A 72,089-nucleotide genomic window follows, 5' to 3' on the forward strand; every position below is an offset into this window, starting at 1 on the left:
AGCTTTTTCTTCCAAGCCCCTCACCGTCAACATCATACCTCCCAACATTTTAGTTTTAGAGATTGGGACCCTCTCTGCGCGTGAAGGCCCTTCTGCTCCTGTCTCCAACACATAGGACTTAATTCGGATTTGGAAGTAGAGCAACAAAAAAAACAAATAAAGATAGCAACTGTGCACCTGGACAAAACCATCCTGCCCTGTAGGTGGGGCAGATGTAACATGTGCAGAGAGATTTAGATTTGGGTGGGGTGTGTCCAAACTGAAATCTAAATTTCTGTGAAAAAATACAGCTGTCTAACATTTAGCAAAAGCAGCCAGTATTTACCCTGCACAGAATTATTTCCAAATCAGAATTAAGCATCATATTGTCTTATAGGGGATAGAGCTTCTAGTTTTATCACCACATTCATTTGTCGGTCATATGAGTGCCATAGCAGAAATGTTTCTAGGTATCTGGTAACTTCATCTAAAACGAACAATATTATTATTTACTTTACCCCATGTAACAGAGTTCTACCACACAGATCAGGTCTGAAATTGTTTTTTCAAAACAATCCGCAAGTAATGGAAGAAGAGTAAAGAGCTGGTACCTGGGGGCTAGTCACCTGACAGTCACAGCATGGAGAGCACAATCTAGCTACTTCAATGGAAACACTAGGCCACAGAAAGTGTGGGTTATCTTTCACTAAGTGGCCAGACCAGTGTAGGCATATGTTTAGTCAAGGATCGGAACTACTGCTTGCTGAAGGATCTCTGCCATTTATTTGTGTTGTACTTGCAGTGCATGACTTCTACCGATCCCTCAAGTCACTCTTGTAGATTGTCTTCAAGCATGGTCTGGAGCTGTTGTTTCAGGTTCTAACACTACAGTTTCATTTAGTACCTGTGGCAAAACACAGAAAAAAGGCTTTATACACAGGAACAGCAGTTCAGGCTTTGCAGTGAGGAGAACTTACTGTATAACAGACATAGGGATCTATTCATGAAGCAGTGAAAAGTGTGGAGAAGTGAGCAGGTGGAGAAGTTGCCTATGGCAACCAATCAGTGTTGAGGTAATATTTAAAAAATTCCTTCTATAAAATTATACATAAAGCTGATTGGTTGCCATGGGCAACTGGCTTACTTATCCAAGCTTTTCACTGCTTCATGAATAGACCCCATATTTCCTCTGCACTAGCCATCTATATACAGTACCAAAACTAATGAGTTGATGTATAAAGCAGTGAAAAGAATGGAGAAGGGGACCAGTGGAGAAGTTGCCCATAGTAACCAAACAGTATGTACATATCATTTTATAAAACGTACTTGATAAATGCAACCTCAAAGCGGCAACTTCTCCACTGGTCCACTTCTCCACATACGACCTGAAACCCAGGTGGTCAACCCCATACACACATGTGGAAGTCTTACACTTGGCCACATTTACCCACTAGAGCTTCATGAAGTTCATGTGAGCCCTTCTTCGCTGTTTCCAGGAGTTTTCACCTGGGAGAAGTAAAGGTTGGTGAGAAAAAGGAAAGATCTCTCCAAGGATATCAAGAGAAATTGGGCAAAAATGTCAGCCCAGTATCTACCTATCATTAGACAAGCCAGGCAGTTGGATAAGAACATGCATTTCCACGTACACACTCAATTCCTGTCACAAGCGAGCGGCTTGTTTCCGATGCGAGTTCCGGTTGTTGTACTGGGACATCACATCTTCCGGCCGCAATGGGTCCTGCACATGCCCAAAGAACAAATAATCGGTACTTTGTGCATCCTGTAGCAATAGCGATGGGATCTGAATCACCCCCATTGTAACTAGGAAAGGAACATGTGCTTAAATATTCTCACCATTGAACCTCAGAGGTAAACATATATCACATATATTAAAATTATACAAAGAGGACATGTACTGAAACTGGAGGGAGGTAGGTTCAGGGGAAATTTGAGGAAAGAAAAACAAGGGGGAATCAGAGGTCGATGCACTGGTATAGTCACTACACACATAAGTGGCTATTAATAAGTCTAATGTTACCGGAATAATTAATAGTGTATGCAAATACAATTATCCATTAATATCACTATCATAACGGTTCAGTTGAACCTATCTCTGTATATAAAAGCCCGGTGTTGCTCCCAAGAGTTTGATTAGCATAGAGAACAAAGAAAAGGAAGAAAACTCTTTTGTTTGGGGCCCCCTTGTCAGTTAATTCTGTTAAAATATAGATTTTATATGTTGACTCACAAATTGACAAAACATAGATAAAACATTTTTATAATAAAAAGCCAACAGCCTGTGGTTCTATATCTCAAATCTCACCAACTGTGCCAATTATTGGTTATTCAGCTATCATCATCCTTCCACAGCAATATTATGTTTTTTTTTTGCAACGGTTGAACATATTACCATACATGTATTTTTAATTTATACTGCTCTATTATCAAACTTCATGCTTCTATTATGCTTATATTCCTTTCATTGGTATTTTTTACAAAAAATACCCCAATGATGTTGTGAAGAGACATCGCAGGGACAGAGCTTGACCGCAAGCTCTGTCTCTACATGTGATAATTGATACATCCATGCAATGTACTCAATTATCGCAATGCGAGTTTGTCAAGTTTATCACCTGTCATCCGCATCATTAGATGTGGATGGTGATAAATAGATCTCTTAGTTGAGTTCATTGTGGTTTCATTATTCTGTGTGTTTGAATATCTACAGTGTATAACATTTGTATCACTCAGTCCATTGCTCTCAGCTGTAATATTTTCCCAATGGTTGCCACAGTAAATGTGGTCAACTTTAGGAATATTTACTGTAGCCTTATGTATTCAGCGGAAATCTTAGTACACAATCTGAGGTGTTGTACAGTCCTTCTGAGATATCTGGAATCAGTGCCAAAAGTGTAGATACTAACAGCTTCCGGTTAGATCCCAATTAAGCATGCATGGTTTCAATGGAGCTGCAGGCTTGAGATGTAATAAACTAATATATAATACCACATTCAGTATGACATGCCGGCAGATGTTATCCCGACGGTCAGAAGACCTATGCTGGGATCCCGATGGTTGCAATGCCGACAGGAGTGAGTTGGGGCTGTTCATCCCTGTCACCTATCCCATAGCCCTAACCCTCCCTTCCTGCAGCCTAACCCTAACCTCCCCCTATAGTGCCTGACCCTAACCTCCCTGGGGTGTTGCCTATACCTAACACCCCCACCCGCTGCCTAAACCTAACCCTCCCTCCCCTGCAGCCTAACCATAACCCTCCCTGTGGGTGCCTAACCCTAACCCCTCATCCCCACAGCCTAACCCTCACCTCCTCAAGTCCTAAATCTAATCCTTAACTAGGTTGGGATTCTGTCTGTCAGGATTCTGTCGACGGCCTCCTGACCATTTCAGAATTCCGGTCCCAGTATTGTGACGGGTGTCGGGATTCCAGCGTCGGGTAAATTAACCACATCCCATAATACCAATAACAGAGGTCCTTCCTAATCCTGAGGTGTTTCAGTGTTCCCAGCAACTTTTTCAATGGTTGAAAGAGAAGGTAAACTTTGCACCTTGGCTAAACCATGTGGCCCTGCATGTGGGTCAGATTAAAGAGGGGTATGTCCAAACTCAAATCTAAGTTTCAGTGTAAAGTAAAGCTGCCCAGCCATTTTTGGGCTGCATGCAAAAGAAGCCAGTATTTACTCTGCGTGCAAAAAGAAAAAAACGATTTGCACCCCTTGCATTGCAACGTGCTGTGCAAAGTGATTTGCTGTTTTTGCTTTGCTCCCAAAGTAAAATCAGCCCCTTCTGTTGTATTTAATTTGAAATTAGTGTAGACAGCTTCTATCTTGTCTATGGGGGTCATTCCGAGTTGATCGCACGGTGCAACTTTTTGCAGCCCGTGCGATCAGATAGTCCCCGCCTATAGGGAGTGTTTTTTTTAGCACAGCAAGTGTGCGAAAGCATGTGCAGGGGAGCTGGGCTAAAAAGTTTTGTGCAGTTTCTGAGTAGCTCTGTACTTACTCAGCCGCTGCGATCTCTTCAGCCTGTCCGGTCCCAGAATTGGCGTCAGACACTCGCCCTGCAAATGCCTGGACACGCTTGCGTTTTAGTCACCACTCCCAGAAAACGGTCAGTTGCCACCCTGATCCACCTCCCTGCTGTCAGTCTTCTTGCTGTGACCGCGTCCTTCATTGTTCTTGTCGCTGCTCGCCGGGCAACGACTCGCCTGTGCACTGCCTCCCTCGCGCCTGCGCAGTTCAGACCTGTTCGCACAGCTGTGAAAAAAAGCAGCGTGCGAACGGGTTGAAATGACCTCCTATGTGCCTAGAACATTTACACACAACAAAGGATGCCTCCTTGTTACCCGTAAAATCATGTGTTTAAAATATATGTAGGATGAATCTTTGTTCTCTCACCATTAATAATTAGAGATGAGCGGGTTCGGTTTCTCTGAAACCGAACCCGCACGAACTTCATGTTTTTTTCACGGGTCCGAGCAGACTCGGATCCTCCCGCCTTGCTCGGTTAACCCGAGCGCGCCCGAACGTCATCATGACGCTGTCGGATTCTCGCGAGACTCGGATTCTATATAAGGAGCCGCGCGTCGCCGCCATTTTCACACGTGCATTGAGATTGATAGGGAGAGGACGTGGCTGGCGTCCTCTCCATTAGAAATTAGATTAGAAGAGAGAGAGAGATTGTGCAGAGTCAGACAGAGTTTACCACAGTGACCAGTGCAGTTGTTGTTAGTTAACTTTTATTTATTTTAATATATATCCGTTCTCTGCTATATCCGTTCTCTGCCTGAAAAAAAACGATACACAGCAGCAGCCAGTCACACAGTGTGACTCAGTCTGTGTGCACTCAGCTCAGCCCAGTGTGCTGCACATCAATGTATAAAAGGCAAAGCTTATAATAATTGTGGGGGAGACTGGGGAGCACTGCAGGTTGTTATAGCAGGAGCCCCCAGGAGTACATAATATTATATTAATTTAAAATTAAACAGTGCACACTTTTGCTGCAGGAGTGCCACTGCCAGTGTGACTAGTGGTGACCACAGTGCCTGACCACCAGTATAGTAGTATATTCATTGTTGTATGTATTGTATACTATCTCTTTATCAACCAGTCTATATTAGCAGCAGACACAGTACAGTGCGGTAGTTCACGGCTGTGGCTACCTCTGTGTCGGCAGTCGGAACTCGGCAGGCAGTCCGTCCATCCATAATTGTATTACAATATATACCACCTAACCGTGGTATTTTTTTTTCTTTCTTTATACCGTCATAGTGTCATACTAGTTGTTACGAGTATACTACTATCTCTTTATCAACCAGTGTACAGTGCGGTAGTTCACGGCTGTGGCTACCTCTGTGTCGGCAGTCGGCAGGCAGTCCGTCCATCCATAATTGTATTATTATTATAATATATACCACCTAACCGTGGTTTTTTTTCCATTCTTTATACCGTCGTCATAGTGTCATACTAGTTGTTACGAGTATACTACTATCTCTTTATCAACCAGTGTACAGTGCGGTAGTTCACGGCTGTGGCTACCTCTGTGTCGGCAGTCGGCAGGCAGTCCGTCCATCCATAATTGTATTATTATTATAATATATACCACCTAACCGTGGTTTTTTTTCCATTCTTTATACCGTCGTCATAGTGTCATACTAGTTGTTACGAGTATACTACTATCTCTTTATCAACCAGTGTACAGTGCGGTAGTTCACGGCTGTGGCTACCTCTGTGTCGGCAGTCGGCAGGCAGTCCGTCCATCCATAATTGTATTATTATTATAATATATACCACCTAACCGTGGTTTTTTTTCCATTCTTTATACCGTCGTCATAGTGTCATACTAGTTGTTACGAGTATACTACTATCTCTTTATCAACCAGTGTACAGTGCGGTAGTTCACGGCTGTGGCTACCTCTGTGTCGGCAGTCGGCAGGCAGTCCGTCCATCCATAATTGTATTATTATTATAATATATACCACCTAACCGTGGTTTTTTTTCCATTCTTTATACCGTCGTCATAGTGTCATACTAGTTGTTACGAGTATACTACTATCTCTTTATCAACCAGTGTACAGTGCGGTAGTTCACGGCTGTGGCTACCTCTGTGTCGGCAGTCGGCAGGCAGTCCGTCCATCCATAATTGTATTATTATTATAATATATACCACCTAACCGTGGTTTTTTTTCCATTCTTTATACCGTCGTCATAGTGTCATACTAGTTGTTACGAGTATACTACTATCTCTTTATCAACCAGTGTACAGTGCGGTAGTTCACGGCTGTGGCTACCTCTGTGTCGGCAGTCGGCAGGCAGTCCGTCCATCCATAATTGTATTATTATTATAATATATACCACCTAACCGTGGTTTTTTTTTCATTCTTTATACCGTCGTCATAGTGTCATACTAGTTGTTACGAGTATACTACTATCTCTTTATCAACCAGTGTACAGTGCGGTAGTTCACGGCTGTGGCTACCTCTGTGTCGGCAGTCGGCAGGCAGTCCGTCCATCCATAATTGTATTATTATTATAATATATACCACCTAACCGTGGTTTTTTTTCCATTCTTTATACCGTCGTCATAGTGTCATACTAGTTGTTACGAGTATACTACTATCTCTTTATCAACCAGTGTACAGTGCGGTAGTTCACGGCTGTGGCTACCTCTGTGTCGGCAGTCGGCAGGCAGTCCGTCCATCCATAATTGTATTATTATTATAATATATACCACCTAACCGTGGTTTTTTTTCCATTCTTTATACCGTCGTCATAGTGTCATACTAGTTGTTACGAGTATACTACTATCTCTTTATCAACCAGTGTACAGTGCGGTAGTTCACGGCTGTGGCTACCTCTGTGTCGGCAGTCGGCAGGCAGTCCGTCCATCCATAATTGTATTATTATTATAATATATACCACCTAACCGTGGTTTTTTTTCCATTCTTTATACCGTCGTCATAGTGTCATACTAGTTGTTACGAGTATACTACTATCTCTTTATCAACCAGTGTACAGTGCGGTAGTTCACGGCTGTGGCTACCTCTGTGTCGGCAGTCGGCAGGCAGTCCGTCCATCCATAATTGTATTATTATTATAATATATACCACCTAACCGTGGTTTTTTTATACCACCTAACCGTGGCAGTCCGTCCATAATTGTATACTAGTAAACTATCCAATCCATCCATCTCCATTGTTTACCTGAGGTGCCTTTTAGTTCTGCCTATAAAATATGGAGAACAAAAAAGTTGAGGTTCCAAAATTAGGGAAAGATCAAGATCCACTTCCACCTCGTGCTGAAGCTGCTGCCACTAGTCATGGCCGAGACGATGAAATGCCAGCAACGTCGTCTGCCAAGGCCGATGCCCAATGTCATAGTACAGAGCATGTCAAATCCAAAACACCAAATATCAGAAAAAAAAGGACTCCAAAACCTAAAATAAAATTGTCGGAGGAGAAGCGTAAACTTGCCAATATGCCATTTACCACACGGAGTGGCAAGGAACGGCTGAGGCCCTGGCCTATGTTCATGGCTAGTGGTTCAGCTTCACATGAGGATGGAAGCACTCAGCCTCTCGCTAGAAAACTGAAAAGACTCAAGCTGGCAAAAGCACCGCAAAGAACTGTGCGTTCTTTGAAATCCCAAATCCACAAGGAGAGTCCAATTGTGTCGTTTGCGATGCCTGACCTTCCCAACACTGGACGTGAAGAGCATGCGCCTTCCACTATTTGCACGCCCCCTGCAAGTGCTGGAAGGAGCACCCGCAGTCCAGTTCCTGATAGTCAGATTGAAGATGTCAGTGTTGAAGTACACCAGGATGAGGAGGATATGGGTGTTGCTGGCGCTGGGGAGGAAATTGACCAGGAGGATTCTGATGGTGAGGTGGTTTGTTTAAGTCAGGCACCCGGGGAGACACCTGTTGTCCGTGGGAGGAATATGGCCGTTGACATGCCAGGTGAAAATACCAAAAAAATCAGCTCTTCGGTGTGGAGGTATTTCACCAGAAATGCGGACAACAGGTGTCAAGCCGTGTGTTCCCTTTGTCAAGCTGTAATAAGTAGGGGTAAGGACGTTAACCACCTCGGAACATCCTCCCTTATACGTCACCTGCAGCGCATTCATAATAAGTCAGTGACAAGTTCAAAAACTTTGGGTGACAGCGGAAGCAGTCCACTGACCAGTAAATCCCTTCCTCTTGTAACCAAGCTCACGCAAACCACCCCACCAACTCCCTCAGTGTCAATTTCCTCCTTCCCCAGGAATGCCAATAGTCCTGCAGGCCATGTCACTGGCAAGTCTGACGAGTCCTTTCCTGCCTGGGATTCCTCCGATGCATCCTTGCGTGTAACGCCTACTGCTGCTGGCGCTGCTGTTGTTGCCGCTGGGAGTCGATGGTCATCCCAGAGGGGAAGTCGTAAGCCCACTTGTACTACTTCCAGTAAGCAATTGACTGTTCAACAGTCCTTTGCGAGGAAGATGAAATATCACAGCAGTCATCCTACTGCAAAGCGGATAACTGAGTCCTTGACAACTATGTTGGTGTTAGACGTGCGTCCGGTATCCGCCGTTAGTTCACAGGGAACTAGACAATTTATTGAGGCAGTGTGCCCCCGTTACCAAATACCATCTAGGTTCCACTTCTCTAGGCAGGCGATACCGAGAATGTACACGGACGTCAGAAAAAGACTCACCAGTGTCCTAAAAAATGCAGTTGTACCCAATGTCCACTTAACCACGGACATGTGGACAAGTGGAGCAGGGCAGGGTCAGGACTATATGACTGTGACAGCCCACTGGGTAGATGTATGGACTCCCGCCGCAAGAACAGCAGCGGCGGCACCAGTAGCAGCATCTCGCAAACGCCAACTCTTTCCTAGGCAGGCTACGCTTTGTATCACCGCTTTCCAGAATACGCACACAGCTGAAAACCTCTTACGGCAACTGAGGAAGATCATCGCGGAATGGCTTACCCCAATTGGACTCTCCTGTGGATTTGTGGCATCGGACAACGCCAGCAATATTGTGTGTGCATTAAATATGGGCAAATTCCAGCACGTCCCATGTTTTGCACATACCTTGAATTTGGTGGTGCAGAATTTTTTAAAAAACGACAGGGGCGTGCAAGAGATGCTGTCGGTGGCCAGAAAAATTGCGGGACACTTTCGGCGTACAGGCACCACGTACAGAAGACTGGAGCACCACCAAAAACTACTGAACCTGCCCTGCCATCATCTGAAGCAAGAAGTGGTAACGAGGTGGAATTCAACCCTCTATATGCTTCAGAGGTTGGAGGAGCAGCAAAAGGCCATTCAAGCCTATACAATTGAGCACGATATAGGAGATGGAATGCACCTGTCTCAAGTGCAGTGGAGAATGATTTCAACGTTGTGCAAGGTTCTGATGCCCTTTGAACTTGCCACACGTGAAGTCAGTTCAGACACTGCCAGCCTGAGTCAGGTCATTCCCCTCATCAGGCTTTTGCAGAAGAAGCTGGAGGCATTGAAGAAGGAGCTAACACGGAGCGATTCCGCTAGGCATGTGGGACTTGTGGATGCAGCCCTTAATTCGCTTAACAAGGATTCACGGGTGGTCAATCTGTTGAAATCAGAGCACTACATTTTGGCCACCGTGCTCGATCCTAGATTTAAAGCCTACCTTGGATCTCTCTTTCCGGCAGACACAGGTCTGCTGGGGTTGAAAGACCTGCTGGTGACAAAATTGTCAAGTCAAGCGGAACGCGACCTGTCAACATCTCCTCCTTCACATTCTCCCGCAACTGGGGGTGCGAGGAAAAGGCTCAGAATTCCGAGCCCACCCGCTGGCGGTGATGCAGGGCAGTCTGGAGCGACTGCTGATGCTGACATCTGGTCCGGACTGAAGGACCTGACAACGATTACGGACATGTCGTCTACTGTCACTGCATATGATTCTCTCAACATTGATAGAATGGTGGAGGATTATATGAGTGACCGCATCCAAGTAGGCACGTCACACAGTCCGTACTTATACTGGCAGGAAAAAGAGGCAATTTGGAGGCCCTTGCACAAACTGGCTTTATTCTACCTAAGTTGCCCTCCCACAAGTGTGTACTCCGAAAGAGTGTTTAGTGCCGCCGCTCACCTTGTCAGCAATCGGCGTACGAGGTTACATCCAGAAAATGTGGAGAAGATGATGTTCATTAAAATGAATTATAATCAATTCCTCCGCGGAGACATTGACCAGCAGCAATTGCCTCCACAAAGTACACAGGGAGCTGAGATGGTGGATTCCAGTGGGGACGAATTGATAATCTGTGAGGAGGGGGATGTACACGGTGATATATCGGAGGGTGAAGATGAGGTGGACATCTTGCCTCTGTAGAGCCAGTTTGTGCAAGGAGAGATTAATTGCTTCTTTTTTGGGGGGGGTCCAAACCAACCCGTCATATCAGTCACAGTCGTGTGGCAGACCCTGTCACTGAAATGATGGGTTGGTTAAAGTGTGCATGTCCTGTTTTGTTTATACAACATAAGGGTGGGTGGGAGGGCCCAAGGATAATTCCATCTTGCACCTCTTTTTTCTTTTCTTTTTCTTTGCATCATGTGCTGATTGGGGAGGGTTTTTTGGAAGGGACATCCTGCGTGACACTGCAGTGCCACTCCTAGATGGGCCCGGTGTTTGTGTCGGCCACTAGGGTCGCTAATCTTACTCACACAGCTACCTCATTGCGCCTCTTTTTTTCTTTGCGTCATGTGCTGTTTGGGGAGGGTTTTTTGGAAGGGACATCCTGCGTGACACTGCAGTGCCACTCCTAGATGTGCCCGGTGTTTGTGTCGGCCACTAGGGTCGCTAATCTTACTCACACAGTCAGCTACCTCATTGCGCCTCTTTTTTTCTTTGCGTCATGTGCTGTTTGGGGAGGGTTTTTTGGAAGGGCCATCCTGCGTGACACTGCAGTGCCACTCCTAGATGGGCCCGGTGTTTGTGTCGGCCACTAGGGTCGCTAATCTTACTCACACAGCTACCTCATTGCGCCTCTTTTTTTCTTTGCGTCATGTGCTGTTTGGGGAGGGTTTTTTGGAAGGGCCATCCTGCGTGACACTGCAGTGCCACTCCTAGATGGGCCCGGTGTTTGTGTCGGCCACTAGGGTCGCTAATCTTACTCACACAGCTACCTCATTGCGCCTCTTTTTTTCTTTGCGTCATGTGCTGTTTGGGGAGGGTTTTTTGGAAGGGACATCCTGCGTGACACTGCAGTGCCACTCCTAGATGGGCCCGGTGTTTGTGTCGGCCACTAGGGTCGCTTATCTTACTCACACAGCGACCTCGGTGCAAATTTTAGGACTAAAAATAATATTGTGAGGTGTGATGTGTTCAGAATAGGCTGAAAATGAGTGTAAATTATGTTTTTTGAGGTTAATAATACTTTGGGATCAAAATTACCCCCAAATTCTATGATTTAAGCTGTTTTTTAGGGTTTTTTGAAAAAAACACCCGAATCCAAAACACACCCGAATCCGACAAAAATAATTCGGTGAGGTTTTGCCAAAACGCGTTCGAACCCAAAACACGGCCGCGGAACCGAACCCAAAACCAAAACACAAAACCCGAAAAATTTCAGGCGCTCATCTCTATTAATAATACTTATTGCGTTAACAACATACATTTATTTCTGCTAGTGGACAGCAATTTAAGGCAGCAAACTAGGTATTGTCCCTCATTCCCGCAGCACTCCACAGGGACATTTCCTGAGTACAATGAGCAGCATAGAAATTCCATGTCAGGGACCCTGCAGCTAGATACCAGCCATCTAACGCCAAGCAATCAGAAGGAACAGCCCAACATGTCATCTCCAGTTGGCAGTAGAAAAAGAGCGCTGGCTCTCTGGGGACGTTTTCTTTTACATCTTCATTTTAATTTGTTTACTATTTCAAAAGTCAGCCAATTCCCTCCCAGCCATGCGCCCCCGGGAGCTTAATGTTCCCTCGCTGCAGCAAGAACACATTACACTGACCGTTTGTAAACTATTGGTATTAAAGATTTTAGTACAGAAACATGTTTGTGAAACTCAACTAATGGCAATGGGGCTAATTGCACTACCCCTACTCCCATAGACGTTTCTATAATGGGTGCAGTGTGTGCAGTGCACACGGGCCCCTACGTCCCACACTGCACCCATATAGTATATTTACCCCTCCGGAGTCCAGCGGCGGTGGCCCTGCAGCGCGGGCACAAATCACTTGGAAAATGGCTGCCGCACCCATTTTCGAGTGATTTGCGCTTGCGCACAGATGTCCCGGGAACAAGGTACGGACGCCATGTTCCCGAAGACTTGCCCATGCGCAGTAGACTCTGGCATTATCCCAGACTCTACTAGCTGCCGGAGAGGAGGGGGCCCACAACAGAAGTTGCACGTGGGTCCCCTCCTCTCTTAAAACACCACTGCGTGCATCTTTTTGTGAAAAGACACAACCTGCCTACTTCTGTGATCCGCTGGCTGCGTCTGAAAATACCACACTGTATCAACATCACGACCATCGGACAGGACTTTCCCATCTGAGAAACCCTAAGGTTACTCAGAATGGCCACCACATCTCCGTTGCCAAGGCCTGCAGATCTGCGTCAGAAGATGCAGTAATTGGCCTCAGCACTCCCACAAAATGGAGGTGACATGCCACCTTTCTGTGCAACAGTCATGCCAATCGGGCTGTGGCTTCATATGCAAATGCAGGGGGGGGGGGGGGTTCTGGTTGCCCAGAAACCTCCCTCCTTTTGGCCAACAGCCACAATAGCAATAGTATATAATACTATTACTAGAGCTGCTGCCACAAAATACAGTTTAAGGGACAGAGTGGAGCTGCTGCACCACTTACCCAGTGCAACAGTTCTTCTACCAAGTCTGCTGTATGTGTGGATCTGAGCACTCAATCAGTGCTCCGTACCAGAGAGTAGCTGCCAAGAAGAAGAGACAGGCACCTTACCATGAGGTGGGAGAATGTGTACTTAGAAAGTGCAGTTCTATCTCATACTGGTTCACTTCTATTATGTTTATGTATTATTTATTATGGAATGTTTAAGCTTTTCCTGACCACTTATATTATTTATATTAGTTAAATATGATTGATACAGCCTAAGCTATAGACAATCTATATTATTAATTATCAATACTGTATTTTATACACTCTCCAGCGTATAAAAAGATCAATGTGTACATATATGTATAGTGTCGGTACTAGGTTTTTCTACCTCTCCCCCAGACTCCTGCACTTGCTCCAATGTTACTAGAGCAGCAGATTGCTGATTGCATTGGAAATCCACCCTCTAGAAATCCTGGTGTTTGCCCCTGGGCTTCCCCCACACTGCATCTGGAGCTGCAGCAGTATGACAGCACATGCACACAGTGTGGCTCTAGCACAGTTAAAAAAAAAACATTGGACATCTGTGACCAATTTGGACTAGTACACATCCATGAATTAGCCCCAGTATTCATTCCTACATGAACTCCAGACTGGACTACTGTAATCTTCTCCTATTTGGTATCCCTGACAAACGCCTCTTTCCACTCCAATCTATCCTTAATGCCGCTGCCCGGCTCAACTTCCTCACCAAATGTACTATGTCCACCTTCCCCCTTTTACAAGCCCTTCACTGGCATCCCATCTCCTTCAGAATCCAATTCAAGCTTCTCACACTCACTTACAAAGCCCTCACCCACTCCTCTCCCATTTACATCTCTGACCTTATCTCCCTTTACTCTCCCACCCGTCCGCTCTGCTAATGCACACCGCCTCTCCTGCCTACTGATTACTTCCTCCCACTCCTACCTCCAAGATTATATATGTGCTGCTCCATTTCTCTAGAATCCTCTACTTCTCCCCCTCAGACTCTACACTTCTCTACAAAAACCCAGATGGGCTCTCAAGACCCACTTCTTCACCAAACTCAGCAAACTCTCATCCTAAGCCCTCTGTCCCACGCTCACTGTCTACCACATCTATGTTACCCCTGTCTGTCTGAGCCTCCCCTTTAGAATGGAAGATCTCAGGAGCAGGACCCTCTTCCCTCATGTGCTTTTCTCCTTTTCTTAATTAAAGCATCTTCTACTCCATACTCTCTTCAAAGGCACCAAATCCTCCATTTTTTGCCACCCTGATACTTATGTCAGTGCCACCTGCTAATGCCGCTAATTTTGTATACCCTGTACTTGTCCTATATTGTCTTGAACTGTAAGTCACTGTTTTCTTGTTTTGCTTATTTGCTTATGTACTCTGTACTGTGCGCTGCTGATTCCTTCTGGCGTCGTATAAATAAAGGATGATAATAATAATAACTGAAAATCACAGCCTAATTGTAGGAATAGTGGCTGAATGATGTCATATGAAATCTCTGTAAACCTGCATGATCTCCAGAATGTGCTGTTAGCACCCGCTTAGAGTGTAGAAGTCAGGTTGTGGGCTGAGCTGATATTAAATATATATTATATATTTGTCTAGATAAACTAAACATTGCTCTTGTGTCATCATACTACTTCACTTTTCTTATATCTGTATTTCAGAAAGGACATATTGTATCAGCAGTGAATGTAGACTGGCACTAGATTAAAGGGATTTCCAGCTACAGATGAATAGATCAGGGCAAACGCAGATTTCTGGAGGGGGTTTCCAAATGTTTAATTTTAGAGCGACTGCTGCCAGCCCATATAGGATGCATAATTAGCATGCAACAAGCTATAGTTTGGCTCAAAGAAAGTGCAGTTTATGTAATACAGTACATGAGACATATCCAACGATCATGGTAAGCCACTTACCAGATTCTCTCTCTGGTGCGATGGTTGAGCACTGAGATGCACAGACACACACATCGCAGACTTGGTAGGAAAATTTGGGCATGTGCCAGGCTGTGGGAAGGGGCAATTCTGGGCAACTGGAAACTCCCCATGTGGTTGCCTATGTAGTTGATTTGCTTATTTACATTATTCCCTTTGGATACATACTTGTTTTCTGGATATTATTCTACCTACTGCAGAAAGCCAGCAAAGTTACGTAGTATGTAAGGGGCAAATCAACCATCTATGGTTTGCCATACTTGTTAATGATGTTCGATGGTTTTGCTTTCAGTTGCAGAGGACTGATGCTTTTCCACCATCGATGGCAGACATGCAGTGATGTTTTTTTCCCATCAGACATTGCCTAGGGCATACTTCAAGGAGCATTTCAGGGAGATTGTGAAAGCCTACCTATTTTGTTTGTCCCGGGCCCCACAATTTCTGATGGCAGACCTGCATGTAGCCATAGGGATCATTGTGCCTTATAACTAGAGATGTGCTGCGGGCACTTTTCGTGTTTTGTGTTTTGGTTTTAGATCTGGATCCTCGCTCGTGTTTTGGATCTGGATTGGTTTTGCAAAAACCACCCTTTCGGGTTTTGGATCTGTGTGATTTTAAAAAAAAACACAAAAACAGCTAAAATCACAGAATTTGGGGGTAATTTTGATCCTACGGTATTATTAACCTCATTAACATTAATTTCCACTCATTTCCAGTCTATTCTGGACACCTCACACCTCACAATATTGTTTTTAGGCCAAAAGGTTGCACCGAGGTCGCTGGATGACTAAGCTAAGTGACCCACGTGGGCTGCACAAACACCTGGCCCATCTAGAAGTGGCACTGCAGTGGCAGACAAGATGGCACTTTTAAAAACTAGGCTCAAGTAGTAGGAGGAGAGGGGAGGAACTGGAGGCGGAGCATCAAAGGTTAGAGGCGAGATATATACTAGAGGGAACTGCTGCTTCTAGGGATAGATGGCTTACGGCCCAAGCTAATTGGTTAGAGTTTCAGTCTGATTGCAATATGTGTAGTTTGTTGTTTAATTCCCATAAATTGTATATGCACTCTGACAGAACACGTAGCCTGCTTGCACATCTCATCCATGTGGATGGGCAGGATGCGATAGTTAAGGAATTGGTAAACCAAACAGGGAACTCAGTTTTTACTACACCAGATATAGCAGATGTTTTTATTTCCTTTTATAAGGATTTGTATAAATCCCGATTAAGTTATACTGATGAGCTTCTGCAGGTGTTTGTGACCTCTATGCAGTTAAAGCAGCTTGGGCCAAATGAGAGGAATCTACTAGATGCTCCATTTACAGCGGAGAAGGTGCAAATCGCTCTTGCGACCTTCCCGGGGGGTAAGGCACCCGGCAATGATGTCATCCCCATTGAGTTCTATAAGAAACACTCAGAGGTACTGATTCCTAGGATCCTTAATATCTTTAATGATATATTTAAGGAGGGGATCTTTCCAAAATCTATGTCGGAGGCCATCATTGTCGTGCTGCCTAAACCAGGTAAGGATCTTAAACTACCCGAAACATATACTGTAGGCCTATGTCCCTGATCCCTACGGATGCTAAAATCCTAGCCAAGGTATTGGCCGTCCATTTAAACGCTGTAATATCTTCTGTTATAGATTCAGACCAGACAGGCTTTATGCCAGGAATGTCTACTGGTATTAACCTTCGTCGGGCATAAATGCATCTTCAGGCCTCACACAGTGAGGAGTCCACTTCTGTTTTGGTATCTTTGGATGCTGCCAAAGCATTCGATTCTGTGGCGTGGCCCTACCTGTGGGAGGTAATGTGATGTATGGGATTTGGTCCTATATTTATGAAGTGGGTACAGCTGCTCTATCACAGCCTAGAGCTAGAATAGCTGTAAATGGTTTTACATCCTCTTCTTTCTCTTTAACCAGAGGCATGAGGCAGGGATGCCCCCTGTCTCCTACATTGTTTGCACTTGCAATTGAACCATTGGCGTGTCTTATTAGAAATCATTCAAGTATCAAGGGCCTAGGAATAGGCCCTAGAGAAGACACTATAGCTCTATATGCGGATGATATTCTTCTTTTTCTTAAGGATTATAGGGCATCAATGCCATTAGTGTTATCAATTGTTGAAGTATACAGTACTTACTATTAATTGGAGTAAATCGGCTATTATGCTACTGAGAGGTTCTCCTCCAGTGTCTCCTATGGTTTCTTTACCTTTAAGCTGGGTATCACAATTCAAATATCTTGGTATTAATGTCAATAGTACCCCCTATGACTATTATGATCTCAATCTTGTACCAATACTATCATGCATTAAGGATAGTGTTAGGGTCTCCTGCTCTGTGCTGCCACGTCGTCATGGCAACCGGGAGACAAGTGCTAGCGGAGTAACCTGAGCGTAGCTGATACTCCGGTTTGGGTCTTTTGCTGTGCAGTGGTTACAGGCTCTGTGCACGGCAGGGGATCCGGTGCTGATTTTTGTGCTCACAGTCTGTGAGGTCTGAGTGGGGCGTGGACAGCACCTGCTATATAAACCCTCTTCTCAGGTTAGGCAGATGCTGCTGAATCTTTGTTGGTTAGTCAGTTCCTGAAAGCTAGCTAGTACTGTGTAAACTTTGTATTTGTTTGTTGCTTACTGCAAATAGGCCTTGGGATTTGGTATTACACTCTGCCAATCCAGACCTAGCAGTAAGACTGGAGTCAGTCGTTTAACCTGCTGGGGTTCTTTTGCTACTCTGTGAACCTAGCAAGTTTGCGGCTGTATTCTCAGACTTGCCTGCCAAAATCCTTTCTCACTGTGCAAGGTGTTCAGGTGCCAGTTTAGTGGCAGTAAGCTGAACCAGTGCACTGCAAGTGAGGACTAGGATTGTGGAGACTCTCCTTGTGTCTATTATTCCATCTCTGACCAAGGAGTTTACTGCCACACCCGTTGGTAACCCTTTAGGGTTTTGCTGTTGCCCTTAGCAACAGCATTTCGGGTTCTCTACGTATTAAATCACTACATCTTGCTTCTTTCCATCTGAGCATTCCTAATACTAGGGAGACACCCAGTTTCTTAGCCTTGGGCTTCTCTGTTCACTTTGTGTTTATTTTGTTACCCTATCACCTTCTCTGTATGTAATGTCATATTCCCCAGTCTGTCTGTGAGTTCATTTGTTTCGCATCCCTCACCGTTCAGACACCAGTACATTCCTGCTGGCACTGGTGTGCATAACATATTCAGCAGCCTAATACTCCTGTTGAAATTTTGTGGGAATATGGAGCATACCCCTCAAAATACTTTGCAACAGGTGGTCGATCAGGTGCAGGTCCTGACTCGACAATTTAATGATTTGTCCATTAAAATGCACACCTCGCAGGCCGCTGGCGGAGCTCCCGCAGCAGCAGAACCTTCAGGGGTTAAGGAGCCGAAAGTAAATCTCCCGGATCGTTTTTCTGGAGATCGCTCGCAGTTCTTTTGTTTCAAAGAGAGCTGCAAGCTATATTTCCAGCTTAGGCCTCAGTCTTCTGGGTCGGAGATTCGGCGGGTGGGCATAGTGATTTTCTTGCTACAAGGAGACCCACAGGTCTGGGCATATGGGTTGCAGCCTGACTGTCCGTCGCTTAAAAGTGTTGATGCTTTTTTTACGGCACTGGGCATGTTGTATGATGACCCTGACAAGACGGCCTCAGCCGAGGCTCAGATTTCGATCCTTAAGCAAGGGCGAAGGCCAGTTGAGGTTTATTGTACGGAGTTTCGGAGGTTGGCCCATGATACCCAGTGGAATGACCCAGCCCTGAGACACCAGTACCGAAGAGGTCTTTCTAACCAGTTAAAAGACCAACTGGTACAATATCCCTTGCCTGATAGCTTGGATCAGCTCATGCAGTTATCCATTCGGGTGGATAGACGGCTGAGAGAGTGCAGGCTTGAAAGGGAGACCGAGGTTTCCTTCTTTCCCAAGGGAACCTCAGACTCTGAGGAATTTTCCGAGGAGCCTATGCAGATTGGGGCTACCCGCCTCTCCTCGCGTGAGAAGACGCGGAGGAGACAGCAGGGGTTATGTTTGTACTGTGGGAATAAAGGTCATGTGGTAGTATCATGCCCAGAAAAGCCGGAAAATTTCAGGGCCTGAGGGTGATGGGAAATATCCTATCAGGCCATAAGTCAGAATTTCCCAAGAAGACTTTTATCATTCCGGTGACCTTGAAGATCCTCGGTCAAACTGTCAAGACTGAGGCCTTTGTGGACAGTGGGGCCGACGGGGTTTTTATGGACCGCCAATTCGCCCTGAAACACTCTGTTCCCTTAGTACCCTTGGCATCAGAAATTGAGATTTGTGGGTTAAACGGGGAACCATTATCCCAGGGTAAAATTACCTCTTGCACTAGCCAGATTTCTTTGTTTATTGGAGCCACACACTCTGAAAAATTGTCCTTTTATGTGACTGTCTGTACTTTTGCCCCATTGGTGTTGGGGTTACCCTGGTTAAGGGCCCACAATCCTCAATTTGACTGGGTCTCTGGGGAGATTCTTAGTTGGGGTACTGATTGTTTCAGGAGTTGCTTGAGCCTTCCAGTCAGGCTTTCGCAGCTAAGTTTGCCAGGATTGCCAGGATGTTATGCAGATTTTGCGGACGTGTTCTCCAAAAGAGTTGCAGAGGTACTACCTCCCCATCGCCCCTATGACTGTGCCATTGATTTGTTGCCGAATGCTAAGCTTCCCAAGAGCAGGTTGTACTCCCTGTCACGTCCTGAGACTCAGGCTATGGCAGAGTACATTCAGGAGAACTTGGCTAAGGGATTTATCAGACCTTCACAGTCTCCAGTTGGGTCGGGGTTCTTCTTCGTGGGTAAAAAGGACGGTTCGTTGCGACCTTGCATCGACTTCAGGGAATTGAACCGTATCACGATTAAAAACTCATACCCACTGCCTCTCATTTCGGTCTTGTTTGACCAGCTTCGTACTGCCACCATTTTTTCTAAGATTGACCTACGCGGTGCGAACAATCTAATCCGAATAAGAGAGGGGGATGAATGGAAGACTGCCTTTAATACCCACTCAGGGCATTATGAATATTTGGTGAATATTTGGTGATGCCTTTTGGGCTCTGTAATGCCCCGGCAGTCTTCCAGGACTTCATGAACGATGTGCTCAGGGAATATTTGGATAGATTCTTAGTTGTATACTTAGATGACATCCTAATCTTCTCCCATTCCCTGGAGGAACATCGGAAGCATGTACGCTTAGTCCTCCAGAAACTCAGAGACCACCGGCTTGGGGCGAAGCTGGAGAAGTGTGAATTTGAAGTTCAGCAAATTGCATTTCTAGGATATATTATCTCCCCAGAAGGTTTCCAAATGGAGGGTTCCAATGTACAGGCAGTCCTGGATTGGGTGCAGCCCACTAGTTTGAAGGCGCTTCAGCGTTTTCTGGGCTTTGCAAATTTTTATAGACGATTTATCGCTGGATTTTCGTCTATAGTGGCGCCCTTGGTGGCACTCACTAAGAAAGGGGCGGATGTTGCTCACTGGTCTTGTGAGGCCAAAGCGGCTTTTGCCCGTCTCAAAAGGGCATTTGTCTCGGCCAAGGTGCTGCGACACCCAGATCCAGAGCGTCCTTTTGTGGTGGAGGTGGATGCCTCTGAGATGGGTATTGGGGAAGTGCTCTCTCAGATGGGGGTGTCTGATAATCGCCTTCATCCCTGTGCTTACTTTTCCCGTAAATTTTCGCCTGCCGAGATGAATTATGACGTGGGTAACCGGGAATTTATTGGCTATTAAGGATGCACTCGAGGAGTGGAGACACTGGCTTGAGGGGGCTAAGTTTGTGGTCTCAATTCTCACCGACCATAAGAATTTGGCATATTTAGAGTCAGCGAAGCGCCTCAATGCCAGGCAGGCACGATGGGCTTTGTTTTTTGCTCGCTTTAATTTTTTGATAACATATCGCCCTGGGTCAAAAAACATCAAGGCTGATGCGCTCTCGCTGAGTTTTGCTCCAATCCAGGAGACCACCGGGGAGCCATTGCCCATTGTGTCCCCATCATGTATTAAAGTGGGCATTACCCAGGACCTCTTGTCATTAGTCCTTAGAGCACAGGAGCAGGCTCCTCCAGACCTTCCGGTAGGTCTTTTGTTTGTGCCTCCTAGGTTAAGACAGCGAGTGTTCCTGGAATTCCATGCCAAGAAGTCGGCAGGTCACCCGGGTGGTGTGGTGGCCCTCGGTGGCTAGGGATGTGGATCAGTGGGTTCGGGCATGTGACATCTGTGCCCGAAATAAGACTCCTAGAGGGGTTCCTGTTGGCCCAATACATCCACTCTCTATTCCATCTAAGCCATGGACCCACATTTCAATGGATTTTGTGGTGGACTTGCCCAAATCCTCGAGGATGACAGCCATCTGGGTTGTCGTTGACAGGTTTTCGAAGATGGCGCACTTCGTTCCATTGGTTGGGCTGCCATCGGCCAGACGCCTGTCTGAATTATTTATGCTGCATGTTGTGCGCCTCCACGGGTTGCCACTTGATGTGGTCTCTGACCGCGGATCCCAGTTTGTGGCCAAATTCTGGAGGGCATTTTGTTCCGATCTCCAGATTTCTGTCAGCTTGTCGTCAGGCTACCATCCGCAGTCTTATGGGCAGACTGAAAGGGTGAACCAGTCCTTGGAGCAGTTCCTCAGGTGTTATGTCTCCAAGTGTCAGACTGACTGGGTTGCTCATCTGTCCATGGCGGAGTTTGCCTATAACAACGCGGCTCACTCTGCTACAGGGATCTCTCCCTTCCTTTGTGTGTATGGGCATCATCCTAAGGCCAATTCTTTTGATCCCCTGGACTCCACGCCTGGTGGTTCCTCTGTGGTTTCGGTCCTTAGAGGTATTTGGAGGAAAGTGAAGAAAGCCCTTGTGTCTGTGTCATTAGTGACCAAAAGGGTTTTTGATAAGCGGAAAAGACCCTGCAGCTTCAAATTAGGAGACTTCGTCTGGTTGTCTACCAAGAATTTGAAGTTGAGACAGCCATCTCATAAGTTAGGCCCCCGGTTCATCGGTCCTTATAAGATCACTAGGGTTATCAATCCGGTGGCATTTCAGTTAGATCTACCCCGTTCTTTGGGTATCAATAAAACATTTCATTGTTCCCTTTTAAAACGGGCGATTAGTAATCCTTCTTCCAGTGGAAGACCTTCCCCTCTTCTGATACGTGGCCAGAGGGAGTTTGTTGTTGAAAGGATTCTTGACTCCAAGATGGTTCGGGGTCGGCTGTCATTTTTGGTGCACTGGAAGGGGTATGGCCCGGAGGAGCGGTCGTGGGTGCGCAGTTGTGATCTTCATGCCCCCAGACTGTTACGCTCTTTCTTCTCGCAGTTCCCCGATAAACCCGGTGGTAGGGGTTCTTTGACCCCTCGTCAGAGGGGGGGTACTGTTAGGGTCTCCTGCTCTGTGCTGCCACGTCGTCATGGCAACCGGGAGACAAGTGCTAGCGGAGTAACCTGAGCGTAGCTGATACTCCGGTTCGGGTCTTTTGCTGTGCAGTGGTTACAGGCTCTGTGCACGGCAGGGGATCCGGTGCTGGTTTTTGTGCTCACAGTCTGTGAGGTCTGAGTGGGGCGTGGACAGCACCTGCTATATAAACCCTCTTCTCAGGTTAGGCAGATGCTGCTGAATCTTTGTTGGTTAGTCAGTTCCTGAAAGCTAGCTAGTACTGTGTAAACTTTGTATTTGTTTGTTGCTTACTGCAAATAGGCCTTGGGATTTGGTATTACACTCTGCCAATCCAGACCTAGCAGTAAGACTGGAGTCAGTCGTTTAACCTGCTGGGGTTCTTTTGCTACTCTGTGAACCTAGCAAGTTTGCGGCTGTATTCTCAGACTTGCATGCCAAAATCCTTTCTCACTGTGCAAGGCGTTCAGGTGTCAGTTTAGTGGCAGTAAGCTGAACCAGTGCACTGCAAGTGAGGACTAGGATTGTGGAGACTCTCCTTGTGTCTATTATTCCATCTCTGACCAAGGAGTTTACTGCCACACCCGTTGGTAACCCTTTAGGGTTTTGCTGTTGCCCTTAGCAACAGCATTTCGGGTTCTCTACGTATTAAATCACTACATCTTGCTTCTTTCCATCTGAGCATTCCTAATACTAGGGAGACACCCAGTTTCTTAGCCTTGGGCTTCTCTGTTCACTTTGTGTTTATTTTGTTACCCTATCACCTTCTGTGTATGTAATGTCATATTCCCCAGTCTGTCTGTGAGTTCATTTGTTTCGCATCCCTCACCGTTCAGACACCAGTACATTCCTGCTGGCACTGGTGTGCATAACAGATAGGTCCAAAACTTGGGTCAAGCTCCCACTAATAGTTACAGGACGAGTTAATTTAATTAAAATGGTGGTACTCCCTAAACCTTTATATGCTTTGCAACAGTCTCCGGTGACCTCCCCTCTTCTTTCTTCAGGAAACTAAAATTGCATGCTTAGTTCACTTATATGGGCCAATAAAACGCCCTCGGATCAAGCTAGATACTTTAACTAGATCTAAAATTGATGGGGATTTAGCCCTCCCTAATTTAAAATTATAATATTATGCTGCGCAGTTTGCACATGTTAGGATATGGATCCAAGATAGCGCTGCTGATTCTATACACTCTGTTTTTATACAACAAACAGCACCGGGATGCACTCCTTTGCAACTATTACTAAGTGATAAAATACTCCATTGATCCCCTCCTATTTAACTCAGGCGTTAAAAATCTGGCAGAATGCACAAAAGATAGTTGGCTTTTCTGAAATCGATCCAGGGACTTCTTTGCGGTATTCAAGCCAGTTAATGGAGATGAGAGGTATGGATGGTAATCAGGTGTGGAGAACCAGGGATACACACTCCGTGGGTCAACTATACTCTGCTGGGGTCTGAGGTCTTTCCAGCAACTAAAAGATGAGTATGGTCCACCCCAATCATACTTTTTTCGATATCTGCAAATCCGACATGCGCTACAAGCACAATTTCGGGGAATTTCCCAGAATTTGATTCCTTCCCCCATTCGTACTTTCCTGACTGCACTTGGACAGCAGAAGGCTGCATCACAAATATATACACTTCTATTAAATAACCAACATATGGATCCTTTAACAGCCCTTCGGGTTCAATGGGAGCAAGATTTAGGTCCTATGGGGGATGGGGAGTGGGCGGCGGCTAGAGAACTCCCCCATGTTGCCACTACTTGCATTAGGTTCCAACAGATTCAATTATTTATATTGCATAGAACGTTTCTAACCCCAGTAAGGTTGGCCAGATATGGAGGACATTCAGTAAACACCTGTCTACTGTATATATGGAGTAGGAACTTTCTGGCATCTGATGTGGGATTGTGTGAATGTCCAGAAATTTTGGGTCGAGGTGAAACAGGCACTAAAATCTACGGGTATTTTGCCCGAAGTAATGACACCTAAAGTGTGTGTGCTAGGCAGGGCTGCCATCAGAAATTGTGGGGCCCAGGACTGACGAAATAGGCACGGAAAAAAAAGTTAAATAAAAAATAAATATATATTTGAAAAAAAGAAATAAATTTCTATGCAGGCACAAAGCCACTCCCTCAAGTCTCAACCTGTGTATTTAAGGTAGGAATATTTTATTTTTTTATTTTTAGTTGAACTTTTTAAATTCGCCATCTGATATCTCCAGATCTCACCTCATTTTCTTTTTTTTCCTTTTTATTCAGAGAACCCTATATTAAAAAAAAAAGTATATTTATAAAATTATATATGTATTATGTTGGTTGGTTTTATGTTCATTTTGAACCTGCAAGGCCCGGATTGCTGATGGCGCTGCCTGACCACCTCCATCCCCGCTGTTCTGCTGCTCTCCTCCGTCCTCCTGCAGCTCTGTATTGAAAACATCCCCCCCAAAATGGCCACCGCCTCAGTGGAGACAGTTATTCAAGATACTAGAGGGCTGAGTAGAGGGAGGCGTGGCGTATAGAAGCCTATTTGTCGTGCTCCCGTTGGCGTTCTATATTTGCCCCTTATTAGTGCCCAGACTACTTGCTAGCACTTAACTGTGCTTCCTCGGACTCCCTGGGGTCCTCCCGAATCTGTCACTGAGAGCCGCGGAACCGGGGGTCGTCTCTGCACGTCCCTGCAGGTTGCGGCCTAGACGTGCCGGGAAGCCGGGGACTTGAGTAGACGCCGCACCCGGAATTCGAGCTCCAGGTCGCGGATGGGTCGCGCACCGGAAGTACGCGGCCGCGATCACTGCCCAACTTCTCCACTATACCCGCAGCTACCTCCAGACCCCCAAGCGCTGAGTGCGGTTCAAGATGCCGGGCCTGGCTCAGCTTAAATAAAGATTATCGGCGGTGGACCCGGCGCCTGAGAGCCGCGGCAGCAGTCTCCTGGACTTCCACCAGAGCTGGAGCTGCACTTTGATTCTGCACTATCTGCCCTGGGGGGGCTTGGACACCGGCTGGTCCGTGTCTGCAGCCTCCTCAGTGAATAATCCAGGGCCCCACAGCGCACAGGGCCAATTTCTGGTGGAGGGTGAGTGCCTCTTTAGTCTCATCATATCTGCAGTGTCTCTGCCCTGCTGTGTCTGCAGCTGTGACACAAATAAAGAACAGCTAGTGCTCCCTGCTTTAATTAGCCTTATCCTCTTCAGTTTACAACGGGGATTCAGCTACTTGCTGCTAGCGGATATACTCCGGTCTATGCCTTCTGTGGCATGCAGCTTGCTGTGATGCCACCGTGCTGCAATGAGCTCCTGATGTGATTTTCTCCCGACCTCCCCCACCACTCATGTATATTGCGCCCGTCCCCTGGCGGTCCTCCGTGTTCCGCATCTCAGACCTGTGTAGTAGGTCTCCTGAATACAAATACCGAACACTCACCCTACTCTGGTCTTTTACAGCATTCTCTAGTACCCTCTATTATGCCCCCTAAAAATGTAAAAGGGGCAATACCACCCAGATTGTCCTTTCCTATACAGAAATCACTGCTTGCCCCTCTGTCATCTCGGGGTGAACCCCTGCTTCTGCCTTCTTGAAATCAAGTAATCCATTGAGCACCATGTCCATAGCCGGCATAGATGTGGACTCTGAAGCACCCTTGACGGTGAAATCTTTATGTCAGATCCTGTCGGCATTTAAGTCGGATTTGGCCGCCGACCTTACAGAGGCAATCAGGGAGGTAAAGTCTGACCTGGTTGAAGTTGGATGCCGTACAGATTATTTGGAGCATAAAATAGAGGAACTTGTGTCATCCCATAATGATCTCACCATGGCACATGACCAGCAAAGGGTCGACATAGACACGCTGAGAGATAAAATGGCGGATTTGGAGGACCGCTCCAGATGGAATAACATTAAAATAAGTGGCATTCCGGACTCGGTAGCTAATTCGGAATTAGAGGGCTACACCATGGCCATCTTCCATAAACTGCTGCCGGATGCCGACACTCGAGATTTGCTCATCGATCGAATACACTGTTTACCTCGACCACGCACGGTATCTAACGACCTCCCTAAAGACACCCTTTTTACGAATCCATTTCTTCCCCACCAAAGAAAAGATCCTCAGAGCGGCGAGATCAGTAGGAGACTCTGATACCCTGGGAGGGCTTCAAATCTTCCCAGATTTCTCAGCTGTAACGATGGCGAAAAGAAGGAATCTGGCTCCGATAACGGCGGCCCTCCGCGCAAACGACATACCCTACAGATGGGGTTTCCCTGTAAAGCTAATTATCACCTACGAAGGATCCTCTTATGTGGTTGCCTCTCTGGGTGCTGGGGTCAAGCTGTTGTCGGACTGGGACATTTCTGTTAAGCAACACCAGGGTCCCAGCAACCGCCCTCGAATCCGCACTGAGTGGGCCAATGCCTGAATGTTTAGGTACCTTACTAATGTCAGCAATACCTTTGTTGCAACAAGCTAACCATTGCTTTCTGTTGGGGATCATACCTTTTCGCTTGGCACTACCCCTTGTAATTCTGTGAGTTATGTAATGTTTTAAACATGTACACAGCTATTTCTTGTATATTATTGCGAATTGTATGTTGAGTTTACATGTTCTCTCTTAATCTGCTTACTTTGATGTATTGCTGTTTGGAATTTATTGCTACCTCGTATTGTGTGTTCTTTCTGGATAAGTATCCCTAATGGGTATATCCGGACTCGCCCTAATAGTTCACAGTTAAGTAGCATGAGTGGTGGCGATAGGCCACGACACCCCCCCTTGTTACACTACTGCACTTGATCTCCCCTTGCAGTAGCTATGCAGGCCCGATGTACAAGGTCATCTTGGTTTTCGCCCCCTTCACCCACACTCTATTCTTACTTACACCCCTGTGATTTTTTCCTTTTTTTTCCTTCTAATTTTGACAGTTTTTTTGTTTTTGGGAAACATCTGATTCTTAATAGTGTACAGTATTTGACTGGTGGTTTAACAGAAGGCTGGTGAGGATTATTATCATATATTTCAATTATATGCCATGGTCCGGACATTATCTTTAAATGTTAAGAGATTGAATTCCCCTAATAAAAGGAGATTAGCCCTTACATATTTTTTGAAACAAAAAGTGGACATTGTTGCTAAACAGGAAACTCACTTTTCTTCTTTGAGGCCACCGATTTTTGGTGACCAGAGATATCCCCAGCGCTTTTTTGCAAATGGCCCGTTTAAACGTAATGGTGTTGCGATTCTGTTTAGTGCAAGAACACCCTTTGTGTTGCAAGCACAAGCGTCTGATAAAAATGTCCGGTACCTGATTGTGCAAGGTCTGCTAGCAGATAAGCTGGTGACTGTAGTATCGGTATATGCCCCTAACGCTAACCAAATTCCCTTTTTTTCGTAAATTATTTGCTAAAATTCAGGCGTTTCGTAAAGGTTCCTTGATGGTTATGGGGGACTTCAATCTAGTATTAGATCCAACCTTAGATAGATCCCCGAGGTGTGTTCCATTGAGACCGCCCCCCCCCCCCCCCCCTCTCCATCCTGCACTGGGTTTAGGGCACTAGTGAATTAATTTGATTTATACAATGTCTGGAGAGTCCAGAACCCTTCCGCGAGGGACTACACCTTCTACTCACCTGTAGACAATTCATATTCCCGTATTGATTTTACTTTTTGTGACAAGTGGACTCTTCAACATATCCATTCAATAGATATCCTCCCCATAACATGGTCAGATCATGCCCCGATACTTTGTCGATGGGATCTAGATAAACAGCACCTACCCCCCCACCCTTGGCGACTATCCCCCCACTTGCTCCCTAATCAAATTTCTAATAAGATGGTCGAAGATAGTATATTGCGTTATTTATCACATAATGCTCCTTCAGACACTTCCACTTGTAATCACTGGTGTGCGTTGAAAGCGGTAGATAGAGGAGCATCTATTCAGGCAGGTGCGGTGCTAAAACACCAATCAGCCAAATTACAAAGTGACCTAGAAGCTAAATTGACCAGTTTGGAAGTTCAAAACAAACAGACCCCATCTCCGTCCATTCGAAAAGAGCTTGCCGCTGTAAGGGGCCAACTGCAAAAACTTCTAATGGCCCGAACACAGCAAGCACTGAATAGATTTCATAAACGATTCTATATAGCGGGCAATAGACCAGGCAGGTTGCTGGCCCGGAAGTTAAGGTCCCAACAAGCTCGGAATAAAATAAAATTTTTACATTTCCACCTCCGGATCAAAAATCTTTAATCCGCTGGTTATTTCAAATCAATTTGCCCATTATTACGCCCAACTGTACAATCTCTCGTCAGATCCCTCTACCCATCAGCCCACAAAATCATCCATCGATAATTTTTTAAGCTCTCTGCATCTTCTCTCTTTATCCGAGGCCCAGGTAGAGCTTTTAAATGCTCCGTGGACCCCTGATGTGAAGTTGATGAAGCGATTAAGTCATTACCCTCTGGTAAAGCCCCGGGACCAGACGGGTTTATAAACGACTTTTATAAAGTATACCAAGGGCTATTGACGCTTACATTGACCCACGTTTTCAATGATATAACCGAGACAGGCGCCCCACCCAAGGAAATGCTAAAGGCGCAAGTGCTGACGTTACCTAAACCAGGGAAAGATCCCTCTTCTTGTCAAAACTACCGACCCATAGCATTGTTGAATGGAGACATTAAATTGTTTGCAAAGATTATTTCCACTCAAGTGAAGCTTTTCTTGCCTACCTTGATCCATCAGGATCAAGTAGGGTTTGTGCCCGGAAGGCAAGCATCGGACAACACCCGCAGAATCTTCAATCTACTAGATTCTCTACCGACTGATCAGGGTCTTCTCTTGCTATCCTTAGATGCAGAGAAGGCGTTTGATCGGTTGAGTTGGCCATATATGAGATCGGTCCTATCTACCTTTGGCTTTTGCGGTCGGATTTTCACCTCCATGCTAGCATTGTACCATTGCCCCTCGGCTCGGGTGTTTAGTAAAAGCTTTTTATCGGATATATTTCCCATTACCAAAGACACGAGACAGGGATGCCCCCTGTCCCCACTGATCTTTGTGCTGGCTGTAGAACCTCTGGCAGCAAAGATCTGTCTCAGCCCCTTATTCCCGGGTGTCTCTCTTGGGCCCTAATCACATAAATTATGTCTCTTTGCTGATGACGTCCTATTATTTGTAACCAACCCTATGGAATCCCTCCCCCACTTGCATTCTTTATTGGAAAATTATAGTAGAGCCTCTTACTACAAGCTTAATGCATCAAAAACGGAAGCCCTACCTATCAATCTCTCTAATTCTCTTGCTACTCTTCAATCGAAATACCCCTATAACTGGCAAACCTCGTCACTCAATTATTTAGGCGTTTTTATATCCCCTAATATAGAGACACAAACCAGATCCCGGTCGTTATATGATATATCCTGGCTAGGACGACTAGCTGCATTCAAAATGTCCCTTCTCCCCAAACTGATGTACCTTTTTCGTACAATACCCTACCCCTTCCCTAAGCGATACCTCGATAAACTTTCAGCCATTATGACAAAATACATATGGGCATCACGGGCCCCCTAAGATAGCTCGCTCCCTAATGGTTTTACCCAAGAATTTAGGAGGACTGGCGATGCCAGATCTTACACTTTACCATGAAGCATGCATACTAGCACACGCAAAGATGTATGGAGTTGCTGGTTCAGGACTAAGATGGGCCTGTTTAGAGAGGGAAGCATGTACAGCATACCCACTGGGGGATATATTACACACCCCTAAGAACCTACGACCATCTTCTCTACCAGCACTCCCCTCTACTTGTGTTTTATTGCGAACGTGGGACAAATTAGGGGCAAAACTAACTAATTTACCACCCACCTTTACATCTATATCCCTTCGAGCCCTGATGAAACTGATTCTGAATCTGAATATATCTCGGTTGCACATCTATGGCCTCTCTTAGTTGAGTGATTTCTTAGACGGTTCAGTAATGATGTCTTTCCCCACCCTCGAATCTAAGTTTTCCTTACCTGACTCCACACGTTTAAACTACTACCAAATTAGCCATTGGTGGAACTCGCTTCCTGTTATTACCAAAGATGTTAATCCACATACTCCCCGGGTACACACCAGGCTAAATGTGACGGACTCTAAGGGCGAGATTTCCTTTTGGTATAACATACTCGTAGCTTTATTGCCCAACCCTAAAGTCAAGGCACAAATTAAGTGGGAAGAGGATCTGGGTCTCGGCCTGTCCGACTCCCAATGGAGCAACATCTATAGGTCTTCATATAACATGTCCAAATGTCTCAACCATACTGAGATGCACACGAAATTACTAAACAGACTTTATTTGACCCCAGATAGACTTCATATATTCTGGCCTTCATGCTCAAAATTTTGTTGGCGACAATGAGGGGAAGTGGGCGATATATTTCATATCTGTTGGTCCTGTCCCCATCTGGTTGCCATTTGGGCAACAGTATTTAACTTAATTAACAACGTCCTTCACACATCTCTATGCCCCTCCCGTAATATAGCGTTACTCCATCTGTTGCCGGATAATATGTATTAGGCCACATCCTTATAGCGGCAAAAGCAGGTCTGGCACAGAATTGGAAACAGCCTACTTTGCCTCACATCTCAAAGGTTATTAAAAAAATTGAATTGAATTTTGAGATGGAAACACAATTTATGACAATGTCTCTTCATCCTCCCATGAAACTACCAGACTGGTCATTGTGGCAGGAGTATGGCGTAAATAGAGTTTAGTCCCAAGCTTTATCGATCACTTCTAGTCCTGACTCTAGTCCTGAACCAGACGACTCTGCTAGCACCTGTTCCTAATTATTGCAATACCTCTGTGTTCCTGTCTGTTTGGGAAATTACTTGCAAATATTATATACAATTTGGATGTATTGTAATTTTTGATATTGTGGATGTTTTTCCCCTGTAACCGTGTTTTTTTTTGTTTTTGTTTTTCCTTTGATGTTCTCTGGTTTTTTTTTTCTCACCTACCCCCCCCCCCCCCTTTTCTCTTTCTGTATCCCATACTTTTCTGTTTAACACAATAAAAAACTATTGATGTTAAAAAAAAAAAAGATACTAGAGGGCTCCTCTAGTATCTTGAATAACTGTCTCCTCTGTGGCGCTGGCCATTTTGGGAGGGATGTTTTCAATACAGAGCTGCTGGAGGGCCGGAGGACAGCGGCAGAACAGCAGGGACTGCCGCGGAACGGTGGGGACGGTGGCAGGCGGGCAGGCAGCTGCATGAGCATCCCGGGCCCTCCTCTCTCTGTCAGAGAGGCCGGGTCCGGGACAGCTGTGCCCCCAGCACCCCCCTGATGGCGGCCCTGGTGCTAGGTGCCGAAGCAGAAGGAGTACTAGCTCGTTCGGATGAGCTATATGTTAAAAATATATGTGCACTGGATAAAGTAATTATTGCACGTACATGGATGGCGCCTATTGGGCCGGAGTTTGTTTCCTTCTTGACATTAACTAATTCTACAATTAAACATGAGCGTTATGTATACATGTGTAGACACGCTAGCACTACATTTAACAAAATATGGACCAAGTGGATGAAATCTCCATATTTTACTGAGAGCGCTATAATATAGAACTATTGTGACAGTGAGGTGATTGATAGCTGATATAAAAATAATATAAGGCAATATGTGAAATCAGCAGGAGAATTTTAACTTGTATGATAGGCTTACATTTTCAGAAGGGGTTGGTATAGCATTGAAGCGTAGCAGAAAAAAAAATGGTGCAAGGTGATAGAATATTAAATTTATTAATATGTGTTATGGTTTTATAAGAACTAGGAGAATTAATGCAGCAACTGGACATTATGTGCCTCTGTTGTGATATTGCAGCCTACCTAATGCTCTTAATAATAGTAATATAAGGGAGGCCATATATACTCTGCATTGGTTAATATGTATATACACTGCTCAAAACAATAAAGGGAACACTAAAATAACACATCCTAGATCTGAATGAATGAAATATTCTTATTAAATACTGTGTTCTTTACATAGTTGAATGTGCTGACAACAAAATCACACAAAAATTATCAATGGAAATCAAATTTATTAACCCATGGAGGTCTGGATTTGGAGTCCCCCTCAAAATTAAAGTGGAAAAACACACTACAGGCTGATCCAACTTTGATGTAATGTCCTTAAAACAAGTCAAAATGAGGCTCAGTAGTGTGTATGGCCTCTACGTGCCTGTATGACCTCCCTACAATGCCTGGGCATGCTCCTGATGAGGTGGCGGATGGTCTCCTGAGGGATCGCCTCCCAGACCTGGACTAAAGCATCCGCCAACTCCTGGACAGTCTGTGGTGCAACATGGCGTTGGTGGATGGAGCGAGACATGATGTCCCAGATGTGCTCAATTGGATTCAGGTCTGGGGAACGGGCGGGCCAGTCCATAGCATCAATGCCTTCGTCTTGCAGGAACTGCTGACACACTCCAGCCACATGAGCATAGGTGTGCGCAGGGGGGGGTGCCTGGTGCGCACAGGCACCCCCTAATGTCTGGCACCCCGATCTCACATGACTGATGCAGCGATCGCCGAGCAGGCTGATTACTGTCCCCTCTGCGCTGCACCCTGTCAGGACTGCATTACTGACTGGACGCCTGGGTTTATTAAGGGTGCCACTGCCACAGGCTTTCAAACTCCCGGCTTCACCTCCATATACAAAAACAGCGTGATGTGACGTGTTGACGTCATGCTGCTCGCACGCCCACCCGTCACACCCGCCCCACGCCCACCTCTCTCCTTCTATGCTATGCCAATGCCAGCCACTGATGAGGAGCAGCATGCAGCCAGCGTTCCTCTTAGACAAATTTAATACTGGCAGGCGGTCGGCAGCAGCATTGGCACGTCACTCATTTTTCCAGCAGCAGCAGCAGTAGTACTAGTCTGCGACTGTCAGTGTCAGTGAGTGACTGACCTGTAAGTAAGCTGCTGCAGCATGCAGAGGAAAGAGAGGGGGATCCAGACCAGGCTGAGGAGGAGCACTGTAATTGCAGTGAGTGCCATCAGGGGTGTTTGTTTGGTGCACACCACAACATCTGACAATGCATCTGCATTATTATTAGGATTGGTACAATAGATGGTGCTAGACACTAGGGATGTGCACCTGAAATTTTTCGGGTTTTGTGTTTTGGTTTTGGGTTCGGTTCCGTGGCCGTGTTTTGGGTTCGAACGCGTTTTGGCAAAACCTCACCGAATTTTTTTTGTCGGATTCGGGTGTGTTTTGGATTCGGGTGTTTTTTACAAAAAAACCTAAAAAACAGCTTAAATCATAGAATTTGGGGGTCATTTTGATCCCATAGTATTATTAACCTCAATAACCATTATTTCCACTCATTTTCAGTCTATTCTGAACACCTCACACCTCACAATATTATTTTTAGTCCTAAAATTTGCACCGAGGTCGCTGGATGGCTAAGCTAAGCGACACAAGTGGCCGACACAAACACCTGGCCCATCTAGGAGTGGCACTGCAGTGTCAGGCAGGATGGCCCTTCCAAAAAATACTCCCCAAACAGCACATGACGCAAAGAAAAAAAGAGGCGCAATGAGGTAGCTGTGTGAGTAAGCTAAGCGACCCTAGTGGCCGACACAAACACCTGGCCCATCTAGGAGTGGCACTGCAGTGTCAGGCAGGATGGCCCTTCCGAAAAATACTCCCCAAACAGCACATGACGCAAAGAAGAAAAAAAAGAGGCGCAATGAGGTAGCTGTGTGAGTAAGATAAGCGACCCAAGTGGCCGACACAAACACCTGGCCCATCTAGGAGTGGCACTGCAGTGTCAGGCAGGATGGCCCTTCCAAAAAATACTCCCCAAACAGCACATGACGCAAAGAAGAAAAAAAAGAGGCGCAATGAGGTAGCTGTGTGAGTAAGATAAGCGACCCAAGTGGCCGACACAAACACCTGGCCCATCTAGGAGTGGCACTGCAGTGTCAGGCAGGATGGCCCTTCTAAAAAATACTCCCCAAACAGCACATGACGCAAAGAAAAATGAAAGAAAAAAGAGGTGCAAGATGGAATTGTCCTTGGGCCCTCCCACCCACCCTTATGTTGTATAAACAGGACATGCACACTTTAACAAACCCATCATTTCAGCGACAGGGTCTGCCACACGACTGTGACTGAAATGACTGGTTGGTTTGGGCCCCCACCAAAAAAGAAGCAATCAATCTCTCCTTGCACAAACTGGCTCTACAGAGGCAAGATGTCCACCTCATCATCATCGTCCGATTCATCACCCCTTTCACTGTGTACATCCCCCTCCTCACAGATTATTAATTCGTCCCCACTGGAATCCACCATCTCAGATCCCCGTGTACTTTCTGGAGGCAATTGCTGCTGGTGTATTTCTCCATGGAGTAATTGATTATAATTCATTTTAATGAACATCATCTTCTCCACATTTTCTGGAAGTAACCTCGTACGCCGATTGCTGACAAGGTGAGCGGCGGCACTAAACACTCTTTCGGAGTACACACTGGAGGGAGGGCAACTTAGGTAGAATAAAGCCAGTTTGTGCAAGGGCCTCCAAATTGCCTCTTTTCCCTGCCAGTATACGTACGGACTGTCTGACGTGCCTACTTGGATGCGGTCACTCATATAATCCTCCACCATTCTTTCAATGGTGAGAGAATCATATGCAGTGACAGTAGACGACATGTCAGTAATCGTTGGCAGGTCCTTCAGTCCGGACCAGATGTCAGCATCAGCAGTCGCTCCAGACTGCCCTGCATCACCGCCAGCGGGTGGGCTCGGAATTCGTAGCCTTTTCCTCGCACCCCCAGTTGCGGGAGAATGTGAAGGAGGAGATGTTGACAGGTCGCGTTCCGCTTGACTTGACAATTTTCTCACCAGCAGTTCTTTGAACCCCTGCAGACTTGTGTCTGCCGGAAAGAGAGATCCAACGTAGGTTTTAAATCTAGGATCGAGCACGGTGGCCAAAATGTAGTGCTCTGATTTCAACAGATTGACCACACGTGAATCCTGGTTAAGCGAATGAAGGGCTCCATCCACAAGTCCCACATGCCTAGCGGAATCGCTCTGTTTTAGCTCCTCCTTCAATGTCTCCAGCTTCTTCTGCAAAAGCCTGATGAGGGGAATGACCTGACTCAGGCTGGCAGTGTCTGAACTGACTTCACGTGTGGCAAGTTCAAAGGGTTGCAGAACCTTGCACAACATTGAAATCATTCTCCACTGCGCTTGAGACAGGTGCATTCCACCTCCTTTGCCTATATCGTGGCCAGATGTATAGGCTTGAATGGCCTTTTGCTGCTCCTCCATCCTCTGAAGCATATAGAGGGTTGAATTCCACCTCGTTACCACCTCTTGCTTCAGATGATGGCAGGGCAGGTTCAGGTTTTTTTGGTGGTGCTCCAGTCTTCTGTACGCGGTGCCTGCACGCCGAAAGTGGCCCGCAATTCTTCTGGCCACCGACAGCATCTCTTGCACGCCCCTGTCGTTTTTTAAATAATTCTGCACCACCAAATTCAAGGTATGTGCAAAACATGGGACGTGCTGGAATTTGCCCAGATGTAATGCGCGCACAATATTGCTGGCGTTGTCCGATGTCACAAATCCCCAGGAGAGTCCAATTGGGGTAAGCCATTCTGCGATGATCTTCCTCAGTTGCCGTAAGAGGTTTTCAGCTGTGTGCGTATTCTGGAAAGCGGTGATACAAAGCGTAGCCTGCCTAGGAACGAGTTGGCGTTTGCGAGATGCTGCTACTGGTGCCGCCGCTGCTGTTCTTGCAGCGGGAGGCAATACATCTACCCAGTGGGCTGTCACAGTCATGTAGTCCTGAGTCTGCCCTGCTCCACTTGTCCACATGTCCGTGGTTAAGTGGACATTGGGTACAACTGCATTTTTTAGGACACTGGTGAGTCTTTTTCTGACGTCCGTGTACATTCTCGGTATCGCCTGCCTAGAGAAGTGGAACCTAGATGGTATTTGGTAACGGGGGCACACTGCCTCAATAAATTGTCTAGTTCCCTGTGAACTAACGGCGGATACCGGACGCACGTCTAACACCAACATAGTTGTCAAGGCCTCAGTTATCCGCTTTGCAGCAGGATGACTGCTGTGATATTTCATCTTCCTCGCAAAGGACTGTTGGACAGTCAATTGCTTACTGGAAGTAGTACAAGTGGTCTTCCGACTTCCCCTCTGGGATGACCATCGACTCCCAGCAGCAACAACAGCAGCGCCAGCAGCAGTAGGCATTACACTCAAGGATGCATCGGAGGAATCCCAGGCAGGAGAGGACTCGTCAGACTTGCCAGTGACATGGCCTGCAGGACTATTGGCTTTCCTGGGTAAGGAGGAAATTGACACTGAGGGAGTTGGTGGTGTGGTTTGCGCGAGCTTGGTTACAAGAGGAAGGGATTTAGTGGTCAGTGGACTGCTTCCGCTGTCGCCCAAGGTTTTTGAACTTGTCACTGACTTATGATGAATGCGCTGCAGGTGACGTATAAGGGAGGATGTTCCGAGGTGGTTAACGTCCTTACCCCTACTTATTACAGCTTGACAAAGGCAACACACGGCTTGACACCTGTTGTCCGCATTTCTGTTGAAATACTTCCACACTGAAGAGCTGATTTTTTTGGTATTTTCACCAGGCATGTCAATGGCCATATTCCTCCCACGGACAACAGGTGTCTCCCCGGGTGCCTGACTTAAACAAACCACCTCACCATCAGAATCCTCCTTGTCAATTTCCTCCCCAGCCCAAGCAACACCCATATCCTCATCCTGGTGTACTTCAACACTGACATCTTCAATTTCACTATCAGGAACTGGACTGCGGGTGCTCCTTTCAACACTTGTAGGGGGCGTGCAAATGGTGGAAGGCGCAAGCTCTTCCCGTCCAGTGTTGGGAAGGTCAGGCATCGCAACCGACACAATTGGACTCTCCTTTGGGATTTGTGATTTCGAAGAACGCACAGTTCTTTGCTGTGCTTTTGCCGCAAGTCTTTTCTTTTTTCTAGCGAGAGGATGAGTGCTTCCATCCTCATGTGAAGCTGAACCACTAGCCATGAACACAGGCCAGGGCCTCAGCCGTTCCTTGCCACTCCGTGTCGTAAATGGCATATTGGCAAGTTTACGCTTCTCCTCAGATGCTTTTAATTTTGATTTTTGGGTCATTTTTTTACTGATCTTTTGTGTTTTGGATTTTACATGCTCTGTACTATGACATTGGGCATCGGCCTTGGCAGACGACGTTGATGGCATTTCATCGTCTCGGCCATGACTAGTGGCAGCAGCTTCAGCACGAGGTGGAAGTGGATCTTGATCTTTCTCTATTTTTTTAACCTCCACATTTTTGTTCTCCATATTTTGCGCACAACTAAAAGACACCACAGGTATACAATGTAGATGGATGGATAGTATAGTATTACTTATACTTATGGATGACGACTGACGACACAGAGGTAGGTACAGCCGTGGCCTACCGTACTGCTGCTTAGTGCTTATATATATGATATACTGTATAACGGACCTGGTGGACACTGTCAGCAGACTGCTAAACAAACTAGTATGAAGAAAGAAAAAAAAAAACACCACAGGTATACAATGTAGATGGATGGATAGTATAGTATTACTTATACTTATGGACGACGAGTGCACTGACGACACAGAGGTAGGTACAGCCGTGGCCTACCGTACTGCTGCTTAGTGCTTATATATATGATATACTGTATAACGGACCTGGTGGACACTGTCAGCAGACTGCTAAACAAACTAGTATGAAGAAAGAAAAAAAAAACACCACAGGTATACAATGTAGATGGATGGATAGTATAGTATTACTTATACTTATGGACGACGAGTGACGACACAGAGGTAGGTACAGCCGTGGCCTACCGTACTGCTGCTTAGTGCTTATATATATGATATTATACTGTATAACGGACCTGGTGGACAGTGTCAGCAGACTGCTAAACTAGTATGAAGAAAGAAAAAAAAAACACCACAGGTATACAATGTAGATGGATGGATAGTATAGTATTACTTATACTTATGGACGACGAGTGACGACACAGAGGTAGGTACAGCCGTGGCCTACCGTACTGCTGCTTAGTGCTTATATATATGATATTATACTGTATAACGGACCTGGTGGACAGTGTCAGCAGACTGCTAAACTAGTATGAAGAAAGAAAAAAAAAACACCACAGGTATACAATGTAGATGGATGGATAGTATAGTATTACTTATACTTATGGACGACGAGTGACGACACAGAGGTAGGTACAGCCGTGGCCTACCGTACTGCTGCTTAGTGCTTATATATATGATATTATACTGTATAACGGACCTGGTGGACAGTGTCAGCAGACTGCTAAACTAGTATGAAGAAAGAAAAAAAAAAACCACAGGTATACAATGTAGATGGATGGATAGTATAGTATTACTTATACTTATGGACGACGAGTGACGACACAGAGGTAGGTACAGCCGTGGCCTACCGTACTGCTGCTTAGTGCTTATATATATGATATTTATACTGTATAACAGACCTGGTGGACACTGTCAGCAGACTGCTAAACAAACTAGTATGACTATGAAGAAAGAAAAAAAAAACACCACAGGTATACAATGTAGATGGATGGATAGTATAGTATTACTTATACTTATGGACGACGAGTGCACTGACGACACAGAGGTAGGTACAGCCGTGGCCTACCGTACTGCTGCTTAGTGCTTAATTATATATATAATATACTGTATAACGGACCTGGTGGACACTGTCAGCAGACTGCTAAACAAACTAGCATGAAGAAAGAAAAAAAAAACACCACAGTGTTTTTCAGGCAGACAAACGTATACTGGACTGGTGGTCACTGTCAGCAAAACTGTGCACTGTACTCCTGCTATAACTGCTCCCCAGTCCCCACAATTAGGCAGTGTAAGCAGTGCACTCAGCACAGATATATCATGCAGCAGTGCAGCACACTGAGTGAGCACAGATATGGTGGAGCGTTTTTTTTCAGGCAGAGAAACAACGGATTAAACTCAAAACCTTGCACTGTACTCCCTAACAGCTGCTCCCCATCCCCAATCCTCCCCACAATTAAAACTAAGTCACTCAGTTTTTTTTTTTCTAATACAACGGAGAGGACGCCAGCCACGTCCTCTCCCTATCAATCTCAATGCACGTGTGAAAAATGGCGGCGACGCGCGGCTCCTTATATAGAATCCGAGAATCCGACAGCGGGATGATGACGTTCGGGCGCGCTCGGGTTAACCGAGCAAGGCGGGAGGATCCGAGTCGCTCGGACCCGTGTAAAAAAAAGGTGAAGTTCGGGCGGGTTCGGATTCCGAGGAACCGAACCCGCTCATCACTACTAGACACACCCCTCCAACGGTGCACCCCCTAATAAAATGTGCTGCGCACTCCTATGCACATGAGGTCTAGCATTGTCTTGCATTAGGAGGAACCCAGGGCCAACCGCACCAGCATATGGTCTCACAAGGGGTCTGGGGATCTCATCTCGGTACCTAATGGCAGTCAGGCTACCTCTGGTGAGCACATGGAGGGCTGTGCGGCCCCCCAAAGAAATGCCACCCCCACACCATTACTGACCCACTGCCAAACCGGTCATGCTTGAGGATGTTGCAGGCAGCAGAACATTCTCCTTGGCGTCTCCAGACTCTGTCACGTCTGTCACATGTGCTCAGTGAGAACCTGCTTTCATCTGTGAAGAGCTTAGGGCGCCAGTGGAGAATTTGCCAATCTTGGTGTTCTCTGGAAAATGCCAAACGTCCTGCACGGTGTTGGGCTGTAAGCACAACCCTCACCTGTGGACGTCGGGCTCTCATACCACCCTCATGGAGTCTGTTTCTGATCGTTTGAGTAGACACATGCACATTTGTGGCTTGCTGGAGGTCATTTTGCAGGGCTCTGGCAGTGCTCCTCCTGTTCCTCCTTGCACAAAGGCGGAGGTAGCGGTCCTGCTGCTGGGTTGTTGCCCTCCTACGGCCTCCTCCACGTCTCCTGATGTACTGGCCTGTCTCCTGGTAGCGCCTCCATGCTCTAGACACTACGCTGACAGACACAGCAAACCTTCTTGCCACAGCTCGCATTGATGTGCCATCCTGGATGAGCTGCACTACCTTAGCCACTTTTGTGGGTTGTAGACTCCGTCTCATACTACCACTAGAGTGAAAGCACCGCCAGCTTTCAAAAGTGACCAAAACATCAGCCAGAAAGCATAGGAGCTGAGAAGTGGTCTGTGGTCACCACCTGCAGATCAACTCCTTTATTGGGAGTCTCTTGCTAATTGCCTATAATTTCCACCTGTTGTCTAGTCCATTTGCACAACAGCATGTGAAATTGATTATCAGTGTTGCTTCCTAAGCGGACAGTTTGATTTCACAGAAGTGTGATTGACTTGGAGTTACATTGTGTTGTTTAAGTGTTCCCTTTATGAGCAGTGTATAAATAAACACTTATACTCACTTGAATTAAAGTATATTAAATAAATTAGTAAGTTATACAAATATATAAATACAGATTTGTAATAGGATATAGGCTTAATTTAAATGTAAATAACATGTCAATTAACACATAATTAAATGTTCACAGTTAGATTTATTTGGCATTTTTGCAAATGTACACGTATATAATATAAATAATAGTGATGTGCACCGGAAATTTTTCGGGTTTTGTGTTTTGGTTTTGGGTTCGGTTCCGCGGCCGTGTTTTGGGTTCGAACGCGTTTTGGCAAAACCTCACCGAAATTTTTTTGTCGGATTCAGGTGTGTTTTGGATTCGGGTGTTTTTTTCAAAAAACCCTAAAAAACAGCTTAAATCATAGAATTTGGGGGTCATTTTGATCCCATAGTATTATTAACCCCAATAACCATAATTTCCACTCATTTTCAGTCTATTCTGAACACCTCACAATATTATTTTTAGTCCTAAAATTTGCACCGAGGTAGCTGTGTGACTAAGCTAAGCGACCCAAGTGGCCGACACAAACACCTGGCCCATCTAGGAGTGGCACTGCAGTGTCACGCAGGATGGCCCTTCAAAAAAATACTCCCCAAACAGCACATGACGCAAAGAAAAAAAGAGGCGCAATGAGGTAGCTGTGTGAGTAAGATAAGCGACCCAAGTGGCCGACACAAACACCTGGCCCATCTAGGAGTGGCACTGCAGTGTCAGACAGGATGGCACTTGAAAAAAATACTCCCCAAACAGCACATGACGCAAAGAAAAAAAGAGGCGCAATGAGGTAGCTGTATGACTAAGATAAGCGACCCAAGTGGCCGACACAAACACCTGGCCCATCTAGGAGTGGCACTGCAGTGTCACGTAGGATGGCCCTTCAAAAAAATACTCCCCAAACAGCACATGACGCAAAGAAAAAAAGAGGCGCAATGAGGTAGCTGTGTGACTAAGCTAAGCGACCCAAGTGGCCGACACAAACACCTGGCCCATCTAGGAGTGGCACTGCAGTGTCAGACAGGATGGCACTTGAAAAAAATACTCCCCAAACAGCACATGACGCAAAGAAAAAAAGAGGCGCAATGAGGTAGCTGTGTGACTAAGATAAGCGACCCAAGTGGCCGACACAAACACTTGGCCCATCTAGGAGTGGCACTGCAGTGTCACGCAGGATGGCCCTTCAAAAAAATACTCCCCAAACAGCACATGACGCAAAGAAAAAAAGAGGCGCAATGAGGTAGCTGTGTGACTAAGCTAAGCGACCCAAGTGGCCGACACAAACACCTGGCCCATCTAGGAGTGGCACTGCAGTGTCAGACAGGATGGCACTTGAAAAAAATACTCCCCAAACAGCACATGACGCAAAGAAAAAAAGAGGCGCAATGAGGTAGCTGTGTGACTAAGATAAGCGACCCAAGTGGCCGACACAAACACCTGGCCCATCTAGGAGTGGCACTGCAGTGTCACGCAGGATGGCCCTTCAAAAAAATACTCCCCAAATAGCACATGACGCAAAGAAAAATGAAAGAAAAAAGAGGTGCAAGATGGAATTGTCATTGGGCCCTCCCACCCACCCTTATGTTGTATAAACAGGACATGCACACTTTAACGAACCCATCATTTCAGCGACAGGGTCTGCCACACGACTGTGACTGAAATGACTGGTTGGTTTGGGCCCCCACCAAAAAAGAAGCAATCAATCTCTCCTTGCACAAACTGGCTCTACAGAGGCAAGATGTCCACCTCATCATCATCGTCCGATTCATCACCCCTTTCACTGTGTACATCCCCCTCCTCACAGATTATTAATTCGTCCCCACTGGAATCCACCATCTCAGATCCCCGTGTACTTTCTGGAGGCAATTGCTGCTGGTGAATGTCTCCACGGAGGAATTGATTATAATTCATTTTAATGAACATCATCTTCTCCACATTTTCTGGAAGTAACCTCGTACTCCGATTGCTGACAAGGTGAGCGGCGGCACTAAAAACTCTTTCGGAGTACACACTGGAGGGAGGGCAACTTAGGTAGAATAAAGCCAGTTTGTGCAAGGGCCTCCAAATTGCCTCTTTTCCCTGCCAGTATACGTACGGACTGTCTGACGTACCTACTTGGATGCGGTCACTCATATAATCCTCCACCATTCTTTCAATGGTGAGAGAATCATATGCAGTGACAGCAGACGACATGTCAGTAATCGTTGGCAGGTCCTTCAGTCCGGACCAGATGTCAGCACTCGCTCCAGACTGCCCTGCATCACCGCCAGCGGGTGGGCTCGGAATTCGTAGCCTTTTCCTCGCACCCCCAGTTGCGGGAGAATGTGAAGGAGGAGATGTTGACGGGTCACGTTCCGCTTGACTTGACAATTTTCTCACCAGCAGGTCTTTGAACCTCTGCAGACTTGTGTCTGCCGGAAAGAGAGATACAACGTAGGTTTTAAATCTAGGATTGAGCACGGTGGACAAAATGTAGTGCTCTGATTTCAACAGATTGACCACCCGTGAATCCTGGTTAAGCGAATGAAGGGCTCCATCCACAAGTCCCACATGCCTAGCGGAATCGCTCTGTTTTAGCTCCTCCTTCAATGTCTCCAGCTTCTTCTGCAAAAGCCAGATGAGGGGAATGATCTGACTCAGGCTGGCAGTGTCTGAACTGACTTCACGTGTGGCAAGTTCAAAAGGTTGCAGAACCTTGCACAACGTTGAAATCATTCTCCACTGCGCTTGAGTCAGGTGCATTCCACCTCCTTTGCCTATATCGTGGCCAGATGTATAGGCTTGAATGGCCTTTTGCTGCTCCTCCACCCTCTGAAGCATATAGAGGGTTGAATTCCACCTCGTTACCACCTCTTGCTTCAGATGATGGCAGGGCAGGTTCAGGTGTTTTTGGTGGTGCTCCAGTCTTCTGTACGCGGTGCCTGTACGCCGAAAGTGGCCCGCAATTCTTCTGGCCACCGACAGCATCTCTTGCACGCCCCTGTCGTTTTTTAAATAATTCTGCACCACCAAATTCAAGGTATGTGCAAAACATGGGACGTGCTGGAATTTGCCCAGATGTAATGCACGCACAATATTGCTGGCATTGTCCGATGCCACAAATCCCCAGGAGAGTCCAATTGGGGTAAGACATTCTGCGATGATCTTCCTCAGTTGCCGTAAGAGGTTTTCAGCTGTGTGCGTATTCTGGAAAGCGGTGATACAAAGCGTAGCCTGCCTAGGAAAGAGTTGGCGTTTGCGAGATGCTGCTACTGGTGCCGCCGCTGCTGTTCTTGCAGCGGGAGGCAATACATCTACCCAGTGGGCTGTCACAGTCATGTAGTCCTGAGTCTGCCCTGCTCCACTTGTCCACATGTCCGTGGTTAAGTGGACATTGGGTACAACTGCATTTTTTAGGACACTGGTGACTCTTTTTCTGAGGTCTGTGTACATTTTTAGTATCGCCTGCCTAGAGAAATGGAACCTAGATGGTATTTGGTACCGGGGACACAGTACCTCAATCAAGTCTCTAGTTGGCTCTGAATTAACGATGGATACCGGAACCACGTTTCTCACCACCCAGGCTGCCAAGGCCTCAGTTATCCGCTTTGCAGCAGGATGACTGCTGTGATATTTCATCTTCCTCGCAAAAGGACTGTTGGACAGTCAATTGCTTACTGGAAGTAGTACAAGTGGTCTTCCGACTTCCCCTCTGGGATGACTATCGACTCCCAGCAGCAACAACAGCAGCGCCAGCAGCAGTAGGCGTTACACTCAAGGATGCATCGGAGGAATCCCAGGCAGGAGAGGACTCGTCAGACTTGCCAGTGACATGGCCTGCAGGACTATTGGCTTTCCTGGGTAAGGAGGAAATTGACACTGAGGGAGTTGGTGGTGTGGTTTGCAGGAGCTTGGTTACAAGAGGAAGGGATTTAGTGGTCAGTGGACTGCTTCCGCTGTCACCCAAAGTTTTTGAACTTGTCACTGACTTATGATGAATGCGCTGCAGGTGACGTATAAGGGAGGATGTTCCGAGGTGGTTAACGTCCTTACCCCTACTTATTACAGCTTGACAAAGGCAACACACGGCTTGACACCTGTTGTCCGCATTTCTGTTGAAATAATTCCACACCGAAGAGCTGATTTTTTTTTGTATTTTGACCAGGCATGTCAATGGCCATATTCGTCCCACGGACAACAGGTGTCTCCCCGGGTGCCTGACTTAAACAAACCACCTCACCATCAGAATCCTCCTTGTCAATTTCCTCCCCAGCGCCAGCAACACCCATATCCTCATCCTGGTGTACTTCAACAGTGACATCTTCAATTTGACTATCAGGAACTGGACTGCGGGTGCTCCTTCCAGCACTTGCAGGGGGCGTGCAAATGGTGGAAGGTGCAAGCTCTTCCCGTCCAGTGTTGGGAAGGTCAGGCATCGCAACCGACACAATTGGACTCTCCTTGGGGATTTGTGATTTCGAAGAACGCACAGTTCTTTGCTGTGCTTTTGCCAGCTTAAGTCTTTTCTTTTTTCTAGCGAGAGGATGAGTGCTTCCATCCTCATGTGAAGCTGAACCACTAGCCATGAACATAGGCCAGGGCCTCAGCCGTTCCTTGCCACTCCGTGTCGTAAATGGCATATTGGCAAGTTTACGCTTCTCCTCAGACGCTTTTAATTTTGATTTTTGGGTCATTTTTTTACTGATCTTTTGTGTTTTGGATTTTACATGCTCTGTACTATGACATTGGGCATCGGCCTTGGCAGACGACGTTGATGGCATTTCATCGTCTCGGCCATGACTAGTGGCAGCAGCTTCAGCACGAGGTGGAAGTGGATCTTGATCTTTCCCTATTTTTTTAACCTCTACATTTTTGTTCTCCATATTTTAATGCGCACAGCTAAAAGGCACCACAGGTATACAATGTAGATGGATGGATAGTATACTTAATGTATGACGACGAGTGACTGAAGACACAGAGGTAGGTACAGCAGTGGCCTACCGTACTGCTATATACAGTATAATGGGCCTGGTGGACACTGTCAGCAGACTGCGTTTATAGTATAAAGAAAAAAAGACACCACAGGTATACAATGTAGATGGATGGATAGTATACTTTATGTATGACGACGAGTGACTGAAGACACAGAGGTAGGTACAGCAGTGGCCTACTGTACTGCTATATACAGTATAATGGACCTGGTGGACACTGTCAGCAGACTGCGTTTATAGTATAAAGAAAAAAAGACACCACAGGTATACAATGTAGATGGATGGATAGTATACTTTATGTATGACGACGAGTGACTGAAGACACAGAGGTAGGTACAGCAGTGGCCTACCGTACTGCTATATACAGTATAATGGACCTGGTGGACACTGTCAGCAGACTGCGTTTATAGTATAAAGAAAAAAAGACACCACAGGTATACAATGTAGATGGATGGATAGTATACTTTATGTATGACGACGAGTGACTGAAGACACAGAGGTAGGTACAGCAGTGGCCTACCGTACTGCTATATACAGTATAATGGACCTGGTGGACACTGTCAGCAGACTGCGTTTATAGTATAAAGAAAAAAAGACACCACAGGTATACAATGTAGATGGATGGATAGTATACTTTATGTATGACGACGAGTGACTGAAGACACAGAGGTAGGTACAGCAGTGGCCTACCGTACTGCTATATACAGTATAATGGACCTGGTGGACACTGCCAGCAGACTGCGTTTATACTTATAGTATAAAGAAAAAAAGACACCACAGGAGTGTTTTTCAGCAGACAAACGTATACTGGTGGTCACTGTCAGCAAAACTGTGCATTGTACTCCTGCTTTAGCTGCTCCCCAGTCTCCCCCACAATTAAGCAGTGTGAGCACTCAGCACAGTCAGATATATCATGCAGCACACTGAGGCTGAGCACATATATGGTATGGAGCGTTTTTTTCAGGCAGAGAACGGTTAAAAAAAAACTAGCAAAACTCTGCACTGTACTCCTCTTAACAGCTGCTCCCCAATCCTCCCCACAATAAGCTAAGCAGTAGCAATCAGATCAACTAACTATAACTATATAAACGGAGAGGACGCCAGCCACGTCCTCTCCCTATCAATCTCAATGCACGTGTGAAAATGGCGGCGACGCGTGGCTGCTTATATAGAATCCGAATCTCGCGAGAACCCGACAGCGGGATGATGACGTTCGGGCGTGCTCGGTTTACCCGAGCCATACGGGAGAATCCGAGTATGGCTCGGACCCGTCTAAAAAGGGTGAAGTTCGGGGGGGTTCGGTTTCTCGGAAACCGAACCCGCTCATCACTAATAAATAATGGTATATTCATTGAAGACATTGACATTAAATATATACATGGTTCACCGGGGACACAATAATTTTGTGATTAAAATATAAATAAATAAATATAATTAAACTTAATAGTAAAACACAAACTGTTCACATGGGTATACTGTAGTTTAAGATATCACTTAGGGAGAGAGTAGGGTAATGAAGATACATAGGGGGTATATTTACTAAGCTCCCGATTTTGACCGAGATGGTGTTTTTTCTTCAAAGTGTCATCTCGGGAATTTACTAAACTCAAATCACGGCAGTGATGAGGGCATTCGTATTGTTATTACGGCTGTGTAGTAAAAATACGAATGAATACACCATCGGTCAAACGCGGCTGCTTAGGTATAGAGGGGGTAATTCCAAGTTGATCGCAGTAGGAATTCTGTTAGCAATTGGGCAAAACCATGTGCACTGCAGGGGAGGCAGATATAACATGTGCAGAGAGAGTTAGATTTGGGTGTGGTGTGTTCAATCTGCAATCTAATTTGCAGTGTAAAAATAAAGCAGCCAGTATTTACCCTGCACAGAAATAAAATAACCCACCCAAATCTGACTCTCTCTGCAAATGTTATATCTGCCTCCCCTGCAGTGCACATGGTTTTGCCCAACTGCTAAAAAATTTCCTGCTGCGATCAACTTGGAATTACCTCCAGAACACGGTCATTTACTAACCATTTGTATTTGAAATCTCTTGCGTGAAAATGCATGTGCGGCCGTGTAAAAATACTAATCGTACAAAAAGCCTAAAAAAAAGTAGACCTGCTTTTGAGAAGCGTGTTTACATGTGTTGCCAATTCTACATTAGTCACACCTGACTTTTTGGACCTTTAAAAGGGGCCCTAACACATTTTTCACCACTCTCAATCTGAAATGGCTGCTACTGTGTGTAGTACAACTGTCTTGTTTGCTGGGGGATACCTTAACTGCTCCATGAGGCTACAATAAACCCAGGCCAGGAAAATCAACATGGTCAGCAGGTTGTACATGTTCCGCGTAGGCTGGCCATGGCTTGTTGTTTTAGTGGGCGTTTAAACCATAACAAATTTGCTGATGAACATGTTATACAGATGCTCCAACTAAATGTAAATAACATTTTCCCTCTGTATGACCTTGTCAAACTGAACCTAGACCCTGAGACAGCACGCTCTCGCTCTGTCTCAGGCCTGCACAAACTCCTGCCTGTGTTGCACTTTATGGCTACTGGCAGCTTCCAGCCTGTGACTAGCGATGTCATTAGTATCTCACAGGCCACCTTTTAGAAATATGTAATTCAGGTGAGTTAAAACATACATACACGTCTATGTCTAAGTGGTGCTTCTGTAATGTAATAGAGCAGTATTGTATTGATTACAGGCCATGACACTCACCTTTAATTTTGGAATGTCCACTCAGGTTTTGGATGTCTTGGATGGCCACATAGATGCCTCTCTCTGCTTCCCTACCCAGGAGTCGCAGTGGCATGCAGTCAGGGTAGCTTTATGTGATCTTGCTGCCATGGCCAATGTGCTGGGTGCCATAGATTAGACACACGTTGAGCTGAGGACACCTAGGGGCAGGCAATATATTTATACCAATACACATCTGGCCCAAAACACTAATGTGGAGGTGGTTTGTTGAGCCAATTAAACAATACACATATTCAGTGTTAACAATTTTTTTATTTTAACACACGAATTTATGAAAATAAAACAAAAAAACATTTTATTGGTCACCATATTCTGTGCACGCATTATTATTTGTGTTTTTTGTGTGTGCTGGGTGCCGAGGAATGTGCTGGCTCGTTGGTGCGGGTTCGACTTGAGCGTCAAACTGGGGATTGAACTGGGGTGTGGCTTGGTGTAGTAGTCCCCGAGCTCGATGTCACATGGTGTGATGCCAACACACTTAGGCTTTGACTTAAATTGTTCAAGCTTGCTGTGAGCAGCGTATTAGCGGCAGTGTTGTTTGCTATCATTCGCGATAGGTTCTCATTTATCATTTGGTTATGTTGGATGATCTGGATGAGTGATTGTTGCTGCCGCTGTTGTTCATCCAAGATGCGTTGGAGGTTTGATTGCATTTGGCTGTTGTCTGCCCTCATCTGCTCCATGGAGTTTGCGATTCTGCCCACCTGCACTATAAGTCTGCCTGAGTTGCGACTCAGTCTAGGCAGATGATGGGGCAGACTTGACAGGTATTGGCTGTGGGTGTTGAGGCTTGCGCAGTATTGCGCCTGTTGTGTGGACCAACGGGTCCAAAACTCAGGGCCCATTTGTGTGTCCACTTGTGTTGTGGTCAATTGGGGGCTGTGTGATGTCTGGGGTGGTTGGGGTATGTCCTGCGGCGTGGTTGGCTGGGTCGGATCGATGGGCTGCAGGTGGAGTGTGAAGGTCTTCTGGTCACGTTCCTGCTGGGCATCCTCGGTAATGATGGGTGGGCCTGTATGGGGTTGAAGACAGCCACTATTTAGTAAATATGTAGCATTGGTCTTACTATAGCTTTACGTCAATATGCATTACTTCTTAATATTAATGTTGTAATTGCTAAATAGATTGTGGCCTCAACTTAACTATGTTGCTCACCTTTTTTTATTCATTTGTTTAAAGTTTGTGGGAATAGTTGGATTCTGAGCCATAATTAATGTTTAAACACGAAGAACTCTAACAAATACAAATTACTACATTTACATATTGGGTGTGAAGCTTCCTTTGGAACAACACACACAATACAATAAATGTGTTGACCAATACACTCATACATTGTTCAAGGCAGCCAGTGGTCTGGCCAAAACGTTAACAAATATAGTGATCTAAAATGTACACATTAACAATGGGTGAAAAAGTATTAAGGTGCCCTATGTTTAGAACTGGTGATGTTGGTCATGCCAAACAATTGGATGAGACTTAACATTTATGTTGGTTATTTTCAGAAAAAATTATGTCAAACAAATGTGTTGATATGGCCAACATCACATCTGACAATTAACCATCTAAAAATACCTTAACACCATGTGGTTGTTGTTGTTGATTATTGCAAGATGACTGGTCATTTGTGTTACATTTTTTGCTCTGCACTAACAGTGGTGCAGATGTATAAACCTGGAGAAGGCATAAGAAATTGAAAGCCAGTGATATGTGCAAGGTGATAAAGGCACAAGGCAAACAGCTCAAATATGTAAATTAACATTTGTGTTTATTTTGTACTGCTGCCTTTATCACCTTGCACATATCAGTGTTTTTTTCACTTCCTTATGCCTTCTCCAGGTTAATAAATCTACCCCACTGTTTGTTAACTTATTTCCACGTAATTGTTATGTTTACTCACCAGACAACTGAGGGGATTGTGGATCCTCACTTTGTGGGCTGGCCAATAGAGCTAGTGGTGGCATGGCCGACACTGCGGAGATGCGCCGTTGGGGTGGTGATGCTGGTGCTGGAGCTTCTGCCTCAAGATGCTGTCTCTTGGGTGGCCTCGTAGCCACAGTAACCGAGCCCTGTGATGGGCGCCTTAGTGGAGGGGGATTTGCCGAAGAAGAGCCTATGTGATAAGATAAACATTAACATATTGTGTTTCTATGTGATTGCAGAATATGTGTTTACAGTAAAATCTTACCTGCATTGGCACCATCTGCATCTCTTGGCAGTGTGGGATGTGGCCTGGCTGTGCTGCTTTTCTGGCGTACTGTAGAAATATGAAGAATGTCCTTATGAACATACTATTTTGTTGATATGTTTATGCAAATTCCTTATTGTGATGTAAACATATGTGGTACCTGATGAGAAGTAAACTAAACAATGCTTATGCTTTTCTGCCTGACTTCATTGGGTGTGTATCATTTAAATTTGATTCAAATTTGCAATTTAATCCATAAACTAACGCAAATAATTGTTAAAAAAAACTACTTAAAACCAAAACGTCGTAGCTTGACACAACCACAATATTGCACGCTAAGCACCCAAATTTTGATGCTAACAATAAAACACTACCCACAAATATCTGCAAAAACTTGGAAGCATCACAACCAAATATGCCTGAAAAAACACATGAAGCACACAAAGGACAACCCAGAACAACACACAATAAACATAAATGCTATGAAATGTATTTAAAAAAAATAAAATAAAAAAAAACTTCTTTAAAATACACCTACAAACATTTACTTTTGACATAAAACACCAGAAAAAGGACAAGGCAACCACAAAAAAACAACTATACAAAGGTTTAAAAATTACATAATTGAGAATAACACTACATCAGGCCTGGCCAACCTGTGGCTCTCCAGATGTAGTGAAACTACACATCCCAGCATGCCCTGCAACAGTTTTAGCATTCACTAATAGCAAAACTGTGGCAAAGCATGATGGGACTTGTAGTTTTACAACAGCTGGAGAGCCACAGGTTGGCCAGGCCTGCACTACATCACCAACACATTAGAATAATGAACAAACTGACAACCACAATTAGCTAGAAGACATTTCAGACAACTAAGGACAAAGCACAGATGTTGATTTGAAATTTAAAATTATAAAAAACTCACCATCCTGCCTTGGCTGATCCGAATCCCGGACATAAGTGGCACCAACCACTTCTGGCGGAATGAGTGCACGCACAGGTTCCTCCCAATCACGGTAAGATGCACGGAAGGGGTGTCCACCCTCGGTTTGGCGGGCTGATTTAGCCTCCTTGGCCATCTTCGCCTTGACACGGCGCTTTATGTCGTAGAAACGCTTATGACACGTGTCCTCGGTCCGCCTCACCACAAAAAACTAGACAGACTTTTAAATAACTGCACAACAAGTATGACAAGGCTACTTACACACACAGTACAGCACTCAACAATCACAAAGAACCTCCTCAAAACCGCCATAAATTCCAAACAACTCACCAACTCCTAACACACCTTACTCTCACCTCTCCACTACCTAAACCCACGTGGTTCGGACGGTTTGGGGCGTTTTTATAGTAATGTGCACAGACACTCCTCCATCACGAATCAAACCAATCACGGACGAGTGACAAAAATGAAATTTAGGGGGAAAAAACGCGTCCGTGAACGGACAAACACTGCCGTAACCAAAATGTGACGCAGTCGTAAAAAAAACCTCATAACACGGCCGCTAAACCACTAAATCGGCCGCATTCTACCTTACAAAACCACGAATGACATCGACATCGTAAAACACGAAAAATACAAATACGACAGCTTAGTAAATGAGGCGTAAAATTTTCAAAAAGTTGCAAATACACACAGTCGATGTCATTCGTGATGAATCTCCCTCCAAATCGGGACTAATACGAATTTTAGTAAATATACCCCATAGTGTATATTGGCCTCCTGGAATCAGAGCAGAAATGTGATAGGTGGATGAAAGAGATAATATACAAGAGAGAAGCAGAGATTTAAAGTGCCTAAGGCAAAATATACCTGAGTGGCCCAATGGTAATGCTTACGCTAAAAATGTTAAATGAATATATTTGGGAATGTTAGGATGGAAAAAACAGACATGTATGTAAAATTGTAAAATTGTAAATCTATAAAGTCATGCATACTGAAATTTAAGTTTATATGTATGTTATTAGGTATATGTATGTTAAAGTTTGTAATTTTTTTTATGTAAAAAACCCAATAAAGAATATTAAAAGAAAAAATTAGGCCCCAAAGAGCACATAATGCAAAGAAGAAAAAGAGGTGCAATGAGGTAGCTGGATGTCTAAGCTAAGCAACCCAAGTGGGCGGCACAAACACCTGGCCCATCTAGGAGTAGCACTGCAGTGTCAGACAGGATGGCAGTTTTAAAAACTAGGCCCCAAAGAGCATATAATCCAAAGAAGAAAAAGAGGTGCAATGAGGTCAATGGATGACTAAGCTAAGCGACCCAAGTGGGCGGCACAAGCACCTGGCCCATCTAGGAGTGGCACTGTAGTGTCAGACAGGATGGCACTTTAAAAAACTAGTCCCCAAACAGCACATGATGCAAAGAAGAAAAAGAGGTGCAAGATGGAATTGTCCTTGGGCCCTCCCACCGACCCTTATGTTGTATAAACAGGACATGCACACTTTAACAAACCAATCATTTCAGCGACAGGGTCTGCCACACGACTGTGGCTGAAATGATTGGTTTATTTGGGCCCCCACCAAAAAAGAAGCAATTAATGACACCTCCAAAAAAAGAAGCAATCCATCTCTCCTTGCCCAAACTGGCTCTACAGAGGCAAGATGTCGTCCTCATCCCCATCCTCCTCAGACCATTTACATTTATTTTTTGGGGTCATTTTACTGAACTTTGATTTTTGGATTTTACATGCCCTCTACTATGACATTGGCCATCAGCATTGGCAGACAATGTTGATGGCATTTCATCGTCTACAGTATGTAGTGGCAGCAGCTTCAGCACTAGGAGGAAGTGGTTCTTGATCTTTCCCTATTTTATCCTCCAAACTTTTGTTCTCCATTATTTGTCTGGAGTTATATATCAATATGTTGCACAGGAGAGCGTACTCCTACACCACACAGGGTAAACCCTGTAAAAATTATTTGGATTAAATATTAATAACCCCTTTATTTGGAGTAAATAATATACAGCACAGGATAGCACCACTGGACTTATACGGCAGTACCACTGGCCTTATATGGCAGTACCACTGTACTTATACGGCAGTACCACTGGACTGGTACAGCAGTACCACTGGACTGGATTTATAGGGCAGTACCATTGGACTGGATTTATACGGCAGTACCACTGGATTTATACGGCAGTACCACTGGACTTATACGGCAGTACCACTGTACTGGACTTATACAGCAGTATCACTGGACTTATACGGTAGTACCACTGGACTGGACTTATATGGCAGTACCACTGGACTGGATTTATACGGCAGTACCACTGGATTTATACGGCAGTTCCACTGGACTTATACGGCAGTACCACTGGACTTATACGGCAGTACCACCGGACTTATACGGCAGTATCACTGGACTTATACGGCAGTATCACTGGACTTATACGGTAGTACCACTGGACTTATACGTCAGTACCACTGGACTTATACGGCAGTATCACTGGATTTATACGGCAGTACCACTGGACTTATATGGCAGTACCACTGGATTTATATGGCAGTACCACTGGACTTATACGACAGTATCACTGGACTTATACGATAGTACCACTGGACTTATACGGCAATACCACTGGACTTATACGGCAGAACCACTGGACTTATATGGCAGTACCACTAGACTGTACTTATACGGCAGTACCACTGGACTTATATGACAGTACCACTGTACTTATATGGCAGTACCACTGGACTTATATGGCAGTGCCTCTGCACTGGACTTATACGGCAGTACCACTGGACTTATATGGCAGTACCACTGGACTTATATGGCAGTATCACTGGACTTATACAGCAGTACCACTGGACTTATACGGTAGTACCACCGGACTTATATGGCAGTACCACTGGACTTATATGGCAGTATCACTGGACTGGACTTATATGGCAGTACCACTGGACTTATACGGCAGTATCACTGGACATATACGGCAGTATCACTGGACTTATACGGCAGTACCACTGGACTTATACGGCAGTACCACTGCACTGGACTTATACGGCAGTACCACTGGACTTATACGACAGTACCACTAGACTGTACTTATACGGCAGTATCACTGGACTTATATGTCAGTGCCACTGGACTTATAGGGCAGTACCACTCGACTAATAGGGCAGTACCTCTGGACTTATATGGCAGTATCACTAGACTTATACGGCAGTATCACTAGACTAATATGTCAGTACCACTGGACTGGACTTATACGGCAGTACCACTGGACTTATACGGCAGTATCACTTGACTTATACGGCAGTACCACTGGACTTTTTTTTGCTGCTTTTTCTTTGAGTGTAACAGGGAGTTAGACCTTGCAAACAATATGGGAGGGGCTGTGATTGAGGACCTCACTCAGTGCATGTCTTGCAAGATTTATGCACACCTGGAGCTACCGGCCCAGTGTGAATACATATGCACGAGGTGTGTGCGAACGGTTGCCCTGGAAGCCCAGGTAACTGATCTAGAGCAAACCGTTACTCGACTGAGGGAGATTCACAATCTCGAGCGTAATTTAGACAGAACGGTGGAGGAGTTGCGGGAGGGGTCACTGGTAGAAGAGGATGATGATCAGGTAGCCAGTTGGGTCACAGTTAGAAGGAAGAAAAAGAGGGGGAGGTACGACATCTCCGAACTATCAAACCCGAACAAATTTGCCCGATTGGACGAGGAATCGGAGGATGATAGTGAAGAAATGACGGTGCCGGAGGAGACTGCTCCCTCTAGCATCCAGAGGTGCGGTCCCTCTTGCGCGGTTGGGATAAAAGATAGAGAGGTACCTAGTCAAATGGTGGTGGTAGGGGATTCTATCATCAGGAAGGCAGATAGGGCAATCTGCTACCGGGACCGTGATCGCCGTACAGTCTGTTGTCTCCCGGGTGCTCGGGTACGGCACATCGCGGACCGGGTAGATAGATTGTTGGGAGGGGCTGGCAAAGACCCGGCGGTCTTGGTGCACGTTGGCACCAATGACAAAGTTAGCGGAAGGTGGGATGTCCTTAAGAAAGACTATAGGGACTTAGGAAAGAAACTGAAGGCAAGGACATCTAAGGTAATATTCTCGGAATTATTACCCGTGCCACGCGCTAGTCCAGGGAGGCAGAGGGAGATTAGGGAGGTAAATGTATGGCTTAGGGATTGGTGCAGGAAAGAGGGGTTTGTGTTCCTGGAACACTGGGCGGACTTCTCAGTCAGGCGCCATCTCTTTTGTCGTGACGGATTGCACCTGACTGAGGAGGGGGCAGCGGTGCTGGGGGGAAGGATGGTTAGAAGGTTGGAGGAGATTTTAAACTAAGAGCCTGGGGGGAAGGTTTAGCTAGAAACTACGGGTCATGCAGTGAGAATAGTGGGGATGGCGGTAGTAAACGAAATGGGGGAGAAGTTGGGGGGAGGGTAAGAGCAGGCAGTAAGGTTACTAACATGGGTACTAAAAGGGATTTTACCAAAGCACTAACCAATGACGATTACAGGTCATCCTTGCCACATAAGGTGAAAGATGTCCCTAACGCAAGGGAAAATACTTATCTTAGTTGTATGTATGTAAACGCCAGAAGCATTACTGGTAAAAAGGGTGAACTAGAAATACTTGCAGCAAGCAAACAGTATGATATTATAGGCATTACTGAAACTTGGTGGGATGAATCTCATGATTGGACAGTCAATCTAGAGGGCTATACACTGTTTAGGAGAGACAGACTAAATAAAAAGGGTGGAGGGGTATGTCTGTACGTAAAGCCGTTTTTAAAACCTAATATATGGGAAGATATTCAGGAGGGGACTGTAGACACTGTTGAGACATTATGGGTAGAAATTGCATGCGGGGGAAAAGGAACAAAAAAGTTAGTATTGGGTGTATGCTATAGGCCGCCTGGTATCAACGCATCTGATGATGAATTGTTACTAAAGCAAATTGAAAAAGCAGCAGGAGTAGGAGACATAGTAGTGATGGGAGATTTTAACTATCCAGAGATAAACTGGAAAAACGATTCATGTGATACTGCTAGGGGCAGTATGTTTTTAAACACACTAAATGATAACTACCTAGTCCAACTAATTGAGGAACCAACTAGGTACAATTCAATCTTAGACCTGGTATTAACAAACAATCAGGATTTGGTATCGGGTATTATAGTAGGGGAACCCATAGGAAACAGCGACCACAATATGGTCACATTCAATATCAGTTTCTACAAACAGCCCTATACTGGCTCAACTAGGACTTTAAACTTTAGCAAAGCAAATTTTGAAAAGATGAGGGTATTTTTCAGGGATATTGAATGGGAAGGTTTGTTTTTAGGAAAAAATACTACGGAGAAATGGGAGGTACTAAAATTCCTGCTAGCTAAAAATACACTCAAATATATTCCTATGAGTAGCAAAAAAGGGAATAAAAATCATAAACCGATGTGGCTTAACAAAAAGATTAAGGAACTTATGGGCAAGAAAAGGCGAGCATTTAACAAATACAAATCTGACGGGGAAGCAGAGTCATTTCAGCACTATAAGGAATGTAACAAGAATTGCAAAAAGGAAATAAGAGCGGCTAAAGTAGAAACTGAAAAACTAGTAGCAAAGGAAAGCAAAGCGAATCCCAAAAAATTCTTTAAATACATTAATAGCAAGAGATTTAAAAAGGAGAGTATAGCCCCTTTGAAAGACAAGTTGGGAGTCTTAAGCAAAAATGATAATGACATAGCGGACACACTAAATGAGTTTTTTTCAACAGTATTCACTAGAGAGGACCCAATTCAGGGACTGACACACAATCTCAATAATGACAATATCACACTGATAGGTACTTATTTAAGCGAGGAAGTAGTCTGTGACCGATTAAAACATTTAAAGATTAATAAATCACCAGGGCCCAATGGTATTCATCCAAGGGTTCTAATGGAGCTTCACTCTGAACTGGCAAAACCGCTATCTTTGATCTTTGAGGATTCAGTTATATCAGGTATGGTTCCCAAAGACTGGCGTATAGCGGAAGTAGTGCCTATATTCAAAAAGGGAAGTAAAGCTGAACCAGGTAATTATAGATCAGTTAGTCTTACATCTATAGTGGGGAAAGTATTGGAAGGTATTCTAAGAGATAGTATTCAGAAGTTCCTTGAAACCAATAAGGTCATTAAAAGGAATCAACATGGGTTTATGAAGGACAGATCCTGTCAAACCAACTTACTTGGCTTTTATGAAACAGTAAGCGCAAACCTAGATCAGGGTAAAGACGTGGATGTAATCTTTTTAGACTTTGCCAAAGCGTTCGATACTGTACCACACATGAGACTTATATACAAGCTACAAGAATCAGGGCTAGGAAGCACAATATGGGTCAAAAACTGGTTAGATAATAGGAAGCAGCGCGTTGTGGTTAATGGATCTTTTTCAACTTGGACTAAAGTGCTAAGTGGTGTGCCGCAAGGCTCAGTATTAGGACCGCTATTGTTCAATATTTTCATTAACGACCTAACAGAAGGTCTAGAGAGCATGGTGTCAATTTTTGCAGATGATACCAAATTGTGTAAGGCTATAAATACAGAGGAGGATGCCGAGTCTCTTCAGAACGACTTAGTTAAATTAGAAGCATGGGCAGCCAAATGGAGAATGCGCTTCAACACAGACAAGTGTAAGGTAATGCACTGTGGTAACAAGAACAAAAATTACACCTACCTACTAAATGGGGTAAAATTAGGGGATTCTGTACTGGAAAAGGACTTAGGTGTCCTCATAGATAGCAAGCTAAGCAGTAGTACCCAAAGTAGGACTGCAGCAAAGAAGGCTAATAAGATATTAGCATGCATAAAACGGGGTATTGATGCTAGGGACGAGAGTATTATACTCCCGTTATATAAATCACTAGTGAGGCCACACCTTGAATACCTTGTACAATTCTGGGCACCGTACTACAGAAAGGATATCCTGGAGCTTGAAAAGGTACATAGGAGGGCGACCAAACTAATTAAGGGCATGGAGACGATGGAATACAAGGAAAGGCTTGAAAGACTAGGCATGTTTACATTGGAAAAGCGGAGACTAAGAGGGGATATGATCAACATCTACAAATATATAAGGGGACAATACACAGAGCTTGCGCGGGACCTGTTTTTGGTTAGATCAACACAGAGGACTCGTGGACACTCGCTCAGGTTAGAGGAGAGGAGATTCCGCACAATACGGCGTAAAGGCTTTTTCACGGTAAGGACAATACGTGTTTGGAATTCCCTGCCCGAGGGAGTTGTAATGGCGGAATCTGTCAACACCTTTAAGAATGGGTTAGATAAATTCCTATTGGATAAGGATATCCAGGGGTATGGTGCATAGTCATGCATTATAGTTACTATAAATAGGGATAAAATGCAATGGCTGACAGCAGCATCAATCGGAAATTTTAGTCAAATCATCATGCATAGGACACCACAAATAGGTTGAACTCGATGGACAATTGTCTTTTTTCAACCTCAGATACTATGTTACTATGTTACTATGACTTGTACGGCAGTATCACTGGACTTATACAGCAGTATCACTGGACTTATATGGCAGTACCACTGGACTGGACTTATAGCAGTACCACTGGACTGGACTTATATGACAGTACCACTGGACTTATATGGCAGTACCACTGGACTTATACGGCAGTACCACTGGACTTATACAGCAGTATCACTGGACTTATATGGCAGTACCACTGGACTGGACTTATAGCAGTACCACTGGACTGGACTTATATGACAGTACCACTAGACTTATATGGCAGTACCACTGGACTTATATGGCAGTACCACTGGTCTTATACGGCAGTACCACTGGTCTTATACGGCAGTACCACTGGAATTATACGGCAGTACCACTGGACTGGACTTATATGGCAGTACCACTGGACTTATGGCAGCACAGGGACACCACCACTGGACTGATGTAGGACAACACAGCACCACTGGAATGGACTGGACTTATACAGCAGCACTGGACATATGGCAGCAGAGGACACCACCACTGTGACTGGACTGATGCAGCACAAGACACCACCACTGGACTGATTCAGCACAAGACAGCACTTGAATGACACATAAGACAGAGCAGGTCGCCACACCACTTTCCTGCACAGACACTGAGGAGAGAGACTTGTCCTTTCGCTACACTCTCCAGGACTGGAGCGCGGCTCCTTATATGGAATCCAAAACCCGCGAGAATCCGACAGCGGGATGATGATGTTTTGCCTCGTTCTGGTTTCCGAGTCTGGCAGGAAAATCCAAGCCGGGCTCGGATCCGGGCTCGGGACGTGAAGTTCGGTAGGTTTCGGTTCACAGAGAACCGAACCCGCTCATCCCTACTTATAACCAATGCAGGGAGACGGCACTGATTATCCCTTCTGAATGTATATATCACTGATTTCTTTTTTTCCAAGTACGTAACAGCTACATGAGGGGGGTAAAATGCAATCAGGGAGATTGTTATACTCTTCAGGGAGTCAGGGAGATTACTGCTATTTCAGGGAGTCTCCCTGATATTCTATGACATTTAGGAAGTATGTATTTAGCCTAACACATCATATTGCTGCTTTGCTCCGCACTCTTCCCTAATTGGCACCTCCACATTTAACTCACAGTCGTGATGCTCATCGATGGTCCAAACTTTTAAAACCGTATATTGATGGTTTCCTGCCATTGAGGTAAAGCGCTGATGGCACTATCGATGGAGACCAGTTACAGCAGTTGGTATAATAAACTCAGTGGATGGTGTGATTTCCTGCTTGAAGCTGGACGGATTCCCACAATAGCCGCGTGGAATCTCGCATTAGCTTAAGGTAGTAAGTTTGGCTCCCACGGCTTCATGCAAAAACAGACAATCTGTGCTTGATTCAGAATCAGGCCTTTGATTTTTATTGCTATAAGTGTAATATTACATTTAATTGTATTGCCTGCACAGATGAGTTACGTTGACCCTTTAAAGCAGCACCTGTAAGGTAAATGTGTGCAAGTCTGTGATACCAGGACCTGATTCAGAGATGGATGGCGTTCACATCGCTGCTGCTGCTCAGGGGGCACTGCATGTGCTGACGCAGGACCCATTCTGTGCAGACGCCCCTCCATCGGAGAGGTTCTGAAACCGTCAGGTTTGACTGCATCGCTGAATTAGGCCTACGGGTGGGGTTTTTTAGCTGTGCAAGTGTGCAATCGCATGTGTGAGCAGAGCTGCAAAAACAGATTTTGTGCAGTCTCTGCGCAGCCCGGGACTTACTCAGCCGCTGCGATCACATCAGCCTGATCAGGACCGGATTTGACGTCAGACTCCCTCCCTGCAAATGCATGGACACGCCTGCGTTTTTACAAACACTCCCTGAAAACGGTCAGTTGCCACCCACAAACTCCCTCTTCCTGTCAATCTCTGTGTGATCACCCGTGCAAATGGATTCTTCACACGAACCCATCACTGAGCGGCGATCCACTTTGTAGCCGTGTGACGTGCCTGTGCATTGCAGTGCATACGCAGTTTGTGTCTGATCGCCCGCTGTGCGAAAACGCACAGCAGCGATCAGGTCTGAATTGGCCCCTAAGTTTGGGTCTAAACCTCAAAAAAATACAGTTTTTGGTGGCTTGCCCATTTTTAATGTAATGTTGATATTAGGAGGGTACCATAGCAGATATCGTAGGGCATACGTTCGTAATGTCAACATGAGAATGGGCAAATGGTCTCAATATTGACATGATAATGACAACATTGTGAATGATGACAAAACAATGTCAACAGCCAATGTTAAGGTTATGGTTAGGCTTAGGACTAGTGTTAGGCTGCGATGAGGATTAGGCTTAGGCCTAGGGCTAGACTGTGATGAGGGTTAGGCTTAGGCCTAGTACTCGACTGTGATGAGGGGTAGGCTTACGGCTAGGGTTAGGCTTAGGCCTAGGGCTAGACTGTGATGAGGGTTAGGGTTGGGCGGCAATGAAGGTTAGGATTAGGCTTAGGGCTAGGGTTAGACTGCGTTGAGGGTTAGGGTTAAGCTTAGGGCTACGGTTAGGCTGCAGTGAGGGTTAGGGTTAGGCTCAGCAGTACTCACCACTGCTATGGTCATCCATGTGCTTGACATGCCATATGTCAATAGTCACAATGTCAGTATTAGGCCAATAGGTAAGTATTCACTGCCAAGACTCGCCATCTGGCCCTTATGATGAATAGACCCCCAAGTCACCGTATTTTACATGTCTGCACAATCTGTGTCATCAAAAATCTAGCATAGAGGTGAGACCAGAGCCAGCCATCATCATCATTAACATCAGCTTATAACCTGTATAAGGCGTTTTTACTCATTAATGCTGGATATTGGATAATTCAGGAAAACATAAAACATGTGTAATTGACACCTTAGAAATTTATCTCCAGTGACAGGGAAATGTTGTGCCCTATACGTCTTTCCCTAACCTGCTGTCTGTGGGCTTTTCTGTGACTTTCAAAGGTACCGTACAGAGAGTGGCTGCAGGGGTGATGTGTGCAGCGTGTGTGACGTCCCTGGGTGCACAGGGGCATGATGGGAATGGAACATAACTATGCCACAGGCTGGGAAATACATCAGCAGCACCATGAATAAGAAAACACAGCAGCAGATGGTTTGGGGGGATTTAGTACAGACAAGTGTGTGGGTGACTGGGGAACACACGGGCTGCATGCTGCACAGCTACAATATAACTGGGAAAAACATATACAGTGTAGTTGCAGTGTACTGATAATGTGGTCAGTCTAAGGCAGAGGTTCTCAAACTCGGTCCTCACAGAATCGCAAGTGAAATAATTAGCTCCACCTGTGGACCTTTTAAAATGTGTCAGTGAGTAATTAATACACCTGTGCCCCCGAGGACCAAGTTTGAGAACCTCTGATCTAAGGCATAGGTTCTCAAACTCGGTCCTCAGGACCCCACACAGTGCATGTTTTGTAGGTAACCCAGCAAGTGCACAGGTGTATTAATTACTCACTGACACATTTTAAAAGGTCCACAGGTGAAGCTAATTATTTCACTTGCGATTCTGTGAGGAGACCTGCAAAACATGCACTGTGTGGGGTCCTGAGGACCGAGTTTGAGAACCTGTGGTCTAAGGGTAATAATGTCTCATCAATTCACAATTTATGGACTGATTTTTTATTCTCATAACACTAATTCAGTCAGTAAAATGATTTTATTCTATACTGCATGTATATGTATTGTGTAGATTTTTTATTGTAATACTATATGTTTACTGTGCACTACTATATATATATATATATATATACTTATTGTGAACTCCGGCACTCCTAAGCTGGCCACCTGTATCTTGCTCCGGTGCCTTCCACCCCGGGGGGGATGCCCCAGCATAAACGTGAAACAAATGAGGCGGCACTCAGAGACTGGTGAAAAAAATTAACCTTGTATTGGCAAAAATATATATATATTTTTATTAACACTGCACTACTACTTTATTATAATGCCAGCCATAGCTCGTGTTATAGAATGGGCAGTCTTGGGGGAAAAAAAGGACAAATAATGGCATTAAGACTAGAGATGTGCGCATTTTTTAGTTTTGGTTTTTAATCTGTATTAACTTCATGTTTTGGTTTTGGCAAAACTGCCCCTACGTGTTTTGGTTTTGGGTCCTTTTTTTTCTTTTTTTAATTAATAAAAACAGTTAAAATATCACATAATTTGGGCTTTTTTTGTACCAATAGTATTAATAACCACAATAACATTATTTTCCTTTCATTTCCAAACGATTTTGACCAACTCACAGCTCACAATGGCCCTCATTCTGAGTTGTTCGCTCGTTATTTTTCTTCGCATCGGTGCGATTAGTCGCAAACTGCGCATGCGCAACGTTCGCAGTGCGCCTGCGCCAAGTAAATTTGCTAAAAAGTTTGGTATTTTACTCACGGCTTAATGAAGAAATCTCTTCGTTCTGGTGAACGGAGTGTGATTGACAGGAAGTGCGTGTTTCTGGGCGGAAACTAGCCGTTTTATGGGTGTGTGCGAAAAAACGCAGCCGTTTCCGGGAAAAAAGCGGGAGTGTCTGGAGAAACGGGGGAGTATCTGGGCGAACGCTGGGTGTGTTTGTGACGTCAAACCAGGAACGAAACTGACTGAACTGATCGCAGTGGCAGAGTAAGTCTGGAGCTACTCAGAAACTGCAAAGAAATTTCTATTCGCAATTCTGCAAATCTTTCGTTCGCAATTCTGCTATGCTAAGATTCACTCCCAGAGGGCGGCGGCTTAGCGTGTGCAATGCTGCTAAAAGCAGCTAGCGAGCGAACAACTCGGAATGAGGGCCAATATTATTCACCAACATAGGCCAAAGCCAGTGCAGGTCGGATACAATATCGGTTACAGTGCGGGGCAGATACAGTGCAGGTCAGATACAGTGCGGTTCAGATACAGTGCGGGTTAGATACACCGGGTTGCCATCAGAAATTGTGGGGCCCAGGACTGACAAAATAGTCTTCGGGAAACTGCGGGTTGGATCGCATAAGCGATCCAACCTGAATAAGGTTCACAGTGCAGGTTGGATACAGTGCAGGTCAGATACAGTGCGGGTTTCAGTGCGTATTGGATACAGTGTGGGTCGGATACAGTGTGGTGTCAGATACAGTGCAGGTTACAATGCAGGTCAGGTATAGTGTGGGTTGGATACACCAATAGTGCAATTTCTGTGACAGCAGGCAGCCCCTCGATAGTAAATGCTCCTGATGGTGTCTGCGAGGATGATGATGGTCAGAGGGCTGCAGTGTACAACCTGTAGTTGCGGGATACGGTCAGTAGGTCGACACAGCTTAGGTCAACAGTCATTAGGTCGACATGGTCATTAGGTTGACAATGCTAAATTCCCTTGTCGTATAAACAACCCTTTATAAAGTCTAAGAACACTGTACGCTGTTTACTTAAGAAGTACCGTAATGGTACGCTAGTTGCGTAACGATCGCTCAGCCGTAGGCGAGACGCTCAAGCGTCACGTTCGCTCACGGCCCAGTGATCACAGGACACGTTAATGGCTATGACTAGAGTAATGATTCGCTATGGCGTAGCGGACGCTCGAGACCACGAGGAGATCACCAGCGGCGCAGACGCTCACAACGCTATACCTTTATGTCTAAACCTTATACCAATGAAATACACAGAATACCTTAATGTGAATACAGGGTGTAAGTGCAACCTTGTGTAACCTGACTAACTACAAAGCTGCTTGAGCGTCACCGACGCTCAAGTGAACACTTAACACTATAGAAAAATACACAGATACTGGTTTAGGGTCCAAAGCCTATTAACTGTATTATATCTAATATACTTGTAAAAGGGGATAACAGTACAAATGATACACTACAATATAACAGAGACTTCCTAACCAAAATACAATACTATCTAATACAATACAATACTAGTCTAGGGGAGATACGAGAGAGAGAGAGAAGGGAAAGAGAGAGAGAGAGACGGAGAGAGATGAGAGAAATTGGCTCACAGAAAGACAATGATTACGGAGAGAAACTTACGCACAGGGTAAACGATCGCAAGCGCCTGGACATCCAGCACCCGATTTTCAGCAATGAGAACCGTTGAAGAGTGAGAGCTGGATGTGGTCGGCCTGCCTATTTATGCCCCACACACAATGCAATCTCATAGTCCCTACAATCCCATTGTCCATTGGATGAAGGAATTCGACCCTGTATCACAACAAAAGGTCATAGGTTGATTCATACAGGTGGGCTGTGACGATTTCCAACAGCTCAGGTGGGTGGGAAACTAGGTTTCCCGCCGCATACCTGAGTATGAGTAAATAATAGAAATGGACATAAACTTCTTATGTCCATAACTATTCGCACGAGTGATTAATACGCTCCAAACCAACACCGGAATATTGCTAATTAAATACTCTTCCGATGGGTACCAAACACTGCTGTATGATTCCTGTTAGACCCTTCGTACAATACAAAGAGGGATTACTTTAAACAGGGACCTTCTATATTAACCAAACTTTCAGAAACTATCAAAGGGATCATGATCTATAAACTACATTAATTGTGAAAATATGTAACGAATGAGTCGCACGCTACGACTACATAAACTCTACCGTAAATACGCATACCGCGCCTGCGAGTGCACGCTATTGCGGGTATGCGCCTTCACGGGAGAGCGTACGCATGCGCAGCACGGACCAGTGTGCGGTGCAAATATGGCAACGTGCATGGGGATATTTTTCTGACTTTGACAGTCCACCCTTTGGCAGTCAATAATAACTGCCACCTTCTAAAGCATTTCAAAAGGAGAAAAATATATGTCAGGGGTTAATTCATTTCCATGGTTGGGTGAGGGAGGAGAGAGGAGTAGGTGTGAAGAGGGTATGACCTAGTGTGATAGCAGAAGCATGTGTGTATGAGTCCATGTTTGGAGGGTCATGTATCATCGTGCCGTACGTGTTGTAAATCAAGCTTCGAGGTATTGCGAAGTATACATTTGAATTCCTTCTTATCCTGTGGTACAGGTCTGTGGATGGGCTGTCAAACTTTACCGAGCTCTTTTCGGATTTTGAACAAAATGGGGAGCACATTTTAGTTGATGATACATGAATGGGGGAGGTATGTGGTTGCTGATATCTGTGCCTGTATTCCCTATCGTCTATGTGTGTCATTACCTGAGGGTTGTAGAGATGAAGATAAAGAACACTTATGGAAAATGCAATGATATTCTATGTCAGGGAAATGTACATCTGTCGTCGAAGTTGTGTTCGGTATCTGTTGAGAGTCGTCTTCTTTGCGCTGTATTGCTCCTTGGGCATGAGCAAATAGCTTTGTCTGAGCCATCAGATTTACAAAAATGTTGGGCTAGCGTGAGTTTAAAAGTACTAGGGAAACTGGGGATCCATGGCAAAGTTCATCAAGTGTCCATATCATAGGTTGTCAAAACTTCATCTTTGGTGCTTGTCTGTTGTCTGTATAGCGTCTCATCAACTTCCTCGTCCAAGGGGGTCTTTGTATCTTGGAGAGAAGCAGAAAAACAGGTGAAAGAAACGGACCGTATAATCGCATTTTCATCACATCCTGGTTTCTATCATTGGGTCATAAATCAAATCCAGGTTAATTACAGTTTCCTCACTCCTCAAACTCATCACTCTTGTACTTTGTTTGCACCTCATTAAAGCCTGCCCGCATCTAAATATCAATCCAATAAATATAACAACACCTAAGATACATAGTAGAAACTTTCCAACATCCATTATGACTCCTTGAGCCCAGTCTCCTAAACCGGAGAACCAATTTCGCGGGTTCAACCATGACACCCAACCAGTCAGCTCATTACCTACAGCAGCAAGGGTGAGATTGTGTTTTCGACGAAATTCCCACTTTAATTGCAGAATATCGTCCATCTTTTGGTCTATGACCTCTACCGGATCCTCGGTGCTATTTGTGATATACGTGCAACACTTTATGCCGTACTGTGTTGCCAATGTAACACAATATCCGCCTGTTACTGCTGTAAGATAATTAAGAACCATCCTATGCTGAACTAGTTCTGTTTTGTAAGCTTGAAGTTCTCTTCCAGTGTATCTAAACGTGTCGTCATACATTTCAGTGATATTATCTAACAAATTGGCGAGTGCGGAAATGTATCTATAATTCATCACTCCCCGAGCGGTACGAGTGAAATCTAACGCTACCAGAACCTGAATCCCGGTGGATTCATGGATAAGATCAGAGGCCGGATGCTCTAACCTTTCTGACAGTTGTCTTTTAACTCGGTGCTCGTAATGAGTGTGAGTATAAGGAGCTTGGGCACCACGGTGTATGTCCTTCATTTTGTCATGTGTAACAGTCATCACTTCAGGCAATACTTTTCCAATATAACACAATCCTTCAGAGTTTGGGGCAAGCCACTTGTACGCCTTTCTCCCGCATATGAAATATGCGTCATCGGGGAGAACATATGGGACGGAGAAGGACATGACCATGTTACAAACCTTCCAGGTGAAATCTCCTGACCCTAATTCTTCCATCTGCTTAATGCACGTATCAGTTTGTACGATATGTGCACAGTATCCTGGTGATACCTCTCCAACTCTAGTAATCCTATTTCCTAAGGTATATCGATACCGGAAAGATTTTCCTCTACTGGCTATGTGGCGTACGAGCTCTGTATCTGTAGGCATTCTATCTGCTCTGTGTGAAAAGGTCATGGTAAGGTTGCTCCATGACACTTCCCAATTTCCCGGCTTACGGGGGTTGGAGATATTAAAACATAAGAGGGACCTATCCACATGGTATTGGTGGAGCTTCAAACTAGGAGGGCTGGAGATGTTAAATCTCCGGTCCACCGGTCTCCCACCACTTAGCTCAAGTACCTCCCCTAACGTTAAAGGAAATGGTACTAGCCCTGATTTGCTATGACCCTGAGGTACTTGAGAGCATACCCAACAATCTGTTTTGTTTAACACATTACCCACTAAAGAGTGATAGTCACTCAATGGATGCCGGTCCATATGGATATTAAAACTGGATTGGCATTTCTTTATGCATCCATCTTCAACCAGATTATCACAGAGCCTACAGATACAATTTTCTTCAGCTAACAATCCATCACAATTTCTTCTATCGGATCGTTTTCTGATACTCGCCTTTGCTTGTTGGTTTGGTTGATCTTGGAAAACTACGCCTCCATCATCATAATCGGAACCCATTCCAGATCCTCTCTCGACCTCTATGGTACTCTCGCCGGAACAGACTGCTCTGGTCAACATCACGGTTAACATCAAAATCCGGATCACAGTCTCTTGGGGCAAGTCCATCTTTGAGGAGGAAATAGAGAAGAATGAGAAGGGGGAAAAAGAAATTTCAAGGAAGAGGGGATGGGAAGTGGAGAAAAACAATAAAAGGGAGAGGGGAGTCGACAACTGCTTTCGGTCTTCAAGGCTCAGGTGCCGCCTCAGTCCTCCTGGAACAGACACTCCAGTGATACAACCTCTACCGTCTGTTCCTTATCACGGGACTTCTCTGGATCAGCAATCTTTTTGCAGTGGGATGAATGGACCCAAGTCTCTCTCTCAGCCACCTTCAATGCTGTGGTGCTAGTCAATAAGACCTGGTATGGTCCTTCCCATCTATCAATAAGACAACCTGAGCGTAGAAAATTTCGTATCATTACATAATCCCCAGGTTCAATGTCATGACAATTACTATCTGGTAAATCAGGAATCACCAACTTCAGATTATCATTTTGATTCCTCAACTGCTTACTCATGTTAATCAAGTACTTTACAGTTACTTCATTGTTACATTTCAAATCATCCTGAGGGTTAATCATGACATGCGGTTGTCGACCAAACAAGATTTCAAAAGGAGACAGATTAAGAGGGGACCTGGGAGTGGTTCTGATGCTATACAAAACAATGGGTAAAGCTTCTGGCCACGTCAATCCTGTCTCTGCCATTACTTTACTCAATTTATTTTTAATAGTGCTGTTCACTCTTTCGACCTTCGCGCTCGCCTGTGGACGGTACGGAGTGTGCAGCTTGCTATCAATTCCCATCAACTTACACATTCCTTGAAAGACATCACCTGTAAAATGGGTACCCCTATCACTTTCAATGATTCTAGGGATACCATATCTACATACAAATTCCTGCACAATTTTCTTAGCTGTAAACATAGCGGTATTTGTAGCTGCTGGGAAAGCTTCGACCCAATTCGAGAAAACATCTATACAAACAAGTACATATTTCAAATTTCGACATGGGGGTAATTGAATGAAGTCGATTTGTATTACCTGGAAAGGGCCGCCGGCAGGTGGGATATGGGATGGTTCTGTAGGTATTGCCTTTCCAATATTCTTTCTCAGACAGGTAAGGCATGACATTGCTCTTTTACTCGCATGAGAGGAGAATCCTGGGGCGCACCAGTATGCTCTTACCAATTTGCACATCCCCTCCTTGCCTAGATGAGTCAGCCCGTGAGCTGCTTCAGCCAGACATGGAAGGTATGCCCTGGGGGCCACTGGTTTACCATGTCCATCCGTCCAGAGCCCTGAGGACTCCTGGCCATATCCCTTTGCCTTCCAGACTGCTCTTTCCTGTGTGGAACACAAATTCTGCATCTCACACAACTTTTGTGTGTTGATGGTATTAAATACCATCAGTTGTGTGGTGTCTGTCTGTATGGGGGTAGCAGCTGCAAGCTTTGCGGCTTCGTCTGCTCGGCTGTTACCAAGGGATACTGGGTCTTGGCTATATGTATGTGCTTTACATTTGATAACAGCCACTCTGTCGGGTTCCTGTATCGCTGTTAGAAGCCTTTTTATATATGCTGCATGCGCTATCGGTGTACCAGCTGCCGTCATGAAATTTCTGAGGCGCCATAGGGCTCCGAAATCATGTACTACCCCGAAGGCGTATCTAGAGTCGGTGTAGATATTGGCTGACTTACCCTTAGCCAATTCACATGCTCTGGTTAGGGCGACCAGTTCAGCAACCTGGGCTGAATGAGGTGGGCCTAGCGGTTCCGCTTCTATGGTGTCTTGGTCATCTACGACTGCGTATCCAGTACACAAGTCTCCCGAGTCTGACTGTCTGTGACAACTACCGTCCGTGTAGAAAGTTAGATCTACATCTTCCAGTGGATTGTCACTGATGTCAGGCCTTGCGGTAAAATTTTGGGTCAAATATTCCATACAATCATGTGTATCTTCCTTTGCATTAAATCCTCCTTCCCCATCACTCTCACCTTCCACCCTTTGTGCCTGACCAGGCACACCTGGGAGAAAAGTTGCAGGATTTAATGCGCTGCATCTCCTTATGGTGATGTTTACTGGGGCCATTAATGCCAATTCCCATCTTGTAAACCTTGCAGATGAGACGTGTCTGGTTTGGGCAGAATTCAATAAGGCAGATACCGCATGTGGTGTATGGATTGTGAGGTTGTGGCCTAGCACGACATCTTCGCTTTTTGTCACTAGCAATGCTATCGCCGCAACGCTACGCAAGCATGTGGGGAGGGATCGCGCTACCGTGTCTAGCTGGGCGCTGTAGTATGCGACTGGCCTGCTGGCGTCACCGTGTTTTTGGGTTAGTACACCTGCTGCGCACCCAGCACTTTCTGTTCCGTATAGTTCAAAGGGTTTCCCATAGTCTGGCATACCTAGTGCTGGTGCCTGCGTTAGGCACTGTTTGAGTCTCTCAAATGCTGTTTCGGATTCGTCTGTATGCGAAATCCGATCAGGTTTGTTTGAAGAGACCATTTCCTGCAAAGGTAACGCCAATATGGAAAACCCTGGGATCCAATTACGGCAATACCCACACATTCCTAAAAACGTCCTGATCTGTTGCTGGGTTTGTGGCAGTGTCATGTCTCTAATGGCTTGGATTCTATCAGCGGTCAGGTGTCTCAGTCCTTGTGTTAGACAGTGTCCCAAATATTTTACCTTAGTTTGGCATAATTGTAACTTGTCTTTGGAAACCTTGTGACCTGTGTCTGAAAGATGAAACAGGAGCTGTTTCGTATCCTTCAGAGATGCTTCCAGTGAATCTGAACACAGTAATAAATCGTCCACATACTGTATCAATACTGATCCACTGTCTGGTTGGAAAGACTGTAAACAATCATGCAAAGCCTGAGAAAATATACTTGGACTATCTATGAAACCTTGGGGTAACCGAGTCCACGTGTATTGGACTCCTCTGTATGTGAATGCAAACAAATATTGGCTGTCAGGGTGCAGAGGTACCGAAAAGAAAGCGGAGCAGAGGTCAATAACAGTGAAAAATTTGGCAGTGGGAGGAATTTGCATTAGGATGACAGCTGGATTAGGCACTACGGGGAACTGGCTTTCAACTATTTTGTTAATCCCCCTTAGATCCTGCACTAGCCTGTAACCCCTCCCCCCACTCTTTTTAACAGGGAAGATGGGACTATTTGCTGTGCTGGACGTTCTTACTAGAATGCCCTGTTGTAGCAAGCGCTCTATTACGGGAAAAACTCCTAACTCCACCTCTGGCTTCAGAGGATACTGTGGGATTTTTGGAGCTATCCTACCATCTTTTACTTGTACAATTACTGGAGCTACGTTTGCCATTAATCCAGTGTCCTGTCCATCTTTTGTCCAAAGTGACTCTGGTATCTGAGATATCATCTCTTCTACTTGGGATGGATTCCTATTTGTCATAATGGAATGTGACATTCATTTTGATGGGGAGTCTAACATGTCTCGTACCTCCTGAGCGTGATTCTCAGGAATGTCCAAGAATACACCTTCAGGAGTACAATAAATGACGCAACCCATTTTACATAGTAAGTCTCTACCCAGGAGATTAGTTGGTGCTGATGCAGCCAGCAAAAAGGAATGCTTGGTATGCAAAGGCCCTATTGTAATCTCGGCTGGTTTGCTAACAGGGTAGTGCTGGACTACTCCTGTTACTCCCATGGCTGGAATTGTCCTACCAGTGGTTCTCA

Source organism: Pseudophryne corroboree, chromosome 2, assembly GCF_028390025.1.
Source record: "Pseudophryne corroboree isolate aPseCor3 chromosome 2, aPseCor3.hap2, whole genome shotgun sequence".
Lineage (NCBI taxonomy): Eukaryota > Metazoa > Chordata > Amphibia > Anura > Myobatrachidae > Pseudophryne > Pseudophryne corroboree.